This window comes from Perissodus microlepis, chromosome 10 (genome assembly GCF_051167445.1).
Source record: "Perissodus microlepis isolate ML-2025 ecotype Zambia chromosome 10, ASM5116744v1, whole genome shotgun sequence".
Taxonomy (NCBI): Eukaryota; Metazoa; Chordata; class Actinopteri; order Cichliformes; family Cichlidae; genus Perissodus; species Perissodus microlepis.
In genome coordinates, this window is record NC_140470.1 from 33,357,610 (window position 1) to 33,413,213 (window position 55,604).

A 55,604-nucleotide genomic window follows, 5' to 3' on the forward strand; every position below is an offset into this window, starting at 1 on the left:
AACTCTCTGCCATCTATAATCCAGTTTTGAGATCCCTTCCCAGACGCCTTAACGCCCACTCACATCCTGGGCCATCTGACCTCAGGAATTCACATGATAAGGTGGGGCCAGGTTTCACAATGAACACACCCGAAACTCTGGCTGATTGGGACCCACACCCAGTTTCACACCTTGGCTCAGGCGATTAGAGGATCATCAGGGGGTCCTTTTGTCCCTCTGTGGGGGGAAACTCCCACTAGGTTTATATCTGGGACTCTCCACCATTTGACCTTAGAACTGAAGAAGCTTCTCGGATGAGAGGTGAAACGTCTTCAAGTAACTTAAAGAAGTCCAGACGCTTTTCTTTGCAAGCTCCTTTGACTACGATGACCTGGATGACTGAGAACCTTCACAGACAGATTATATATATCATTAGTGTTGATGTAAACTTCCTGTCAGCAGTTTGAACCATGTTTAATTCAACCGTCACGTGACTGTGACGTCAGAGGGGACGAACTGACAGCAGTGAGCAGAGCGCCCCCTGTTGACCTGCACACGGTTTCTGACCAATGGGATCACAAAGCTTCCGCGCGTCCTTCAGCAGAGGAGACACTGGAGCATCCTTTGTGAAGGGGAGGAGAAAACGCCATCCCATAATTCATAGCGACGGAGCGTTCATAATAAAGAGCACCATCACGTACACCTTCATCATAACTGTGTCTGCATTTCATCCAGAAGCTGCTGATGTACTCAGTTTGTATCAGCAGCCGTTACACTCAACCCGCTGCAATAAAACGTCTTCCTGTTGACTCTCTGAAGGTTATGATCCAGATTAATGGTTGTGTGTGATTGTGCAGCAGCATCAGTGCATTTAGTGCAGCAAACTGTGTCGACTGCAGTTCACATGTTGTGTTTGTGAAGGTGAAACTAATAAAAGTGGTCCTGTGCTCCGGTTTGAGCCCCAGCCGGACTCTGAGCCTCTCTGTGAGCAGACGTCGATTACTCGATTACTCTGCAGTGTACAGAAACATCCACTGGCTGCTGTGAGGTCTGTGAGCGGCCTCTGCTTCCTGAAACATCACTGACCCAAACCCGCTCTGCTCCTTCAAAGTGAAGTCACATGGATGTTGTTCACGTTCATTACAGCACTAATAACACGACTCATCTTTATTATTGTTGCAAACGTGATGTGTGTCTGTGCTTTTATTTTGATGGTGTCATGTTTCCTGAAGTGACGTGGCGAAAGTAAAGCACAGCTGTTTTCACCTGAGCAGGTGAGTCCCACTGAGGCTGTGTCCCAATTCAGGGTCTGCACGCTTGAAGTACGCATTTTAAGTGCGGTTACGTCACCGCCACGCGACGACGGCTGTCCCAATTCGAAGTGTACTTCAAATGCGTACTCCGTCGATTCCCCCAAATATCAAGCGTGGTCCGGTGCACGCTTCGTGGTCCCATATATCCCACAATTCATAGCGCGGCGGTGGGTGTGGATAATTTTGCCTTCGGCAGAAGGGAGCGGCCGAAGAGGTTTTTTTTTTTTTTCCCAAACTTTATTGAAATTATGAAGCGAACAGTCAGTCATTCCAGTTCAGTTTGCACAGTAGGCATACAAGGCAAATAAGAGTAACAATATACAGTACAATGAAATAAGAAGGATGAATAAATAAAGGAAAAAAAAGAAAAAAGGGGGGAATGTGACAGACTTCATAACAACTTTGTACTTGAAAGTTGTGACAGCTCATTCGTTAAACATTTCTGAATGAATTTCAATCAATGATAAACCTTTGTTACTGGAAGTTAATTTAAGAGAGTTTGAGTAATATTCAACTTCAATCAAAAACAAATTAAATGATGGGGTTGAGTTTTGAAATTTACATTTATGTATATGGAATTTCCCTAATAAGATGGAGCGGCGGAAGAGTGAACTGTCAAAAGTACTGAATATGACGTCACTTATTTATGTGCGAATGTTTAATAATTAAAGTCAGTCATATATCCACAAACACAACAAGCTGAAAGTCAGTGATATATATATATATATATACATCATAATAATCTGACAATACTTTAATATTGGCCATATTATATTTACATTACCACAGTGAGATGATTTTAGTCTCATGAACAACATCAGCTAATTGTTATTTACTAGCTAATCTTAAATGACTGTTCAGCACAGAATTGAAGCCCAACAATCATGTTTTACAGTCCTGTGGTCTCAGCCTCAGATACTCAACTAATCAAAGTGATGTCATGACAAAATTGAATGACCAGCAAAACATTTTTCTCCTTCATTTCTGTCAAACAAAGCTGTATGTAACGTGTCTCGCGGTTAGTATCATGGTTGCTAGGCAACCTGAACAGCGCGACGAAGCGTATACCGTCCCATTTCACAAGCCTCTCACTTCCGCACTTCTCGTACTTATAGTACGCACCGTACGTAGTACGCGTAGTGCGCGTACCTCAAGCGTGCAGACCCTGAATTGGGACACAGCCTGTGTGTGTGTGTCAGTGTTACACACACTCAGCACTGCAGGGACACCTGTTCAGGTGTGATGAATTTCAGTCAGACTGACGCAGGTGTGTGTTCACACCAGGGTTTTAATAGTTTTGCAATTTTCATTAGTTTTTATTTTTATTTAGTTTTGACTTCAGATTTTCAATTTTATATCAGTTTTAATTAGTTTTTACCAATTGTTTGCTAGTTTAGTGTAGTTTTTATTTTTTTGAAAATCCTTAGTTTCAGTTTAGTTTTGATTAGTTTCAGTTATAGTTTTAGTTGTGTTTGCAATAATTAAGTGTAACAAAGTCCCAGTTTCATCATATCAGTCATGCTCTTCTGCTTATCCTTGGGTATGTTGCTATTCCAGCTACCATACTGCACCCTGGACAGGTCGCCTGTCTGTCGCAGGGCTAACACGAGACGGACAACTCACATTCGCACCTATGGGTTATTTAAATAAATAAATAAATAAAGGCAGATGAACAACGATTGATACCAGGCAACTATAAAATGTATATCTTGGCCCCAATGAGACTATTAACTCTTGCAGCACCGGGTGTTCGTAATTTTGGTTCAAGTGAATTGATAAACTTTTTGAAGGCAATTGACTCACACAGTTGTGTAGATGTCCCCGTCCTGTTGTCTCGGGATGCATCACGCTGCCTTGCCTGGGGTTAGCTTCTGTTTCTGGGGATGAGGGTTGAGTGTGCTCCCTTACCTTCTCAAGGTAAGCTAGCTTAGCCTTCTTGTGTGAGCTTTTCAAGTGCACTTTAAGGTTTGTGGGATTTTTTCCCTTTAGAAATGTCCCTCATAATTTGTCTCTTTCCACTACAAGACACTTGCTTTATCCAAAACACAGTCATATTCAAAGTAATCCCAAATTGGACTCTGGCGCTTTCTCCCGACTTTTCCTGACATGATTCTGACGGAGCAGCAACACAGACGACTCGACTAACGTGCTGCCACCTGCTGGCATAATGAGACACAGCAAGAAAAAATCTGGAAACTAAACTTCATTTTCACCCTTGACTCTTGTATGACATGCACACATCAATGAAAACTAAACACATTTTTGCTATAAATTCAGTTAATTTTAGTTAGTTTTGTGAACACTCATTACAGTTTTAGATAGTTTTCCTTTTTTTGTTTTTATTTTTATTTCCGTTAACGAAAATGTTTTTCACTTCTAGTTTTCGTTATTTCGTTAGTTTTCGTTAACGATAATAACCTTGGTTCAGACTCATGACTGTCCTGGGAATCAGAACCAGAAAAAAAGGCATTTAAAAGGTTACCATGGCGAGTTTAAGTCCAAAGGAGCGAGAGAAAAACTCTTGTAGTCAGTGGGACTGTTTCTAATGTCGCTATGCTGGACGACTGTAATTCATTATTATCAGGATGTCCTAAAAACTCCCTGAAAAGCCTTCAGTTAATCCAAAATGCTGCAGCAAGAGTCCTGACAGGGACTAGAAGGAGAGAGCAGATTTCTCCTGTTTTGGCTTCCTGTTAAATCCAGAATTCAAAATCCTGCTCCTCACATACAAGGTCTTAAATAATCAGGCCCCATCTTATCTTAATGACCTTGTAGTACCATATCACCCTATTAGAGCACTTCGCTCTCACACTGCAGGCCTACTTGTTGTTCCTAGAGTATTTAAAAGTAGAATGGGAGGCAGAGCCTTCAGTTTTCAGGCCCCTCTTCTGTGGAACCAGCTTCCAGTTTGGATTCAGGAGACAGACACTATCTCTACTTTCAAGATTAGGCTTCAAACTTTCCTTTTTGCTAAAGCATATAGTTAGGGCTGGACCAGGTGACCCTGAATCCTCCCTTAGTTAACATCTTCAAAGAAGGACAGCTTGCCGCCCTGCCAGGCGACTCCACGCTTCTCCCTGGCCGATGAACGTAGAAAGCGGACATGTATCGCCCTGGGAGGCTCGTTAGATTCTGGCATTGTTATATTTTAAATTTCAAATTCTCTTCCAGAAAGCTCAAGTGCTTTGGCCAGAATCTCCGTCACATATTTATCACGTTCCCAGGTGCCTCCACACCTTCTTTAAGTCCAGTAATCCGTACGTTGTTTCTCCTACTACGGTTTTCAAGGCCCTCCACTCGTGACCACGACGCCTCCAACCTTTTCTGAAATTTGTCCACTTTTGCCTCGGTAAGCACGCTGGCATCTTCCATGTCTGATCTACGTTTATATCTTCCACTGAATCTTTTAGTTCTTTAGTGGCTTCTTTAACAGTGGTGACGTCTTTTGCTACGACCTGAAGAGTAGCATTCGTTTTCTTAATTTCCTCAAAGATGTCCTTTTTGCTCTCGCTCCCCGTACCTTCCTCCGCTGCTGCCGGAGAGGCGGCATCAGGTGCAGGTGTGTTTTCGGGCGGCTTCGAAACGAGGCTAATGCTAGCTTGCTTCTGGTAGCTCCCTCGAAAGAATTAGCTTTGTTATTACCTGCCATTTTTCAAAGGCTGTAATCCTTGAAAAACTTCAAAGTCGAGAAGGGGCGTCCACTTTGTGACTACAACCAAAGTGTGTTTCCAAATTCAGAACATTAATCAACAGAAAGGAACGAGTAAATTGTCGTGACCAGCTCCCGATACTGTGTTTCAGATCTGCTGAGGACACAACTCAAGACAGACTTCTTCAATTCAACAACTTTTTTATCCCGTGTAAAAAGGGTAATAAGCTCAGCGCCAAAGCCAACTGCAGAGTCGAGGGGCCGTCCCTCCATCTGTCACTTTCATAAGTTCCTCATTCAGCTCCTACTTTCCCTGTTATTCAGTGCTCTGTGTTCCTGCACCCTTCATACACAGTTTTGATCCAAACATCTCCTTCCTTTAACACGCTCATCTCTCCTTTTACGGTGCTACACTTTGATTCTGTTCACTACGCTTGTCTGTAAGGTGTGAGTGGTTATTTAAAGCCTTCACGTACAACAAGTTCATCACCTAGTTCTGCTTTTTGTCTATAATTACCCAGATGTACCAAACAGGGGTTGATGCTGCCCCTTTTGCACCCTTTCCTTTAATACTTTTTCTCCTGCACTTACAGGGACCTGCTCGCAGTATAATACCATCTACAGTTCCACAAAATCTCTTCCCATTTCTTCTCCATATCTTCTTTTGAGCTTCAATATGTGCAGCAAACAATGCACATAATTTAACCTATTAAATAACCACATTACCTAGATAGACTTAACATACCATACACATATTAACGAATTAGAATATCTCACTCAGCATGGATGCACTGCAAACTTAATAACTTTCTCGAGAACATCAAATGTGTCCATTAACTTGAAAGTACACTTAAGCAAAGCTGCAAATTCAACAGTTTTGTGCAAAAAGCAGATAGATTTCACAATGGCTTAAAAAATCAAGTATCCACTTCAATAAAGTGCTAATGTTTAACTGTTTTACAAATATGACAAAGGAGTCGTGTTAAATTACAGCCAGATGCTGTTAACTTGGGGTTTTGTGCTGTGCACATGCTCAGAAACAACGGGTAGGATGGTTTGTGAGGTAGGCTGTATGCCCAGAACACCGGCACTTTTTCAGTAAAGAAGTTGCTTCAGTGCTGCAGTATCACAGGTATCTGTACTTGCACGCGTCCTCTGCCTCTGAGCAGAATACCGAGGACTCGAGCGTCTGACCGATCTCGCTGACAAAGAGCCAGAGACCAGCTCGAGTATTTCAGGATGAATAATCTGATTGAATGAATCTGAAATATTGTTCGTAAGTACAGAACGTCTGTTCTTCTGCCTGCAGTTCAATAAAAGCTGACTCATCTCTGAGTCTGTGGCTGGTCTGCAGAACGAGGTGCTGTTAGCAGGAAGTGAAGGGCGGACACGACAAACCACAGAGTCATAAATGTGACAGCAGAAGAAGAACGACACGGAGCAGCTCTGAAGGTTTGTTGAGTCCGGCTCTTTTTACCCCTGCAGAGTGTTTCAGAGGAGAGTGGGCGAGCTGATGATGTCTGTATGTTCTACAGAGTGATGAAGACTCCGAGGGCTTCGGCAGCCTGCGGTGAAATAACCAGGCTTCCTGTGATGCTGCTGCTCGTCCTGTCAGGCGCGTACGGCTCCGTCACTCCTGCTGTGACTCTGTTTGCTCGGCTCTCTCTCTTATTTGAACAAAATCACTTTTTTATTCTTTGAATAAAAAATCTAACTGTCTTTAACTTCCTATTTCTGTGTTTCCAGTCTGTGAATGTGACAGCGTGGAGGTCAAAGGTCACACAGGTCAAGACATCACTCTGCCCTGTAAATATGACAGGAAATACTACGGCGCTCTGTCAGTGTGCTGGCAGCGAGGAGAAATACCAGCCAGAGGCTGCTCCAATCAGCTGATCTCCACAGATGGACTCAGAGTGGAAACCAGAGCTTCCAGCAGGTATGGTCTCTCTGACCATAAAGAGCCTGACAGAGGGAGACGCTGGACGATACGGCTGCAGGGTGGAGATACCCGGGCCGTTCAACGATGACAAACATCACATCGATGTGAGCGTCGTCACAGGTGAGGAAAATGCACCGAAGCTGTAAATTTAAAGACAAACATCCCGTCATATCAGGGTGAAGTGTTTCTGTCCAGAGCTGCATGTTCACTCAGAGACAGACGAACATGCTCAAAGTGCATTTTCTTAGATTATTAGCAGCTGAAGGTTCAAGTTAAAAAACGGCTGCTGTACAAAGAGCCCCACCCCCACACAGGACAGTATCGTGTGTGGTAAACAGGACTCTCAGGTGATTGGTCAGAAGTTCTCCTTATGTGGCAGAGATCCAGCACTTCGGCTCACGTTTCTTCTTCTGCAACTTTCTGAAACACTTCAGCAAGCAACACTCCCGTCACCATGGCAACCACCTCTTGTTCCCCTCTCAGACCTGCAGACATAGGCTGCGTTCACTCTGCAGGTCTTCATGCTCAATTCCGATTTTTTGATCAAATCCATTTTCTTTGTCTGCTTGTTCACACTACAAATAAAATGCGACAGCAAACACGCTCTAGTGTGAACGCTCAAAGCGGCCGCATGCGCAAAAGAAGACGTCACACACAACGCGCTCTGTTTAGACCCAGAACAACAGTATGTTTGACTGATGGCCTTAATGTAAAGACTTCGGACTTTACGTTTCCCAGTTTTTGCTTTAAGTTATTTTGTTATTTACATAATAATGTAAATAACCTAATAATGATCCTTATTGCTGTTTTAGAGGAGCGGTGCTTCAGAGGATAGCTGCAGATTTCTGTCAGAATCTGCAGATTATACAGTACAAATAAAATGTTCACGTTTCTCCAACGTTTTCTTCTAAACAGTTTCACTGGAAGTGTTCGCGATGTCTTCTCCGGCGCTGATAATTGGCGTCTGTCTTGTGTCGGTGACGTAAAAGACGGATTTAATGCGACGTGACCATCAAACAGCAGCTTTCTAAAACATCAGATATGTATCGGATTCAGGACCACATACGAAAGTGACCCAGATCGGATTTGAAAATATCGGATTTGTGCCGTTCACACTGTCATAGCATGATCGGATAGATGGTCGCATAGGGTCAGAAAAATCGGATTTGATGCGCTTTCGCCTGCAGTGTGAACGTAGCCTTAGAGAAGGATGCATCCCATAACGGCAGAGTTGTGGCCCTGTGGTCTTGTAGATCTCCGTCCACGTTCCTGTGAAGACTCTCAGTCTTGTGTCTGTTGGTGTCACAGGAACAGTCTACGTCTAAAACTCGATGCAGCATCAGCCTTACAGATGAAAATGAATCCCAACAACACCCAAACAGACCTGTTACCACGAGCACATCAGCCACAGACACGGTCCTGCTCTGAGGTAATCCACTCACCAACAGCACAGAAGGAGGAAATGATTTCCCCTGAAACTCCTGCTCGATCTGTCAGTCTGTCTTTAGTCTGTCTTCCTGTGGACGGTTTAGGAAAACGATGACTTGAACAAGGACATTTTTAATAACTGGAGGTTCAATCAAACCTCAATATTACCTTAAAATAGTGCCGATCACTTCCTGTGGAAATCTGTGCGAACTGATTGGACTGCAGCTTCACACACACAGTTCATCTGCTGAAGAGTTAAATGTGTGACAGCTGGTTGGAGCCTCCACGCTGTAGTGTTTCACTGCAAACTCAGAATGTCATTAAACATGAAGCTGAGCTGTTTCAGCTCCATCTACCACAGCAGCTTTGCATGACTGTCAGTTCATAATAATCCATCTTTGTCTTCCACACAAACTTCCTGTAAAACTGAACAATTAACAACTCAAACTCTGTTTAGCTCCTCACATCTTAACCACCATCACCACCGTGGTGGGACAAACAGGAAGCGATGTCACAGCCACAGGCTCGATGCCGACGCAGACTCAGACTGAGGTAAGTCGGGTCTTTTTTTTAATTCTCTTTTTTTAGCTGGCTGTAATAATTGCATTATTATGACTGCGTCTACATCGGCTCACCGCCTCACCCGCCCCTGTTGCTTGTGGTGTATGGTGTTGTGACGTGAATATGTGTGCTCTCTGTGCAGAGGAGCTTTTTTTGTTTCTGTTCTCGTGCTGAGTGCAGGTTTTTCCCTCCTCTGCTTTCCCATTGGATTCTACATTTCATTGTTTTTCCACATTACTACCTGTCTCCGACCTGCCATCCAACGTCATGTCTGTGCTATGTATGTATGGTCGGGGGGGTCCAATTTTGTAGACTTTGCATGTGACAAATAAAAGGCTTGATTGATTGATTGATTGATTGATTGATTGATTGATTGATTGATTTATTGATTTATTGATTGATTGAAACAGTGGTTGCTGTTCCTGTTGGTGTTTTTAATGGGAGGGACGTCCAGCTGCTGCTCTGACCTCAGCTTCACCTTCAGGCTGCTGATTGGTTCACAGGTCACATGACTTCATGTTTACAGGTGAGGATCACAGCTGTGCAGCAGGTAGACCACCTGGAAAACTTCATCTGGAACTCAGTGAGGCTGACCTTCATCATCTTCATCCCTGCTCTGCTGACTGCAGCTCACAGTCAGTACACACACACACACACACACACCTGTTTTCATATCTTAGTGGAGCATTGACATCATGCTTACCCTGGCGTCTTAAATGACTGCCTGACCCTGAGCCTAAACCTAACCTAACTGTAACCCTGACACTAAAACTACATTTTGAGTCTCAAACATGCCTTTTGTCCCCACAAAGATATGTCACACACACACACAAACACACACACACAAACACACACAACGATTGTTTCACGTGATTGTTTCTACCAGCTTCAGTCTGACGTTCATTAAATGTCGCCCTCATGTGGTCAGACTCAGGTATTACACCATCAGACTCCATATGTTTCCATTTCACATCAGACTGAACAAAGACAGGCACCTTTTTTTAATTAGATCATTTATTTGATTAAATTCACCTGCAGGGGTTTGGAGGCGGGATCAGAGACTGCAGACTGACATCAGGCTGAACCAATCAGACAAGGAGGAGGGCAGTCCTCTGTAAAGATCACCATGAACAGCTGAATGAAGGGAACAGCTGATCGTATCATGATTGTGCAGTTAGGTGCATTTGCTCCCACCATGGGGGCAGAGACCCTGTGGGGTCTGAACAGTTGAACAGTCAGCCCGCTGAGACCTGACGGCAGCCCCACAATGATGTGCTGCAACAACAGGAGGACATCTCCACTTTACTGATGAATAACATGGACGAGCTGTGCGGATCAGCACAGACACTTTGAACACATTCCTGTAATAATTATTCAATTGACCTCGAGTCAGACAGATCCAGTCCCAGCATGCTTTGCTTCAGACTAATTAACTGCCAGGAAGCAGCAAGTCACCAGTGTGGGTCACATCTGGAAGAACAGCAGCACCTGTCTATGTACAGCACTGCAACCTTCAGCAGAAATGCCCTTGCTGTGGAGGCTGGGCCCAGATGCATAATAAAAGCTTTACGCTTTAAGCTCACGGCCTTAGCCATGGTCCCAGCCCCAGCAGAGGCCACAGCCTGCTGACGAAGAATCTCAGTCCATCCATTCTCTTCTGCATTTCCACTTCAGGTCATGGAGCGGTTGGAGCCCATCCTATCTACCCCCTGGACAGGTATCAGGTTTAACTTCCCACATTTGCCGCCCTCTGGGTGAGGGGAGGAGACAGGACAAAGACACGCTGTGGATAACATCTAATGGTGTATGAACACATCGTGAGCGTCTACCTTACAACATGAAGCGCCTTGCTGCTGTTGGGATTTGGCGCCATATAAATAAAACTTTGTGGTCCTCGTCTTAACAGATGTGCTATAAATAAAATTTGTCTTACTTACTCCAGATGCTACATATTATAAGGTAGAAACCCTAGAGGCGGTCTTTACTGTCACGTCTGCTGACTGCAGCTTCTTCTACAGTTTCTCCTCTGACAGCACAAGAAAGAAAACTCACCAGGCTTTAAAACACGATTTACATCATCTGAGATTCTCACTGAGAGAACAATGCAAGAATGTCCCCAAACTAACATGATCAATAATAATTAATCATTCGTTTTAATTCAATGAAAATCAAATAGGATAATAAAAATGATGATACTGATGAAGACTGGTGAATATTGTGTTGATGATGTGACTTGAACGAGCTGCTGCTGAGTGATTGTTCTTCACTGTGTAATACACGTCTGCTTCCTGACTTTAGCAGCAGTTGTACGACCCACTCCAGCTCCCACTCCAGCTCCCACTGCAGCTCCCACTGCAGCTCCCACTCCAGCTCCCACTGCAGCTCCCACTCCAGCTCCCACTCCAGCTCCCACTGCAGCTCCCACTGCAGCTCCCACTCCAGCTCCCACTGCAGCTCCCGCTGCAGCTCCCACTCCAGCTCCCACTCCAGCTCCCACTGCAGCTCCCACTCCAGCTCCCACTGCAGCTCCCACTCCAGCTCCCACTGCAGCTCCCACTCCAGCTCCCACTCCAGCTCCCACTGCAGCTCCCACTGCAGCTCCCACTCCAGCTCCCACTGCAGCTCCCGCTGCAGCTCCCACTCCAGCTCCCACTCCAGCTCCCACTGCAGCTCCCACTCCAGCTCCCACTGCAGCTCCCACTCCAGCTCCCACTGCAGCTCCCACTCCAGCTCCCACTGCAGCTCCTGCTGCAGCTCCTGCTGCCAGACCCAGTGCAGCTCCCACCAACAGTCCCACTGGACCAGCTGCAGCTCCCACTCCAGCTCCCACTCCAGCTCCCACTCCAGCTCCCACTGCAGCTCCCACTCCAGCTCCCACTCCAGCTCCCACTGCAGCTCCCACTCCAGCTCCCACTGCAGCTCCCACTGCAGCTCCCACTCCAGCTCCCACTGCAGCTCCCACTGCAGCTCCCACTCCAGCTCCCACTGCAGCTCCCACTCCAGCTCCCACTCCAGCTCCCGCTCCAGCTCCCGCTGCAGCTCCCACTCCAGCTCCCACTGCAGCTCCCACTGCAGCTCCCACTCCAGCTCCCACTCCAGCTCCCACTGCAGCTCCCACTGCAGCTCCCACTCCAGCTCCCACTGCAGCTCCCACTCCAGCTCCCACTCCAGCTCCCACTGCAGCTCCCACTGCAGCTCCCACTCCAGCTCCCACTGCAGCTCCCACTGCAGCTCCCACTCCAGCTCCCACTGCAGCTCCCACTCCAGCTCCCGCTCCAGCTCCCGCTGCAGCTCCCACTCCAGCTCCCACTGCAGCTCCCACTGCAGCTCCCACTCCAGCTCCCACTCCAGCTCCCACTGCAGCTCCCACTCCAGCTCCCACTGCAGCTCCCACTCCAGCTCCCACTGGACCAGCTGCAGCTCCCACGATAGCTCCAACAGTAAGCTCGGTGCCAATCGCAGCACCGACTCCAGCAGCAGCTCGAGCTGCCCCGAATAAACTCGTTGTTTCTTCTGCTTCATCTCTTGCTTCAGTGGCCGTTAGCCCAGCCTGTCCTTCTGAAGTTGCTCCATCTCTTCTGTTATAGCATTCTCTGCCTTCTCAAACATCCCGTTGGTGTAGCAGCTTCCTCCGTTTCCCTGAACCATTATGTTGACCTTCTCGAGCAGCTCTCTGACCTGAGCAGGATCTCTGCTTCTGTTGTTAAAAACATAGTATCCTCCGTCACACTGACGGACTAAGTCACGGAGAGCTGGAGTTTTCATGATGAATTCTTCTATGGAGACATTCAGATCATCTACATGTGGGAACAACGCCACGGTGTAACGAGCTGCTCCGTCTCCAAACACCTCCAGAAGGATTCTCACTGTTTCTCGTTCTTCATCTATAAATATGTTCAGCTGGATCACAACCAGGAATACATGAGGACCGGGAGCAGCCAATGAGATGCATCTGTTGATCTCAGGTGAACACGGTGTGAAGCAGGCCTGGAGTATCTACAGCCAGGGTCTGAAAATCAGACAGAGCTGCTTCCTGCTGACACTCTGATGTCACCGAGGCAGGAGATTTTCCTCCCAGGATGGTGTTTCCTGATGAACTCTTCCCAGCTCCAGTTTTCCCAACAACAACAATCCTGAGGTCTGCTTCTGCTTTTCTCACGGCCTCCTCAGCCTGTCTGAACATCTCGTTTATATAGCAGCTTCCTCCGTTTCTCTGAACCATGGTGTTGACCTTCTCGAGCAGCCCTCTGACCTGAGCAGGATCTCTGCTTCTGTTGTTAAAAACATGATATCCTCCACCACACTGACGGATGAAGTCATGGAGAGCTGGATTTTCCCTGATGAAATTTCCTGTGGTGACTCTCCCACGCTCCAGGTCATCTCCACGTGTGAACAAGGCCATGGTGTGAATCTCTCTGTGAATCTGTCCACACGGAGCAGCAAAGGAGATGGATCTCCTGATCTCTGTCTTCATCTCCTCTTCAGTTTGAACATTATCAAACACACCTGGAGTATCGACCACAGCCAGTTTTTGACCTTCAAACTCTCCCATTTCCTTCTGACACTCTGAAGTTACCGAGTTCGGAGATGGTTTAGATTCAAAAGCATCCTCTCCTCCTAAGATGGTGTTTCCTGATGCACTTTTTCCAGATCCAGTTATTCCAAGGAGCACCATCCTGAGGTCTGGTTTCTCTTTTATCTCTTTCTTATGTGGTTCCTCTGACTCTGTTAAAGAAATTAGAGAACTTCAGTGATTTCATCACATTTTGAAACTGAGGACTAAGTCACGGTGAAGCCACATTCGCAGTGTGAAAACGTGTTTGACCTTCCTGATTTCCATTTCTTTTATTGTAACATTTCCATAACGTCTCAAACACCAGATATTTTGTTCTCACCACAGTTTATTGAGGAGGTACAGAAAAACAGGCCAGGATGAGGCGCTTCCAGATCGGGAATGGGCCCTGACCGTCGTCTTCACTTATGCGCCCAGTGGCGGTTCAGGGTACCCCGCCTTCTTGGAGTCCCTGGGTGGGAAAGACTCACTGGCAGTTGTCCCAACTGGCCCAAGCAGTCATTAGGTTTAGGGGAAGTCACTTTTTCACACAATATTTATGTATTGATCAAACTTATATTTTGATTTGTCTTTAATTAAGAGTAAAATGCTTTCTTATTATGAAATGGAGAAAAGTTGTTTAGCTCTCTGATAGTTGTTAATCGCGTCAGAACATTAAGATCTTTAACTCTCTTAGCTGTGATGTAGAGGTGGCCCTACACCTGCCCCACGTCACACCACACGTCATACTGCATATTTTTCTATTTAAAGAAAACATCTGGATGTGAGTCTGTAAAGTTCAAGGAGAGCGAGGCTCGTGTGGCCTTCCCACTGACGGCTTGTTTTTCACAGACTCGCAGTATCAACGTTAAATTTTTGTCTGACTTCATTAAATATACTAAATTTATTGTACAACGAGGTGATTCTGGAAATGGAGCTGCTGCATCTGTCACTGAAAAGACACCAGAGATCAAACTTTGAGTTTTAAACTCTCTCTGCATGCTGGTTGTGAAAACAAAGCCACTTCTGTCAGAAGTGTTGAAATCACATTTCCTCCTCATGTCATCCACAAAGTGCTGCCATCGAGGGTTTGTTTAAACAGTTAATGTTTACATTGGTTGTTTTGCTCCTGTGTTTAGATCATATTGTACAATAAAAACTACAGAAAAAACATCAACTATTGTAAAAACAAAGGAAACCAGTGAGAGGAAAAGATCAAAGAAGATAAAACCTAAGAAAGGTAAAGTGAGTGTTGAGTCTTATTACTCTTTAATTACACTAATTTTCTAGATTGCTATTTTTAAATGTACTTGCCGAGTGGCTTGTATTTGCTGGCCATGTTCGTCTTTTACAGTTGATGTGTGGTTTGTGTCTCTGTTGAATAGTTTCCTCTTTATTACACCACAATTTGAGTCTGCTGTTAGCGCCTCCCTTTGAATAGGAGGAGACAGAAGCAGGTAGTTGTTGGTTGCACGTCAGCAGTTGTGTAATTTAGCGATTCATCTGTGTGTGGTACATCACTGCTGTAGTGTGCGTGCAGCAAAGCACAAAGCCTGTTATCAACAGCCATTTTTCTGCTGCTGTTACAGATCTTTGTGAAGAGAAAAAAGAAGTGAGACACACAGAGCAGCAAGTTTCACTGCATTTGTTTTACTTGCAGGGAAGCGAAAGCGCACACAGTGAACGCCTGCGCTCGCCGGGACAATCCTGCAGGTGCTGTTCCACCGAAGTTTGGACGGGTCATTTATCCCTGCATGCTCTCGGTCAAAGATAGTGAGCTACTCTAATGCTTGAATCACAGTGCCATTAGACCTAATGTCACAGTCAGTAGCAACACTAGGACCCACGTTTCTTAATCCCTGCTTATTTCCTCCCTAATGGGGTCCCTCACACTTCTTAAATACATTTACAAGGAACTTAGGTTTAGAAATCAAATGAGCAGCTCTGAGGTTCCTCACCTGGAGCTTTCTTTAGGTGCCTTCCTAGCTTTGACAGATGGGAAACCTGCAGTCAGCTGAGACTGAAGAAGTCACCCGATGATGACGAAACGTTTCTCCCACTGAAAACGTCCAGATGAACAGAATCAACCTTTTGAGATTTCCTTACCTGGATGACTGAGCATGTTCTTTTTTTTAATCTAACTTTTTAAATACTAGTCCTTCAAACTAGTAAAAATATGGGTAATGGGATCCCCGGTCTCCATTACAGTCTCTGACCCAAGAATTTAGGTTTTAACCTCTCCAGTGTCCCAGTGAACAAACTATGGATGTTGTAAGATGGCGCGGCCACGTCCAGACGCCTTCCTGACCACTCCGCTCAGACTATGCACCTTTTTAGTTGTTTACTTATTTATTGCTTTGTTAAACATTGCAAAATCTTCTAGTTTTAGCAGGTGTGTTCACTTACATCTTCAACGAGTCCCTGGCGAAGTCTGTGGTCCCCACATGCTTCAAAAGATCCACCATCATCCCTGTGCCCAAGAACAGCAAACCCTCATCCCTGAACGATTGCCGGCCAGTTGCACTGACCTCGGTGGTAATGAAGGTGTTCGAGAAGCTGCTGAAGAACATCATCTCCTCCTCCATCCCAGACACCACAGATCCACTGAGGACGCCATCGCCCCCGTCCTGCACACCACCCTCAGCCACGTGGACAAGAAACAGGGTAACTATGTGCAACTGCTGTTGGTTGATTACAGTTTAACACAATAGTGCACAGCAGACTTTTCACAAAGCTCAGGGATCTGGGACTCAACAGCCGTCTGTGTGCATGGGACACTTCCTCACTGGGGGAACTCAGGTGGTGAGGGTGGGTAGGTGCATCTCCGACAACGATGAGGCGGCCTACATGGATGAAGTGAAGAATCTGGCATCGTGGTTCCAGGACAACCACCTCCAGCTGAACGTCAGCAAGACCAAGGAGCTGGTGGTGGACTTCAGAAGGAGTCAGCACAGAGAAATATGCCTGAAACCCGTAAACGAAGCAGCATCTGGCTGCAGTTTAAAGACCTTTTTGTCTCAACTTGGTCTTGACTCAGTCTGCGGCGGCTCGTCTTCTACCCAGAACTAGAAGGTTTGCCTCTATTACTCCAGTGCTCTCTGATTGGCTGCCTATTAAATTTTGTATTGATTTTAAAGTTCTGCTGCTTACTTTCAAATGCCTGAACAAGCTTGCCCCTGACTAGCTCACCAACCTCCTCGGTCTCTATACTCCCAGAGGTTCTTTACGATCATCTGGTCAGTTGCTTCTGGCCCAGCCCAGGCACCGTCTGAAGACTAGGGGCGATCGTGCCTTTGCCTCTGTAGCACCAAACCTCTGCGACAGTCTTCCTGCTACCAATCGTACCTCTGACTCCATTCAATCCTTTAAAGCACGCGTGAACCTGGCTTTTCCGACTTGCTAATTCTCACCGCTCATTAATTGCTGTATCGCTGCTCATTTCTCTGGATAATCATGATTTCTCCCTGTTTCTACTTATTAATGCTCTTTGTTTGTTTTCTCTACTTTCTCTATTTTACCTTGTTTTAATGACTTACTGTAAATTACTCTTTATTGCTCACTGTGAAGCACTTTGGTGTGCCCCCCCCCGGTTTTAAACGTGCTATATAAATAAAATCGTATTGTACTGTATCTTAACCACCATAATGACCGTGGCGGGACAAACAGGAACTGATGTCACAGCCACAGACTCGATGACGACACAGACTCAGACTGAGGTAAGTTGGTTTTTTAATTCTCTTTTTTCAGTTCAGGTCAAATTAATTTCACAGAATAATTAAAATGTGTTTAATAAACGTTGTGTTATTGTTTATTAATCACTGTGTTACATTCAAACATCCACAAAAGTGTCAGAAACAAGCTCAACGTGATCGCATGTGGACGACTGTGATGAGAGCGTCACTGGCTTCACCTGCTGAGATTCAGCGAGCACAACTTAAGAAATCTGCTTCTCTTCAAGTGTCGGCAGTTTCCTTACAGGTCATTTTTTCATGTCTGCAGGTGCTCTTCAGCTCAGCAACACAAAGCTGACAAAATGATTTTTACTGATTTTTATTAGTCACAAAATATCAAAAACATCAAAACAGTGAAGAAAAAACAGCAGTCACGGTACAGAAGAGACTAACGAACCGAACACGAGGGGACCGACATTAAAGCGACTCTTTACATTTAATGTTAGAAATCAAAGAGAAACGCCACCAGATGAGGAGAGGAGTCAGAGAAAACACGTAACTGCAGCAGCTTACAGCTAAGTGTCCGAGTCACTGACAACATTTGAGCCACTTCAAAGACATCGCCTGCTAAGAGCAGCTAACGGAGGCTAACAGCAGCTAAGAAAGGCAGAAACAGGAGCACTTACTGACAGAAAGGTTCAGCATCTCAGCGTGGCTGTCGTCAGTCAGCAGTGAGCATCACTGACTCGTATCCGAGTCCTTTCACAAAGTTTCACAGTTTCCTCCGGAGTAAACAGCTGTGGATGCTCCACCCAGCATCGTGAGGTGGCCGCAAGAGCGTTTCAGAGTTACAAATATAAATATATATATTTTTATTCTTGATTTATTGCTAAGTATTTATATTATTAAAACATGTTCAAATATAGTGTGTACAAAAGCATTTTTATCCAAACAGTAGAAGCAACAGCCATTGAAGCACCACAGCAGGTTAATCTGATGATGACTAAAAGTCACCCTCATGTGGTCAAACTAAAGTACTACAACATAAATATAATTTTATTAGCATTTTAAACTTGTTATTAAATTAAAACATAAGTTTAAAATTAATTTGATCTCCAGAAGGCTGGACGTGTTATCAGCAGGCCAAGCTGGACCAATCAGAGGAGGACGTATCGGTTTAACCACCCAATAAATGATGTTTCTACATTTTATTTTAGTTTATCAGGTTCTTCTACTGAGCTGTGAAACAAATGAAGTTTTCCACAAAGTCAGTGTGAAAAAATAAAGATGAATTTCTGACCCTGAAAAATGTATTGTAGTTGTTCCTTATTTAAAGGTGATGGATTCATATTATTGATATGTTTTGTTTTCTAAGATGAAACAAAGTCTGACTTCATACATGATTTTAAAAAACATAACTAATGTTGTTCACTGTAATTAAAATGTTTTTAAATTAATAAAATGTCATTTATAAAGTGACTATTAGAAGTAAGCAATCGTCAGTGCATCAACATAGAGCTGACGAAATAATATTAACTGAACAGATGGAAAATAAGAGCCGTCATAAAAGATCAAACAACTTTTTCCTCTGCATGATGTCGCACTGAGATGATGTAATAATCATAAATCTTTCATTACTGCTATTACTTCACTCAAACTCTCTGAACGTTGAATTCATCACTCGGCTTTTATTATTTCCTATCAGCTTTATTCTGATGTTGATTCAAAGTCTCAAACATGAGCATCACAGCAGTAAAACGAAGTAAAACTTTGACTGAATCTGTCTGCGGCAGGCAGGAGATTGACAGCAGGCTAAACCAATCAGAGGAGGGCAGTCCTGTAAACACCATCACAGACTTCATCTATAAAATAAAGAGTTTTTACCTCGTGTTTGTGGTCCTTGAATCAAAGTTCAAACCTTATCAGTTATTTATGCTGAGTGGCTTTTCAAATACAGCTTCTGTTAAACACATGAAATAAAAACCCTGAAGAGACAAACAAAGATGCATTAATGTGTCTGAAAAAGTTTATTTAACAGAGAGCAGATGAAATGTGTCATAAAGCTGGAGCAGTTCGACTGACGCAAACATCAAACTGAGTTTCTGGAGTTCAGTCAATTTGTACATTAACATCTTAAAACAAACAAACAGCAAATATTTTGATTATTACTGAAGAATTAAAAACGACAACAAAAACATGAATATTTGTATTTTAATCATTTCAGAAGTCAAGAGAAAGAGTTCATCATCAAATACTGAACAAACTTCCATCCATCCTCTTATCTTTATTAGGGTCACAGGGGGTGGAGCCTATCCCAGTTACACAGGGGGAGAGGCGCTGTACACCTGTACAGGTCCACAGCCTGTCGCAGGAGAAACATGAGAACATAAAAACAGTTTGGTGTTGATGAGAAAATCAAACTTGAACTGTTTGATTTCATACCTGCTGTGTGACAGGAGGTCAGAGGTCAGCAGAGGTGCCGAGTCAGCAGGTCCCAGAGGCAGCAGCAGCACAGGAGAGTCGAGCACGCCGCCAAACACGACTTCCTGCCGCCGCCCTGATCCTGCTGCTGATCCACCACGTAAACTGGAAGGACAGGAAGTCACATGACTAAAGCCTGCAGGATGCATACCCAGTATAACAATCAGTTATGACGGCTCTACAGTTTTTTCTGTTTTGGGATCCGTATGATGTCATAGAGAGGAGAAATCCTTGTATGGCCATCAGAGAAGCCCCGCCTCCTGTTTGTGAGGGACAGCCAATCAGAAAACCTTGTTTTTCTTGGTTTATATGTATTTTCTTTTTTAGAGCAGAGTAGTTATGTGTTCATGACGACTCAGACTCGGAGCTGCTGAGGTCGTCTGAGCATGTGCAGAGGAGGGAGGGTGGAGGCTGAGGATGGAGGAGAAGAGGAAGATTTTTCCCCACTATGACACACAAACTGCTGACCCTGCCTGAGCTCTCTGTATCGTGACCTTTGACCTGCCTGCGTGTTTTGGTGGGTACGAGGCCCCTGGGGGCCCGTCGAGCCTGCCCTGGTAGGCCGACTGGGTCCCAAAGGTGCTCTGTGGGGTCATCGGAGCCATGTAACCTGGATGTTCATGGTAATAGGACTGAGGGAAGGTCTGCAGAGGAAACACGTGGTTACCATAGTAACACTGATGGTCATGTGACAGTTGGTTAATTTGAAGAAAAATTTTATTTTCATGCAGTCAAAGAATTTTTAAATCCTAAAACTGAAAAGAGGCTGAAATATAAAACCAGAAGCTTCATAATCTCTGATGATCCTCAGGATGCTGCAGCAGTGCATGCTGGGTACCTGGTACGGAGAGCTGGGGAAGACGCCAGGCTGACGGGCGAGAGCTGTAAAGAAACAACAGGATCAATACTTAAACCTCAGTCTGAGAAATGAAAACACCTGATTGGCTCAGATTCTGCAGGTTTCCTGAACTGAATTCTTCTGTCCCAGCAGCCTGTGAACGCACCTCAGCCGCCTGTGTGCCTGCTTCCACCCTGCTCCACCCCCTGCATCCTCCCTGCTCCACCCTCCTCCCTCCTCCACCCTGCTCCTCCCGTGTGAGTAAGAAGAAGCTCATCACATAACTAAACTTTAATTAATGACTTTAATGAAGGCTGTTGCTGTGGCAGTGATGGTCAGTGTTGGTCAAGTTACTTGAAAAAAGTAATTAGTAATTAATAACCAGTGATGGGAATAACGGCGTTACTAACGGCGTTACTAACGGCGTTACTAACGGCGTTACTTGTTTCAGTAACGAGTAATCTAACTAATTACTATTCCTATCGTTACAACACCGTTACAGTTACTAACAAGGAAATGCGATCGCGTTACTGTTTTTCAACAGACGGTTGAAGCTGTGTTCAGCTCACTGCAGCTTTTATCAGCTGCAGGAAGTAGATGTAAGTAATCTGGACGCTGCAGCTTTAAGCAGCTGCACTCCCGCGGGCGGTAACCATCACTTTCTGGCACAACAGCTGGAGCTCAGGGGGCAAAACAATCGCACGAGTGCTGCTGTTTGACCGAGGAAGAATAAAGGAGTCGTGCTCAATCACATGACCACTTAAAGACAAAGCAACAAGGTGACATATACCAGTTTATAAACTGTGTTGATCAGCCAGTAAAACCAGAGTCATGATAAACAATATAACAAGTTAAAAGGTTAAAACTAATAAAACAAGTTTTAAAAAGAGACGTTTGCATTTGATTACATTTTGTATGATGATGATGCAGAAAAAGTAGAATTGGGCTGAAAGATCTGTCGATTCATCACCTGTTCAGGGTGTAAATCGTGTTTTTAAAAAGTAACTAAGTAATTAATTACTTTTGAAAATCAGTAATCAGTAAAGTAACGGGATTACTTTTTGGGGGGAAGTAATCAGTAATTAGTTACTGATTACTTTTTTCAAGTAACTTGACCAACACTGTATACAACAGTCTTATTTACTTACTTATTTACATTTTATTTATTTCTGCTGTGTTTTACTTGCATCTATTTGAAAGATGCAAGTAAAACAGCAGAAATAAATAAAATCAAAGCCTCAGCAGCTCTGAGTCCTGTCGCTCTTAGATCTGTTGTCACCTGTTTAGCAGGAGTGGGGCGGGTGGAGGTGCCACAGCCGTCATGTCAGTGGGCGGATCCGGCAGTTTCTCTGCGTCACATTCCCGTGGCAGCGCACTCGGTGCTCGCTCGGAGGTTTAGGGGGTTTTCGCTGTAAAAAGACGTTTTCTTCCCACGCAGTGAACAGCGGACGCTAATGTTTTTGTCACTTTTTACGGAATGAAACTCAAAGTAATGTGATTACTTCCACGCTTTAAACGCTGCACGCTCATACTCTCTCCGCACTCGATATATTACCATTGTTAATCTGCACACAGCTGTTGCCACGAATGTCGCACTCGCTTACGTCACTGTCATGAGACACTCTCGCAATAAAATCACGGTTTTAGTAACGCAGTAACGCAGCGTTCCTGCGGGAAAGTAACAGTAATCTAATTACCTTTTTTCCAATGGTAATCCCTTACTTTACTCGTTACTTGAAAAAAGTAATCTCATTACAACGCGTTACTGCCCATCACTGGTGATGGCACATGCCAACCTTTGACCTCTGTGGCTGAACATGAAGCCAGTTTTGTGTCTTTCAGAGTAAAGCTTGTGCAGCACTGTTGTACACAGGAAGTGATCTCAAAGATAAAAGAGGACAGACCTGGAGAGAAGGCGGGGGCCGAGGGGCCCTCAGGGAAGTGAGGACGGTACGGCGGAGGCTCGGCGCTCATCCTGGAGGGACGGTCGGCTGATGGTGTCGCTGTAGAAGAGGAGAGCAGAGACACTGAGCGGCTGTCTGAGCGTGGATGCTGACGCGTCTCGTGATTCAGAGTCAGGTCAGTGAATGCTGCCTCACAGCTCCATAATCCAATCTGCTCCCACAGACCTCCACCTCTCTGTCAACACTGTTTTTATTCATGCTCAGGATTGTTGGTGTCAGCTGAGCCTTATTTACCGTCTGCATAGCACAAAACTTCCAGCTGAGACACAAAGAAGCTTTCAGATGTTTCAACGGGGACTCAATGTTTCCCATAATTACTTCAGAGCTTCAGTTTAGTCGTCATTACTTTATTACCAGACAACTTGTAGCAGAAAGTTCATTTTAACCAAATAACCAGACTCCATTCACGAATCCTGCAATTTAAGGTTTTACAAGCAATCCTAAGAATTCCAAACTAATTCATTTTACACTTCTGGAGTTTTACAGTTTCAAAGTGTCGTCTCTTCAGTTCGTCTCTGTTTAACCCACCTCACTGCAAAAAAACGTCAGAATCCAGGAAACTTTGACCTCAGTCTGCTGCCCGCCTGTAAGAAACACGCAGTCATCACAGAGCCTTTAAACGTGTGGTTTTTAAATGGAGTCTGGTGTGACAGAATCTGAACTCACCTTCCAGCTGAAGACAAACTTCTGCTAAATCATTGATTTTCTCTCCGGTGAGCTGACAGACGACTGACGGGCAGAGGAGAGCAGACAGCTGCCAGAGGCAGAGGAGGTGAGGTCAGAGGTCTCCTCCTCCTCCTGCTCCTCCTCCTGCTCCACTGATGGTGGCTTCCTGTTTGTTTTTCTTGCAGCGTTTGGGCTCAGACTGGTTCACAGGAAGCCAAATAAAGTCTGCAGCTTTCAGGAGTCACCCTGGAAACAGCTTCAGAGATATCTGCTCATACAAACTGATCACTGATCAATAACATTCAGCCTCTTCTCTTTATTTTTTTTTTGTTAATAATTTATCATCTTTGAACGTTTTTCTGTCTTTTTTAATTCAATTCAATTCAATTCAATTTTATTTATATAGCGCCAAATCACAACAAAAGTCGCCTCAAGGCGCTTCATAGATACAGAGAAAAACCCAACAATCATATGACCCCCTATGAGCAAGCACTTTGGCGACAGTGGGAAGGAAAAACTCCCTTTTAACAGGAAGAAACCTCCGGCAGAACCAGGCTCAGGGAGGGGCGGGGCCATCTGCTGTGATTGGTTGGGGTGAGAGAAGGAAGACAGGATAAAGACATGCTGTGGAAGAGAGACAGAGGTTAATAACAGATATGATTCAATGCAGAGAGGTCTGTTAATACATAGTGAGTGAGAAAGGTGACTGGAAAGGAAAAACTCAATGCATCATGGGAATCCCCGGCAGCCTACGTCTATTGCAGCATAACTAAGGGAGGATTCAGGGTCACCTGGTCCAGCCCTAACTATATGCTTTAGCAAAAAGGAAAGTTTGAAGCCTAATCTTGAAAGTAGAGATAGTTTCTGTCTCCCGAATCCAAACTGGAAGCTTTTTTACATTTTTAATATTTTATTTTTCACTTTTTAAAATCATTTTAACTGTTTCTATGTTTTATTATTTTGTTATTTGTTGTCTTTGTTTTACACAAACAATAATAATATCGATTTTTCTTTCCCATTATATGTGTTATTGTTTCATAGATAATAATGTTTTACATTTTTTATTAATAAGATTTATTATTTTATTAATATTTTTATTATTTGTATGATTTTTTTGTGCTTACTCATTATAAATGTTTTTTACATTTTTATTTAATTTAATGTGTAAAAAATAAATAAAAAATTTTTTACATATAAATGTTATTTCTTTAAACAGCTGTTGCTCGAGTTTCATACCAGAAAAAAATGTTTTTATCAGTTTATTATTGGTTCATTTATACATGACATCATTGATCACTTTTACTGCGAGGAAACACAACGACAGTCTGTCAGATGCTCAGAAACTCAATCTTACCTAATAACAGTAAATACAGCACAGCTTCTATTTAAGGGTATGTCAGCCAATCAGGAAGCAGAAGGAGAGTCAGATGTCACTGTGGGCGTGGCATTTGTTTCAGTTCATGCCTGCATGCAAACTGCTGCTTTCAGCACAGGAAACAGGCCAGTTTATCTTCAGTCTGTTTCTCCAGCACGTGTTCATCGCCCTCTGGTGGCCGAGTTAGTCAGTGCAGCTTTAAAACACGATAATGAAGCTCAAAGCAGAACAAACAGACGCGTCTCTACAGTTTTTGCTACGTGTCCTCTGTTTACAGGAAGCCTTCCTCCACCCGGGCTTTGGATGTGAAGCGGTCCTTTTTACTAACGTGGGCGGATTTTCACTGTTACCCTTTGAGCCGATCGCCACCTCATCTGCTCCTCCCTCGTTTGTGCTTGTAGTGGTGACAGACCCTGGAGAGCCGCACAGAGATCAGGTGAGGCTGTGGCAGTCACACACAGTGACTGATGATGTTACCTCTCAAATCAAACGCCTCACAGTTAATCTGATGATGGAAACTTGATCCAAATCCACTAAGAGGGGCAGATGTGACTCCGCCCCTCGAGGGGAGGAGCTGTGACGACAGGAAACAAGAAAATGAACTTCAGTTACGACTCATAACCTCGGTTCTATGTGCACAGATGGAGCTGAAGGGGTCAAAGGTCAGGGCTCAGCCTTGTTTATGGTGTGGATGGATGTTTTCAGCGATGAACCTGCTAGCCTTTAAACTTTCGGACGTGTTGGTGGAGGTTTTGATCGACTTCGTCCTTCACTCATCCTGCTGATCACCTGCACCAACAGGAGAGGCTGAATCACAGCGACTGATTCAGGTGTGTTTGTGGTTCAAGCATCGTGTTCTGGAGTTGCTGGTGATGTCACTCAGCCAGGCGGACCACCAGAGCCCTATGTGCACAGAGTTCAGCCAATCAGAGGCCGGTCTGGAGGCCCAGTGTGGTCAGGGGTAACATATCTGGAGAATCAGCTACCCTAACCCCTGGGGGCTCTGGTGGTCCCGCCTTCATCATTAGGACGTGGCGGCCTGTTTGTTGCGGAAAGTTTCAAAAAACGCCATCATGCCCTTCCTCACACTGCTGCTGCTGCCGCTACCCTTCGCCATCCTCTGCGCCATCATGCTGGAGCTGCTGCTGCCATGGTGACGGGATGTGAGGGGAGGGAAGGCGGCGCCATCCATGGAGTTGGCCCGTTTCACCTTTGACGGGTTTGCACGCCATGATTTGGTCCTTGGGGGAGGAGTCTGAGCCACCAGACACTTCTGATACTGGACCTGAAGGAGCAACAGCAGCCAACAGAGGGCGCCAGAGGAATGATTTATTCTTATGATCAATATTTATCCAATATATCAACAAAGTCCTCAAACCAAAACTCTGAGTGTGAATCAGGTGATCAGTGTCATGTCCGTGACCTGCATCTCTCACCATGCACGCAGCCTGGACGGCCTCGGAGATGATCCCAGCGTCCGGTTCACACCAGAACACGTGACATTCAAACTGCTGCGTGCCGCCGTCCACGATCACTGCGAAGGTGTGGCTGTCGTGACCGACGCCCAGAAAGGTGAGGAAGCGTACCTGACACTCCCAGAATGGCTCGTCGCCGTCCTGTCAGCACGACAGGAGGAGGGTTAAACACAGCCATGATGACCTTTGACCTGAAGTCTATGTGCATCGAGGACTGTACCTCTCCTTTCCACAGAGACAGGACGTTATCGGTGACGTGGATCACTGTCGGCTCCCAGTCGTCTCGGTCTGTGGAGTTCATGATGCTTTCTATCGCTCGGTTCAACACCTCCATACCTGCGACACACATCAGCGACCTTTAACCTTTTAATCACACAATATATTCCTTTAAGAAAACACTCCTACTGGTTACACTAAACATTCACAGAGGGTTTTATCTCCACGGAGGCCCCTCCTGATCGGAGACCTCAACATCTGCGATCGTCCACGTCAGATGTTCCCTGTGGTGCTTCAGGCCTGTTTCAGGTCGCTCAGCTGATCCGTGCATTTCCAGGTTTCATGACCAGGACTCACCTAGTCTCATGTTGTTACTTTGGAAGCTCTGAAAATGGGAGCCGTGTATAAAAATGATCCTAAATAATTAGAGCAGTATTTTGTTAAGTCGCTTGAATTAAAGCTGAAAGTCTGCATCATGGTTGTCTGCATGATCACCTGTATGTGCGTGCTGTACATGAGTGTATATCATGGTCCAAAGCACCAGTGTTTCCAGTGAATGCATATTAATGGTTGAGCTCAGCCCAGGTGTGACAGGTGTGTTTATGTCCTACCCATGGCTCGCGACACCGGCAGGTTGCCGATGTACTGGACCTCAAACTTCTGCACCTGCTGCCGCACTGCCTCCAGAAACTCCACTGAAACAACAGCAAGATCAGTAATCAGCCAAAATTAGTGCAGGACCAATCAGAGCGCAGCGTCTACACTAAGGACGCGCAGCAGGTGACTCACCTTGTCTCGGCAGGTCCTCAGGTGAGATGCTCTCCATGGTCAGGGAGCGGGACGGCCTCATCAGAGCCTTCTCAGACATCATCTAAACACAGAGTGTAGAGAAGTAAAAAACGCTGACCTCTGACCTCTCAGGTAAACCAGCTGACCCACAGCTGTAGTTGACCCTGAGCTGCAGGTGACCCTGAGATGTGGGTGACCTCCACTGACCTTTGAGCACATCTCATGCAGCGCCGTGGCGATGGCTTTGGCTGGAGCGTCGCAGCGAAACACGTGACACTTCAGCACACAGCTCTCCTTATCCCCCGCCACGAAGGCAAAGTCCCTGAATGCACCGCACACACACACACACACACGCACACACGCACACACAGCGGACCGATCAGGTGGTGATCAGCAGCTGAACTCGATAAATGACCCTGACATGTGGAGGAGGCTGTGAGTGTAAGGGTAGTGGTTTACCTGTCCCTGCCCAGGTGTGAGGGGGGCGTGGCAAAGAAACACAGAGAGTTAGTGTAAACAAACCGAAGCATGCAGGAGCACAAACCAGGAGTTCAGCTCAGCGAAGCACAAACACAGGAAGCGGGGAAATACGCTCTCTGATTGGCTCACCTGCCATTGTTGCAGCCCACCCCCCAAACACGGATATTGATGATTGGCTGACAGTGCAGGGGGGTGTGGTCTAATGGGTCCAACAGGGTCAGGGTGTCTTTTTTCAGAACTAGCATCATCTCACGGCCCTGCAGACAGACAGGTGGATGGACAGGTGCATCAAACCACTGATAAACAGGTTCCACAGGACACACGTGCACTTCCTGCATCCTGCCACAGGAGGGCAGCAGAGGTGTCTCACCTCCCCCCAGGCACCCAGCCGGTCTCTCTGCTCGGGGCTGCTGCAGTGAGACAGCTGCTGGATGACGTTACTAACAGCGAGGCTGCTGCGACCAGGAGAAAGGTCCTCCTCCTCCACCTGCAGCCAGCCGAGGGAGCGCACGGCAAAACACTGGACAGGTGGAGGGGGAGACATGTAGAGGGGGAGACAGGTGGAGAGGGAGACAGGTGGAGGGGGAAACAGACAGTAGGTTGATGGGTGACAAACAGAAACCAGGACACAGAGGCAGAGAGATTAAATCAGATTAATGCGCAATAAAACGAGGTCGAGAGACACAGACACAAAGAGAGAGAGAGTGAGATTAGCGCAGATTAGAGCACCAGAATAGGTCCTGGACCAACGAGGACCTCTCGTTTCTGTGTTCAACACGTTGTTCCAGAAACCTCTCCATCATTTTCATCATGTTCACACAGGAAGTCAAATGTGCCCTTAATTTATTACCTGTGTAAATGAAGAATAACCACAGGGGGCGCTGTGGCCCCAGTCAGAGTTAAAGTGACAGAGTTCTTATTTATTTGACAGAATCAGCTATTATTAATGTTGCTGTCTCACCTTGGAGTCGGGGTCGTGGTTGGTGAGGTCATCTTCGTGCCACGAAGACCTGAGAAACAAAAACAGTATCACCTGCACAGGTGTAGAGTGCAAACAGCAGGTCCTCATGATTACAAAGATCAGTGTGTCCTCATAAGTCTGCAGAACTACAGTGAGGACCAGGGTCGGGGTCCAGGACACATCTGTGGGGATGTTTGTAACCAGTGGGGACAGCTGTGACGGGACTTCAGCTGTACAAGGACGTGTTTACACTGTGAGGACGTGTTTACACTGTGAGGACATGTGTCCACTGTGAGGACGTATTTACACTGTGAGGACGTATTTACACTGTGAGGGCATGTGTCCACTGTGAGGACATGTCCACTGTGAGGACATGTGTCCACTGTGAGGATGTGTTTACACTGTGAGGACATGTGTCCACTGTGAGGACGTGTTTACACTGTGAGGAAGTGTTTACACTGTGAGGACATGTGTCCACTGTGAGGACATGTGTCCACTGTGAGGACGTGTGTCCACTGTGAGGATGTGTGTCCACTGTGAGGACATGTGTCCACTGTGAGGACGTGTTTACACTGTGAGTACGTGTGTCCACTGTGAGGATGTGTGTCCACTGTGAGGACATGTGTCCACTGTGAGGACGTGTGTCCACTGTGAGGATGTGTGTCCACTGTGAGGACATGTGTCCACTGTGAGGATGTGTGTCCACTGTGAGGACATGTGTCCACTGTGAGGACAGTTTACACATGTCCACTGTGAGGATGTGTGTCCACTGTGAGGACATGTGTCCACTGTGAGGATGTGTTTACACTGTGAGGACATGTGTCCACTGTGAGGACGTATTTACACTGTGAGGGCATGTGTCCACTGTGAGGACATGTGTCCACTGTGAGGACATGTGTCCACTGTGAGGATGTGTTTACACTGTGAGGACATGTGTCCACTGTGAGGACGTGTTTACACTGTGAGGACATGTGTCCACTGTGAGGATGTGTTTACACTGTGAGGACATGTGTCCACTGTGAGGACGTGTCCACTGTGAGGATGTGTGTCCACTGTGAGGACATGTGTCCACTGTGAGGACGTGTTTACACTGTGAGTACGTGTGTCCACTGTGAGGACGTGTGTCCACTGTGAGGACGTGTGTCCACTGTGAGGACATGTGTCCACTGTGAGGATGTGTTTACACTGTGAGGACATGTGTCCACTGTGAGGACAGTTTACACTTGTCCACTGTGAGGACATGTGTCCACTGTGAGGATGTGTGTCCACTGTGAGGACATGTGTCCACTGTGAGGACAGTTTACACATGTCCACTGTGAGGATGTGTGTCCACTGTGAGGACATGTGTCCACTGTGAGGATGTGTTTACACTGTGAGGACATGTGTCCACTGTGAGGATGTGTGTCCACTGTGAGGACATGTGTCCACTGTGAGGACGTGTTTACAGTGTGAGTACATGTGTCCACTGTGAGGACGTGTTTACAGTGTGAGGACATGTGTCCACTGTGAGGATGTGTGTCCACTGTGAGGACATGTGTCCACTGTGAGGATGTGTGTCCACTGTGAGGACATGTGTCCACTGTGAGGATGTGTTTACAGTGTGAGGACATGTGTCCACTGTGAGGACATGTGTCCACTGCGAGGACAGTTTACACTTGTCCACTGTGAGGACATGTGTCCACTGTGAGGACGTGTGTCCACTGTGAGGACAGTTTACACATGTCCACTGTGAGGACATGTGTCCACTGTGTGACAGTTTAGTCGTCACTCTTTAAAGGACAGCTGAGTGTCCTGGACCTGGACACCTTTAAGCTGTCATGGTGGGAACACATCACCCATACTGCACATGTATGTGTTACCTGTCCTCAGGTGGACCTTCTGTCTCCTTGTTGGAGCTCTGCTGTCCAGCCTCCTCCTGCTGAGACACCACAGAAGAAGAAAAGCCTGAGGTGACCGGGTCAATCTGAGCAGGTTTACTGGAGCAGGTCTGCTTCTTCTCACCTGGGCATCGAGCAGCTGCGGTGTCCCTGTAAGACGGGGATGTTGCCACTGGGTGGCGCCGGTGGGAACGTGCCAGTAGTACGTTCCCGTGGAGTCTTTGATGGTCCTCCAGCCAGAGGGAAGGTCTGGGTCCAGCAGCAGGTTCTGGTCTGTCCAGATGTTGTCTGCAGGGACACAAAGCAGGTAAATGTGAACTGTTTAAAAGATGGAGCAAGCTTCTGTCTCTGAGAACATGGGCGGGGCTTAAACCTGCATTCAATCTGATGGCCACCAGTGGGCGATGTGTGTGGTTCCTGTTCTGTTTATGAGTCGCTCATTTCAGTCACACGTGTGATAGACTGGAGCATCGACAGGAGTACACTCATTGGCTGACAAACTGTGATCGACTGATTAGCCAATGAATGTGCGCCTTCACATTTAGACCCTTTTGTATTGTCTATATCAGTAAATATTTTTAACAGCGCCCCCTGCAGGTCACAGCAGTGGATGTAGCTGGTGACCGCAGCCGGCTGCATCGGATCGTCGAAGCAGCTGCCAACATCATCGAACATCTCTGCCTCTGCTGCATCTTTCACAAACGCTGCATCAGTCAGGCGTCGTGCGTCCTGCATCGTGCGTGACCCCTCACACCGACTCTTTTCTCCTCCCTCCCATACGGCAGACGCTGTCGCAGCACCGGGGCCCGATCCTGCAGACTGCGGGACAGCAACTGAACTCACCACAGGCTCCCCCACTCCCCCCACCACACACACCCACACAAACTGTAAACTGACTCTATTGGACTCCACAGACCATTGCTGGATGCTGCTCTATGGACAGTCCTGCTTATGTTGATCACTTTATTTCACACTGTGAAGCTGCTACGTTGGTCCTTCTAAACAAAGTCACTTTAAATCTCAATTGTAAATGTTAGACTGTTATTAACCCTTTTACCTCAAAGTGTACATTTACTCCCCTTTATATTTTTATATTTATTCTTATTCGTACTCTTCCTATATGTTGTTCTTGTGCACTGTATGGAACTGGAGCCTCGTCGTCTCGTCTCTATATACTGAACTGCACATGGCAGAGATGACAATAACGTTTACTTTGAGTTTGAAAACCCTCGTTGAAGATTTTACAAAATCTTAAATATTCTTAAATTATTTTAGTCTTCTGTTTAAACCAACTAGCACCAAGCAACAATGTACCCCGTGATGATGATGATGATGATGAGTGTTACTCCATCCATAAATGCGAGTCAGGGTTCAAATAAAGCACTAGCCAAAGTAATCCCATTACTGCACTCATCTCTAATCGTGTTGTCAAACTTCTTTCAGATGTGAAAATGTTCAAATGTTCTGAACTCTGCTTGATGCGCAGAGTTCAGACAAACTGTTCATGCAGTCAAACATTCATTTTGTGTGCAGCTCTATCTGAAACATGCTGCGTTCACTGTCAGCTCCAGCTTGGAGTCCACAAACTGAGCTCAGACATCCATCACCTCACAGCTGCTTTAACCTCCTAGGACCTGCGTCCACATATGTGGACATCACATTTTGGGTTATTTAGACCAAAATACTCAATTTTGCTCTACAAGGGCCTGATATCCACTTACGAGGACGTTATGCTGCTACTGTTCTATCGAAATTTTAAACAAATATCCTCATATGTGGCTCTTATTTTTCTTAAAAACAAAAATAAGGTAAAAAAAATAAATAAAATCAGGTAATTCTTTGTTTTTACATTCATCGGGCCCCAATCAGCCCAAATATCAAAGAGAAATTAAAAATGCTGCTGTGGAAGAGTTCGGGTCTTGGAGGTTAAAGCGCCGCTCTGCCCATCATCAGATCAGGTATCGATCCCGGGACATCAGCACTGCTGTCTGCTGCAGAGGACACGTCCATGCACGCTCAGTCAGCGCTGACACATCACAACTGCATCTGTTCACTTTTAAAGCAACGGCACTTATAATCATTTTAAATTCAATAAAGTGAGCGGTTGCATTTATGTATAGATACATTTAGCAGCTCACATTTAATGAAAGCGTCCTTTTAAAGGCAGCTGAACGCTCTGTGATTGGCTGCTCTCTGCACTGAGTCACCGATGTTCAGATGTGCGTCCGTGGATCTGAAACGTTTTCTCAGGCAGATTCTGAACGAGCTGCTTCTCTGGTTCCCTGCAGGGTCCTGGGTTATTCTGGAGAATCATGAGCCTGAACATAAGTTTGTATGTTTCTATGAGCTGTCCGCCGAGCATGGACACGTCCACCACCTTGTGTCCTTCAGTCCTCCTGCTCTGCTAACACACTGCTGACTCTCTGAGCTCTGAGTGTTCCTGTTTTATTCCTGATATATCTGTAAAAACTACAACAGGAGAGGCCGACGGTGATCGGAGGTCACACTGCGTTAGAGGAAGAGAGGAAACCGGAGAAGCTGTGAATAATTAATAAGTGCTCCGAGACACGAGACGCTGAATGGGCTGATTAAAAGACAACGATACGATCAGCCTGAGACGGGGAGGCGGGGCCATGCTGCTGACCAGCAGAGCTGCAGCCTGAAAGTCGTTCCCACAGCAGCCCGGAGCACTGATTGTGTTAGACAACAGTTACCTGTGATTGGGAGCTTATACACAGACACAGAGACGCTTACATTCAGTCATGTGGGGCGGGGGATTTAATATTCCTGGTATATAATCACACGTGTTTCAGATTAAGATTAAAGTTTAAAGTCACGCTCATCCAAACCTTTATTTTAGTCTGTTTCCCCAAACAGAGAGAGAGAGACGCCTGCTGAGCATGAACTCCGTCTAAAGGTTTGTCTCATAAATGTTCATGTTGAAGCTGAACGTTGAGCTTCTGCTGGTGCAGGGCTGATGAAGGACTGAGACAGTAACAACGAATGAGATACGAATATAAGAAATACTTTGATTATCCCGTGTTTGGGAAGTTTCCTTTGCAATAATAATAATAATAATAATAATAATAATAATAATAATAATAATAATAAGAGAGACTCCATCTGTTGGTCAAAGTTACACATTTTTGTTATTTTTTTTCTTTTTGTTTGTTTTTTCAAGAAAAAATCAGCCTCAGCTTTTTTATTCATTTTCTAATCTGTATTTGGGACATTATTTTGTACATGTGCGACCCGGCTGTTTTAAATGGTATGAATAATAGAAATGAATGCATATTTACAGTGTTCGGGAGTAACAGAGTACATGTGCCGCCGTTACGTATTTAAAATACAAAATACGAGTAACTGTATTCCGTTACAGTTGCTGTTTAAAAGGGTGGTATATTCAGAATACAGTTACTTTGTTGAAATAAATGGATTACACGGCGGTACTTCCGGTTTCATATGTTCGGCTATGCTCTCTCTATGTTTGGTTTCCACGCCCCAAACAAAACGGGCTCTAATGTCTGTGTCTCAATCTCGCGGCCCACGTCACCTCTACTTGCAGCCGCATGATGATACGAAGGAATAAGTTATTCACAAAAATGATTTAATATGAAGGCAACAGGCAGAGTGTTACAGGCATCGCCCTAAATCAGCGGTCCCCAACCCCCGGGCCTCGGACCGGTACCGGTCCGTGAGTCGTTTGGTACCGGGCCGCGAGAGTTGAGGCTCAGGTGTGAAATGTTTGGTTTTCAGGGTTTTTATCGGTTTTCAGCGTTATTTTGTTATCGTTTTTAATCGTTAACTCGGTTTTCCTGGGTCTTTTCACGTGTGTTATGAATAAATCTTCTTTTTTTCGGTACCGGTACTAGTTTTATTTTGTTGTATTTATCCGCGACACCTTAAAGGCCGGTCCATGAAAATATTGTCGGGCATAAACCGGTCCGTGGCGCAGAAAAGGTTGGAGACCGCTGATCTAAAGCATGTAGCCTGATGGGCAGTGTAGTCCGTGCTGCAGGGAGAATGGACTGCTGTACCCGTGATGTGTCTGTGAGCGAGGGAGGGAGGGAAAGGAAAAGTAGGAGCTGTCACGGAGCAGAAACGGGAGCTGGAAGCATGTAAATATAATAACAACCACTGCAGCCAAACAGAGAGCCTGATGAGCCCAGCTGTAAGTAAGCTGTTAAGACTCGACTGTACGCTGTGTTCCTTTTTTCCTGTTGCAGCAGCCTTTCAAGTTGACCCAGACAACAAAGTAAAGCTAGTTTTCAGCTACGAGCCCAACACGAACCCGAAGTATTAGCCAGAGGTCCCTTTACTACGGTTCGGAGCCGCGGACCTGTTTTATATACGCGCCAAATAGTTTTCTATACGAGATCACTGCAGAAAGTGCAGCCTTACCTAATGTCCACCTACTGTTACTCATTTATATTAACATTTAAACATCTAGTTGTGTTGGTGTGGAGAGGAACCTTCAGTAACAGTAATAAATCACATTCATGTAGTTGTAAAAGCATGATAATATATTAAGTAATCCAAAGTAATCAGGATACGTTACTCTCATTGAGTAACATAACGGAATATGTTACAAAATACTTTGTGGATTCTGTAATCTGTAATCTGTAGTGGAATACATTTCAAAAGTAACCTTCCCAACACTGCATATATATGAGAAACAATGGCAGCAGTGTTGCCAACTTAGCGACTTTGTCGCTATATGAGTTTTCAGACCCCTTAGCGACTTTTTTCTAAAAAAAAGTCGCTAAAAAAAGACGTGAAAGCGGGTATCGCTTTTACTCTCAACAAGCAGCGGGTGCTGTAACGCAGTCACTTCTTCTTTTACTCTTATGCTGTTTTGTGGATCACAAGGTTTAAAACTACTTATAAACACACACACACACAAAGTAACTCCACCAGAGTGCCTATTTCGGGTCACTTTTGCCGGTCCAAGCCCGGGTAAAGGAGCAGGGTTGGAATTGTGACATTAAAAAAAACAATAATTGCTAAAAGAAATTTAATTTGTAGTTCTAAATAAACTCTAAATGCATTTAGGACGTTTTTTACTCACTTTATGTCTCTTCCACGATGTTATTTCTCTCTCCAACAACATAGGTTACAATTACATTAGCATGACCAATTATGCAAATTAGGCGATGACGTCATGTAGCGACTTCTAGCGACTTTTAGGACAACCAATAGCGATTTTCCTTACTGAGGAGTTGGCAACACTGGATGGCAGCTCTGAGTCTGATCCAGGCCTGGATACAAACAGCTGACTTCACAGGCTGTGACCTGAGCGTCCTGTGTAGGACTGCAGCGGAGCTTTAGCTCATAATGACCCTTTAAAAGACATCAGAGTGATGGAGGACAAACACCACCGTCCTTCTTTAGACTTTGTTGTGTCCCTCTGTGGTTTCCTGTCCCTCTCTGAAATGTTTTTGGGCCTAATGAGGACCCCGAACACCAGAAGGTCAGTCAGTTAGCCAGTAAAGCTAACACAAAAGGTTGCATTAACAATAAAAACACTGAAGACTATTTCTGCTTATTTTGTTACTTTTCCTCCAATCAGCACTCATATGTTGGTTAGCTGGAAGACTTAAAGTGAGCATTTAGGTTGTATATCCAAATGCTTCACTCCGTGTAGCCACGTACCTACACAAACAAACTCTAGAGCCAGGCTAGGGCTAACACATGGTATCATGCTAACAGACCCCAAATAACAACAACAAATGTTCTTAAATATCTGTGAACCTGTGTACCCCCTCTCTGCGTCCAGTAATATTTCTGTTTATATTTATAAATTTGACAGCTTAACGTTGACTACAGTGATGGCTGTGCTGACAGATCTGCTGCAGCTGGATAATCCACGTTGACAATAACTGTGTGAAAGGTGCACCTGCTGGCTACATACATGATGTACTGATACAGACTGAAGCTAAAGCTCAAAGGTTCAATCATGACAACATGCTAACACAACGAACATAAGCTAACAAGTTTAGAATCATGAGTCTGTGTCAGAGCAGTGAAGCTAAAAGGTCAGAGGTCATGAGATTATGCTAACAGGCTGCAGCTGTTTCATTTTTGTGGACAAACATGTTAGCAGGTCCTGGTTAGGCAGCAGCATCACCAGGACCCCTGTTTGCATGTATGTGTGATTGTGTGTGTCTTACCATCATAGTTGACTATAATGATGGCCAACATGTAGTCCTTGCCCATCATGGCTCCGCCCTCCAATACGTGTGTTCCAATCAGCTGATCACCAACACACACATACACACGGGCCCAGAGGACGGTTGTTAACGTCTCCCGTTCGCCTCGCTCTCTCTCTCTGTCTGTCTGTCTTTCTCAGTGTCTCTCGTTCCTCCGGCTGTCGCTCTCTCCGACGACACCATCAGTCTTCTTCTTCTCCTCCTTTGTGCTTGCCCAGCGTTTGTCTCTCCCTCTCTCTCCCTCCTCTCTGCCTGATAAACGATGCTGCTTGTCCTCCTCTCCTCCCTGTCCTCCCTCTCCCTGACTCTCCTCCTCCTGCTGATGTCATCACTCCCCTCCCTCTCCTATCTCACCCTTCACTGTAAAAAACTCAGTGTTACTACTGTGGTCGTGTTCACACAATGTCTGGTAAACAGTCAACTCGAGGCACTTCATATTGTACAGTAGACCCTACAATAATACATACAGAGAAAAACCCAGCAATCATATGACCCCCCAATGAGCAGCACTTTACCGACAGCGAGAAGGAAAAACTCCCTTTTAACAGGAAGAAACCTCCGACAGAACCAGGCTCAGGGAGGGGCGGGGCCATCTGCTGTGATTGGTTGGGGTGAGAGAAGGAAGACAGGATAAAGACATGCTGTGGAAGAGAGACAGAGGTTAATACTCCTCCACGTATGGCAGGAAGTCATCCGTGCCTCAGATTTGGAGGTCTGATTCTCATTCCCACTGTTTCACACTCGGCTGCAAACCGTTCCAGTGCGAGCTGGAGGCCATCACTCCATGAAGCCAACAGAACCACATTTTTTACAAAAAAACAAAGAAGAGACTCTGAGACCACCCAGTGAAGCCTTCAGACACTTCGCTACGCCTAGACGTTCTGTCCATAAAAGTTATGAAGAGAATCGATGACAGAGGGCAGCTCTGGCTGAGTGCAACACCCACTGGAAACCAGTCTGACTTATTGCCGACTACGCGGACCAAGGTTGTATAAGGATGGCATGGCCTGCTTCAGAGACAGGGATGATAAATACGAACAAGTATCTCTGCCTGGTTTTAGACATCCAGCAGTTAATGTCATCAGTGCAGCTGACAGAGGTCAGATCATCAGATCATCTGCACGGAACAGCAGGAGATGTTGTGGTTCTTTATGATTGTACCAAGTGGGAGCATGTAGAGGTTAAAGAGCAGTGGACCGAGGACAGAACCCTGAGGAACCCCTGACTGGAGTGTGATTACTGCTAACTGAAACACTTTGACCGTTAGATATGGTGACAGGCAATTCATTTTGTTTGTTTTCAAATCATTTGCTGAGAAATGAAAGATTATAAATGATTAATTATCAGTGGCTCTAAGAGGTGTGACACAGATGTGACAGGTTGGTGGGGTCGAGTACAGAGACTGTAACTGATGAGGAACTTCAGGTGAGAAAGTTTAAAAATGGTCTTGTGGAGTTGAACCTCTATTTCCTGTATCAAAGTTTCACTTTTCACTTCACTAACGGGAGCACGCTACACGGTTATTAGTTTGACTTTCACAATAAAATACTCCAGAGATCAACTAATGACTGCATCCAGGTTCATTAGTTTGTTTACAGTCTCGCTCTCTCTTTATTTCAGGCTCACTGCGTGTCTCACTACGTCATCATATCTGTGACACAGCGGCCACGTGTCCCGGAAATGTTTGTAATGCTGGGAGTTCGTGAAGCTCGAGAAATTTCAAGATACAAAACCATTTCCTTTTCAAAGTAAAAGCCTTAACATTAAACGTAAGAACATGTTTAAACACTATAATCGTTTATTTTATTTTCTAGTTTCTGGGCTTTTACTAACATTTATAAATTATTAACTCTAAAAAGTCATCTTGTTTCTTTGTTTGCTTGTCATAATCAGAAAACATGTATATTTACTCACTTAAGTAACTCAGTTATTGTATAATATTATTGTTAAATGTTATATTTTTATTATTTTATCATAGGTTATTATTTTATATGCAGCAATTTATTTTATTCCAATAATTCAGTGGTGACAGAAGAGTTTTCTCTGCTTTTGCACATCTATCTCTCCTTGAACAAGAAAAAATACATATAAAAATGCATATCCTTTCTAATATTGGTCTGTGTAAATGTTTTAATATTTATTCAGAGTGATATTAGAAAAATATAAAATAAATAAACGTTTCAAGAAACTTTTATTTTGAAGCTGGACCGGAAACCGTTCCCCGTGTAGTCTGACCCGGGCCCGGCGTGTCCCGTCCACAGCAGGACTCTGTGTCGGTTTACTTTAAGTTTAATTTGGACCAAAGTTGCCCCGAAGCTTCGGTCCCTGTTTAGCTCGGTGGATTAGCCTCCCGGTTAGCTTAGCCCAGCTTCCCGCCGCTGCTCTCTGGACTCCAACATGGAGGACATGTACGTTAAACCCGGTGAGTTTCCTCCTCCCGGCACAGAGCGGCTCTGCCTCCATGAAGAAGGACATTAATGTTAATGAACGGCGTCGTGCCCGGTAACGATCTGCTCTCCTCTCTGGAGTCATCGCCTATTAACAGAACACAGTGACGAACTTCATTCACAAATCTGTGAATTTAAAGTTTTTAGGACTACAGGCAGTAAATAAATAGTGTGTAAACATAATCTGTGTCAGGTACCAGTTATTGGGTTGTTATTCAACATTCGGCCAGCAAACAATCCATAAAATAGAAATGGAGGTTTAATTAGTGTTTTATTTAACGGTACCGGGCTGTTGCGACTTGTATGAGTACGTGTAAGGTTACATTTGAATTTATGTCTGATTTAAACATGCCGTTTGTAGCTGATTTCTCTATGAGTGGAGTCTTCGTGTTCAGAATGATGAACCGGAGTTTGGTTGGACTCGCTGGACACGTAAATGAGTCAGCCTGCTCAGCTGGAACAGAATCACCTGAGAGCCAGGTAGTACCAGACTGCAATCACGTGGTCAGCTGACTCCGAAGGGAGTCTGTGTTTATCTAACATCAGAGACACCGCGCGTGGAAAGAAAGACGAGACGAACCTCATTCAAAAACCTGTTAGTTTTAAATTTCGCGGAAGCTTTAGCCAGCTAACACACACCTGATACCTGTAAACGTTAGTGTTTCTTAATCCTGAGTGTATTTAGGTTCGGTTCACGAGTCATCCACCAGATGATCATCATTCAGGTGCAAACAGGAGTTTCATTTGATGTTTCCACAAACTGAAAGTCCTGATCAGGTTATAGCGGAAATCACGTGATCAGTGACGGCTCGATAAACGACCTGACTGACCTCCTTATGTGTACACACATGTGGACAACGTTAGTGTTGCTGTTTTTAAATTACAGAGCTGCTTTCCCTCATTGATCAGTTATTGATTACGTGGCATCAGATGGTGTGTTTCTGTCTGACTGATGAGGGTCATTGATCACATGAACAGCTTCAGCCATCTGTCACAGGGCAAACTGAGATATTGATCCCAGTGTGCTTTAAATTAGAGGATGGATCATGTGACCAGTGAGGGGATCAATAATCAGTCACTGAGTCACAGTAACGAATCTCCACAAACCACCTCCTGCGTGATGTGAGTCCCTGAACGTGCCTCACACCATCTCACCTTTACCTGAAACGTCCCAGGTGGAAGGACCACTTCTTTATCTGAATTCTGCAGACTGTCAGGTCCCTGCCGTCGGTAGTGTTCTCAAAAATAGAAACGCTCTTCGCTGTTGTTCAGACTCCATTTTTAATTCCATTAAGTAGAAAACGGTGTGAGCTCGGCCCTTCGGGTGTTTCAGGAAACATTTGTACGGGGGAGCAGTGGAACAGACGCGACTGCGTGCAGCTCTTACTGTGGAACGTTTAGAGCTGGTTTAAAACTCCCAACTCTTTGAGCAGGTAACCAGGAGCGGGGCTGGAACGACCCCCCTCAGTTCTCCTATGGCCTTCAGGTGGCCCACGGACCACAGAGGAACCTCCTCAACAAGAGACCGCCTCCAGCGCTGACCTCAGGTACGAACAGTAGTGATGTGTTGGTCGATAACGAAACGGCTCTTATTGGGAGCCGTGTTTCTTTTTTTTTTTCCTCGCACTTTTTTTCGCTTCACGCCGCACGTGAGCCTTGTGCTTGTGGCGAGCAGAGGGGGGAGGGGCGGTAGTTACACTCACAGTAGCACAGGAGCAGAGCGGGAGGGAGAGAGAGAGAGCCGGGGGCAACAACAAGAGACGACATGGTGACATTAGAAAGGTCGAGCAATGAACATGAGTGACACCAAGAAAAGAAGCAACATCTGGACCCATTTCAGTTTTACTGACAACACAAAGGCAGAGTGTGAGTCTGCAAGAAGACACTGTCGTACAGAGCTGCACAAACAACCTGCACAGGCTCCTGACAACTGTCCACCCATCAGTGCAAGGGGAGATAAAACACAGTCAGCTGAGTGTGATATTAATGAAGGTGCCAGTGTGTCTACTGCAGCTGCAGCAGCTGCTGCAGTTACTGCAGCTGCTGCAGCTGCTGCAGCTGCTGCATCGTGCAGTGCACCACCACAACCCTGAACCGACCCAGAGCTCTATGAGAGCGTTTGCAGAAGTCTGACCCAGCGAGACACGACTCAGCTGATAAAGACCTGGCAAACATGACCGCACTTGATTTCCAACTATTTTCAGTTGCAGATGTTAAAGGATTCAGAAAGTTTATTCACGCGCTGAATCCTGTGAATGCAATTCCAAACAGGAACACACTCCCAAACAATCCTCCCAGGCCTGTGACAGAGAACGTGCATCTGCTCTTTGTTTTGCATATTTTCATGTATATTGTGTTGTGTTGTGGTTTGCAGTGTTTTGTGTTGTTAAATAGTTAATAGTAGAATTGTAAATAGTTGGTTTTTGTATTTTATAATTTATTTTTTACATTTTATGTGGAGTGAATCAGTATTTCATTTTGTCCATAATTTTATATTGTTGTTGATAATAAATTAATTAAAGCAATAAAACAACCTGAAGAGCTGGAAATCCCATCACTAACAAACAGTCAGCTGATCCACCTGCTGCTAAGAACTACAACCGGATACTTAATAATGACCTTCACCTATAGGTGCAGGAGCCCCACCTGCAGCCCCTCCCTCCTCCAACCCTCTCGCACCACCTCCCTGTGCTGTAGCTCCGCCTCTACTCAACCCGGGTAAGAAAGGTTTCTAATGAGATGTGGTGAGTTTACGCCTGACAGCTGAGACATTTGTTGTTTGGTTTCTCCCAGCTGGACCTCCACCTGGTGCCGTGGCCACGCCCCCTCCTCCTCATCTGGGGCAAATGAGGACTAAGAGAGAGGCTGCGATCAGCCAATCAGAGAGTGAGCCTGAAGTTGAGGGCGTGATGTCGGTGCTGAACGGAGCGCTCGCTGCCTGCAGACGCGCTGTGAAAGTGAGTTTATATAGAGATTGAAAATATGACGTCATTCAGGGGTAAAACCGCAAAGGATTCTGGGAACGCGTGGCAAGCGGTACTAGCGCACGCAGGCTTTCACATGAAAACAGTCACACAGCGATAAAAAGAAACACAAAAAGCGGCAAGAAGCTGTTGTGTTATTGACTGCAATAGCCGCATGACAGCCACGGGAAGCCGGCGGTAAAGAGATCGTTGTTATCGGATTACGTCGTTGAAGAGAAATTGTTTAAGCCGTGTTTCCGAGGTAACAAAGAGCCACGGATGGCCTGGACTGCAGCCATTCAAAGAGCAAATATAACGTCCCAGAACGCTCCAGCTCACAGGTTAGTCTGCTCCAAGCATTCCCACAAAGCTCAGTCTGCTGTTGTAGCAGTGATTCTTGAGAGAAGGGACAAAACGTCCGGCAGATAAAACCCAATTTTGTGGTTAAAAATATGCATACAAGTGTTACCCAGCTGCCTAAAAGACAAACCAAGGCAATGTTTATACAACAAAAGTATGAGTTTGCATTTTTTATACATATATATTTATTTTAAATGGTACAGCACATTACCAGTACCTTAAAAATCCACTGTCCAGAAGCAGGTGTGATGATATTAAAATACAGAAAACAAATTAAAAGTAAAGTAAAATGAAACATCATGGCTCTCGTCACTGAGTGTTTAAGTCAATACCTTATATAATATCAAAATATGACATTGAAAATGTATTTTTACATATTTTTTAAGTGATTAAAATCGTGTCCAGTTTTTGTCAACACCGTCAGATTTTTTCAAAAGTACAAAAAAATCAGGAATTATTGTGGGCAGCTTACACCCTGAGGACCCCTTTACCACTTCCTGTTTGAGACACGTGCCATGAGGTCACTGCTGTGATAATGTTTTTGTTTTTATTTCATTTATTGCACACCTTTCTGATAAAACTGTGTCACAACCATAGTGCGTCAACACCACAGTCGATGTAATCCAAGATTTATTATTTTTTCTTGTAAAAAGCCTCGTTTAGGTAGATTGTAGAAGCTGTAAGCAAATGATGAAGAACAAGATGGCTTCTGTCAGATAAACGTGTTTTGAGAGAAAGTCGGGTATTGTGTCAACACCATCAGATGTCAACACCATCAGGATTTTGGTCTGACGGTGTTGACCCTTTTTCTAATGGTGTTGACAAATGTGTGCTATTCATCAATTATATTAAGTTATTTTTTACTAATATTTCAGTTATATTACTTCCTGTGTATTTTACTGATATTTCTGCTTCACAGACGTGTCAAATATTATCAAATTTGTCTGATCTTGAATCTCATTGTTTATGTATATTAATCCTGTAGGGAAAAGCTTAGTCCTCTGCATTTGACCCATTCACTCAGTGATGCAGTGGGCAGCTACCAATCCAGGATCGCGCTGTTCGTTGGATTTGAACGCCCAACCTTCCGATCATGTGGCATCTACTGAGCTAGCTGTGCCCGAGAGCTGTTCTTTAAGTGATGATGTACGAATCCTGCTTCCGGGCCTAAACTACTCTTAACTATTAAGCCTGTTAAAATGTTTTAATGCTTTTTATCTTGTTCTATTACATCTGAACAAGCCCCTAAAAACAGCCAGTGATCACTGTCAGCCTAACCATCGGGAACCCTCACGTTAACTTTTATCAAGTGGAAAAAAGTTAGCGTTCATCCTCCAGCTTCACTGTGTTTATGCTAACATAGCTGTGTAGCTAGCGGTCACGTAGCACATCATTATATAGCAGCTAGCCCAACTTCAGTAACCCTACAAACATCACTGCTGTTTAGTTTTCTGTCTCCATTTATGTTGGAAGTGGCAGCAGAGCTGGTGTCTCATGTTCAGGTGGAAACAAACTAACTTCTAACTCTGTTAAATTTCATATATTCTGTTTCCATGGATGCCTGGATGTTACACCTGGTAGAGCCACACTGATCATTTTATTAAAGGTGAAAGAATTCAGACAGTTTGTAACTCTCAGTGATGCTGCAGAGTTCCTTTGACTTTGGGATCTGCAGCGGAGTTTGGACCTGGAAACGGCTAATGACATCAGACTTAACAGCATTTCTATTGCTTAATGCATAATTGTGTTGTGAATATTCATCCTTAATCTGTATAAATGCATGTGCTTCAGAAAAACTATAGTAATTACAAAATGGTACATTTCAGGCTAGAATAGCAAAGGGGAAGCTGTCAGAGGAACGAAAGAGAAGGAACAGGGAGTGTCAAAAAAGGAGAAAAACATTAACAGCCAGCCTGAGTTGAAGAAAGAGTTTCTCATAAAGGGAAAGATGGAGAAATAGAGTGAAAGAGGGGAAAATAAAGAACATCAGTGATCTGAAAGGAAGAGAAAAAAAGCAGAAGAGAAAGTTTTGGAAACAAGCACAGAGACAAAAGGAGAGAAAGTCCAGCAGGGTCTAAACACACAACCACAGAGAACTTTAGGAATCGAGGAGCAGGCGGCTACTTGCTGGTGAACTATTAAGATGCAGAACTTGACGTGTGCAAAAACAGAATTGTTATGATGTGTCTTGTGATATTACATAAGTTGTTAAGGTTTAATGGTCATTTTGAAAGAAATAATATCTTGTTTTCTACTCGTGTGTCACCACCGTCAGACCTTGTCAACTCCATAATATGGAGTTTTTGTTTATTTTTCTCTTTTGGAGAACCATATATTTTCCTCCCTCATGATCTTCCAATAAAAAATCTTAATTTTCTCAATAAATGTGTAATTTGCATGCTGCTAAATATGATTGTTTCTTATAGAGATTAAATACAAGCTTCTGAAAATATGTATGACTGTAACTCTAATAATAAAAAACCAAAACAATCTTACTTTTAAACCTGGTATAATTACTTTGAAAACATCTGTGCATAAACAATAGAACAGAGAAGCTGCTAATAGTCAAAAGAGCTGAAACAAGTTAATTTAAAATATATATCTTTGCATTTCTTTGTGTCTGATGGTGTTGACAAAAACGTTGCACTTCTCCAGCAAAAACATAAATTATTAAAAAATGTTACACCTGGGAGACCAAAACATGGTGAGACAGCCACAACTTTGTGTAACAATTATATGTAAATATGTTTTTGAAAATTCAAAAAATATATTTTAGAAAATTAAAACCTGTTTTGTCCCTAATCTCAGGAATCACTGGTAGTTAATACGTCATTTGTCATAACATAATTGGTGATATAGGTAACAAGCAAGTCTGGCGCTGAACAGAAACGGTGGCGCTATGCTCCTTTGTTTATTGTGCATAAACAGTGAATTGTCCTCACACAATATTGCGTTTCGCTTCTGTTATTACCATGGGGCATTGACACAAACATATACTTTTATTCACAGGGTAAAACTGTTTTTTGTATCACTAACTGCCCAGTACGATTACAGCATACAGTATTATTGTCACTGCTACATTTCTGTAACACGTACCAGAAATCATTTCCACTACTAATTAATTACCGTTGAGCTCAAAGGTCCTATTAATAAACGGTTAACGAATGTGTATTTATGAAGACGATTTGTGAGACTGGTAAACTTACGATTCGTACGATGGTCTTTCGTTCGGTGCATTTCAAGGTCCTGTTCCCGTCCGTCGGTAAACTGTACCTGGGCTTGTTGCAGAGACCTGAAGTTACTAAACTTCATGAGTGTATGCACTCACTCCAAGAACCGTATGATTATAAATATGAGCGTGGTGAAAGTTGGGCAGCACGCTAACGTATTTTGTCCCTCTGTGTGCTCGTGAGGGTCTAACCCTTTCACTCCTTTGATTTTTTTCCTCGTATCTTTTCTTTGACTTTTCATCAAGTCTGTCTTTGTACGGACCGGCATTGTTCTCCTTCGTTTTGTACATAACCTTTTTTGGGGGGCAAAGAAAAAGCAAGAAGGTTTTGGAACCGGAGAAAGAACGTTTTGCGGTGCTGCAAATGCTTGCATTTGATGCATTGCTTTGATTGTTTTGCCACGAGTTCCCGGCATGCAATGCGCGAAAGTCACATGGTCTGTCAATCTCTATATATTACATCAGCAGGGGGCGTGACCACGTCGCAGTGAATGTTACTGTAGCACAAAGTGACCTTTGACCCTGAGCTGAAACTTTGGCTGTGTCCCAATTCAGGGTCTGCAGCCTTAACGGTCCTCAAGGGCCGCGCACTCAAAGACCGCTAAGGCCGGAAGTGCGAGGCTTGTGAAATAGGACGGTCTAGCCTCCGTCGCGCTGCCCAGGTTGCCTAGCAACCATGATACTAACTGGAAACGTTTCACACAGCTTTGTTTGACAGAAATGACGGAGAACATATTTTGTTCGTTTGTTTCTACATGAGCTCTGTGTGGTTTAATGAGTATCTGAGGCTGAGACCACACGACTGTCAAACATGATTCCTGTACTGAACAGTCGTTTAAGATTAGCTAGTAAATAACAATTAGCTGATGTTGTTCGTGAGACTAAAGTCATCTCATCTTGGTAATGTAAATATAATATGGCCAATATTATAGTTATTATATTAGTCATGATTAGTTATTACAGCAGTGAGCTTGAACTCTGGGTCAAAGATTCAAGTTGCATTTATTTATATGTCCTATCACCTTAAATCTTCACTCAAAGACAAGTACCTGTGACAGTGTATATACAGATGTTTTATATATAAGAGACAAATATTGTTCTGTCTACACCGCCACATCCTTGAAATTCAGGGAAATGAAGGACGCGTTTGAGGCCGCATTTCGAGCAGCCTTTGAATTGGGACAGCCTTCGTCGCGTCGCTGTGACGTAATCGTCCTTAAAATGCGGCCTTCAAGGCTGCAGACCCTGAGTTGGGATACAGCCATTATCTACATCAGAGAATAACCAGATATTTCAAATCACCTCTGAGCGTCACAGTCTCACCTGCAGTACCAGGTTGGGCCACCGAGAGGCCAACGAGTCATTTCCTTTTCTGTTAACACAAAAATGTGTTTAACTCAGAGCGACCTTTGACCTGTGTGCAGGCTCAGGTGTGTAATGAAGTGGCAAAGCGCCTTCACCTGATGGAGGACAGCTGGAGGTCGGGTAGACTGAGCCTGCCTGTCAGGAGGCGCATGGACACCCTGTCTGCGGGTAAGGTGTCTCACTGCACACCTGTGTGATCGCACGTCTGTGTGATCGCACGTCTGTGTGATCGCTCGTCTGTTTGTCTCTCAGAGTTACAGAAGGGTCGCTGGGACGCGGCTGATGACATCCATCGCGCTCTTATGGTTGACCATGTGACTGAGGTTAGCCAATGGATGGTTGGTGTCAAACGACTCATTGCTGAAACCCGAAATCTGAGTCCAGAACTGCTAGAACCACTTCAGAAAGTGAGAGGGCCGGTCGAGGACTCCGCAGAACCTGTCCGAGAACCGGTCAAGGAACCTGGAGAACTCCAGCAGTCTTTACAACTAGTCCAGAAGGAGGAAGAACCAGACTCAGCAGAACCAGTCCAGGACCCCGTAGAACCAGTCCAGGACCCCGACCCTGAGTCCTAACTGTCCAGGACTCCTCTCTTGACAAACTCTGGCGCTTTCACCAGGATTTGCTGCTTTAATTCTCACCATCATGTACTTAAAAAACTCTGGACTTTGGCCACTCCCAGCGGCTAAGCCTGGTAATCTTGATATCTTGGGATTTTGAACTTAATCTTCCTGGACTGTATTGGGAACTTTGGACCGTAAGCAAAGTCGCCCCTGATTCTGCTGCTGAAGCTCCTCCCCCCACTGTAGCACCCTGCCATGGTTCTGTTTCTCTGGCATCTTTCTGGGCTCGAGTCCAGCCCAGTGAAACCTGGTTTCAGGATGAGTGTCGGGTCCTGATCAGGTGGATCCTGTTTCTGTCTGATGTGAGAATAAATCTGGTTTCTGTCCTCGATCTGTGTCAGCCTCTTTAATGCTCAATGACTGACTCTCCACCAGAGTCCCTGTTTCCTGATCCAGAACCACCGACATCGGGTATAAAAGTGTCATTAGTTTCTAAGTTTAGGACTGAGCTCAGTCACCCACCTGTGGAGGTCCTCGGTCACCTGGGTCATGGTGAGACTACCTGATAGGAACTGGACTTTTTTTAATTTGTAGGTTCTTGAAGATATTTAACCCGTCCTCTGAAAGGCTTCAGTTCTAAACGCTGGTGGGCCCACGTTACCCGGGTCCCACCTGGCCCCAGGTATGTCACCACCCTGTCAGAGCAAAGGTCAAACATCTTCAGACAGAGTCCACAGGACAGCTGAGGTTTGTTAGGACTGTGTTTACTGTGACATGTAATCCAAAAATGGCATTAAAGATCACCTCCAACTAACCAATCAGATCTCTGGAAAATGACATAATTCCCTGAAGCCTCAGAGGTCAGACAGCCAGAGCGCTTGTGTTTGATGATCAGTTTAGAGGAACTTTACTCCAGCCGTGTTCCTGTTGGCTGCAGCAGGATTTTAAAGTATATGTGTGGTTCCGTGTGATATTACCTGTAATAATAGGACATGATCCTGGGCGGACGCGTGCTCGCTCTCAGGGCTGCGGTGGAAAGCGGAGCTGGTCTCATGATGAGGTGGACCAGGCTGTGACGAGCTCTCGGCTGTGCTGCCTGCTTCATCCTGATCTGATGTCATCCTGTCCGTGTTCCTGATTGGTCCGATGCTGCCTGCAGCCCTCCTGCCGACTCACTTGTAGCTACATTAATAAATCCTGGATTGACCAATGGAGTCGATAACTCCCTGTGACCTCTGACCCTGACCGATGATAGATGAAGCTGGCCTGACCAGAGGTGTGAGGTTAATGAGCCTACAGTGTACCTGCTAAGTCACCATGGTAACTAAGCACAGGTTACAGAGCGCTGTGATGATCACAGCCTTATTTTATCTGTGTGACATTGTGATGGACCGAGCAGCGAAGGAAACTTAGCCACAGGTTAAAGTCCAAAAACAAGAGATTTTTTATTAAACCCCAAAACATAATAGTTCAATCCTGCAAAAAGATTCAAAATGTTGGGCCCATAAATAGTGGCTAATCAGCCCACAAAAAGGGGTAAAACACACAAAACCCAACTGAAACTAACATCATGAACTCCGATCCCCCCCATGGTCACGAGTTATGGAATGAGCCAATCTGCAGTTTTCCATCAAGGCTTGCTCCGCCCCTTTTCCACCTCTTGGCTCCTCAATCAAGGGACTGGAGCAGCTGCAACTAAGGTAACTCAGAAAACAAAGATTAATCATACATAACAGTGTAAACTAAAATGTGCGCACTTATTTTAGAATGCAGTGTTATGTGGATACGTGAATTAACTCTAAACCAAAACCAGTTCTTCATTGTCCTGTAAATTAATTCCTATATTTAAAGAAAGACAAATGTGAATGCAATGTTATGTATAAGCCTCAGCACTAATATGGTGATATTACCCCTGTGTGGCTGTAAGTGCAGCCATCACACACGTTCCTCTGATAACGGCTGTGACTGGGGGAGGCGGAGCTCAGTCGATCCCCTTGATGTGAGCGCGCTCAGATCTTGGAGCAGGAAGTTCACAGAGAAGGCTGATGCCCAGCTGACCTCTGACCTGAGGGTTCAGCTTGGACACAAAGCCGGGCTTTGATGATCCGGCGTCACAGCTGCTTTGATGACAAACTCATGAAACAAAGTTTGAAAGATGATTAGAAATATTTATAGGTTCCTTATAAATGTGTCTGCTAGCATAACTGCTTTAAGTCACACAGAATAGATATCAGAGCCTTAAACAGGCTGACTTCTGCTAAATGGGTCAAACTGGGCAGAAAGTCTACAAACACATAACATCCTTATAGAATATGATGTAACACTATAGATCAACTTACCTCAGAATATATAAAGCATATAAACAATTACAGCAATATGATGCAACAAACACAGCAGCTACTGATCCAAAATACTCAAAGCTTCATAGAACTGAAACAAACATTTATTTTTAGCTCCATCCTGCTGCTGATACAGACTTTAGTAGTGCGCGTACTTCAAGCATGCGGTCTCTTAATTGGGACACAGCCCCAGTGTTAGCTAGCTCACTTCATCTGTAACAGGAAGTAATGTGTGTGTGTTGCTGACACGTGTACCTGTGACCTGCTGCCACACAGATCACACCTCAGGCTCAGCTGTCCCACTCACAGCTCCCCACACCCACACTGCTGACACTAAGCCAGCCCACTCACACCTGAGCAAGCAGGTGAGCTCTTTTATGTAAAAACACGTTTCTGACTGCAGGGGGCCCCTGGGAAATGTGTTTTTATTCAACGCACAATTTATTTAGTAATAATACATTTTCATTCTAAGCCACATAAACAGAATGCTGCTCTGCATAGATTCAGTGAGCCAGATTAAAACCTGCTTTTATTTCCACTCAGGACAGAGACATGTTTTACTTTGATATACTAACTGATGATGTTTATTCTGAGAGGACTACAGATCAGCAGCAGGTGTGCAAAAATCAGACCAGCAGGGGGCAGCAGAGGACAACACCCACAGCAGAACTTCACAAGGGCTGTCTCCCAATTCAGGGTCTGCAGCCTTAAAGGCCGCATTTCAAGGCCGATTACGTCACACCGGCGCGCCGAAGGCTGTCCCAATTCAAAGGCTGCTCGAAATGCGGCCCTCAAACGCGTCCTTCATTTCCCTGAATTTTAAGGACGTGGCGGTGTAGACTTCGTGGCCCAACATATCCCAGAATGCATAGCGCGGCGGTGGGTGTGGATAATTTTGCCGAAAAAAAACGGCGGATGAGGGGCGGCCGAAGAGTAAACTTTAAGTACTGAATATTATGTCACTTATTTATGTGCAAATGTTTAATAACGAAGAACATTAAAACATTCCTGTTGGCCACATGTCGGCAAAGTCATGTGACATTAGTGACGTTTGTACTAACTTGGTTTTAAAGCCTTTACTTTAAAATATACTCCGTTCAATAGCTGAGCTTAATCTTACAGAGAATGATCAAAGCTCATGTGGAAACAAATGAACAAAAGATTTTCTCCTTCATTTCTGTCAAACAATGCTGTATGAAACGTTTCCAGCTGTTAGTATCATGGTTGCTAGGCAACCTGGGCAGCGCAACGGAGGCTAGACCGTCCCATTTCACAAGCCTCGCACTTCCGGCCTTGGCGGTCTTTGAGTACGCGGCCCTTGAGGATCGTTGAGGCTGCGTACTTTAAGGCTGCAGACCCTGAATTGGGATACAGCCATAGACACGGTGACAAACCAGCCCGGGAGCTCCAGCAGGTACGGGAGCCTGGAGGTTGATGTAGCCGATCTTCAGCCAATCAGACGTGAGCCCCAAGAAGAGAAGTGAGCAGGCAACAGCAGAAGCTGATGAGCATGAAGTCTTTGTGTTTACTCCTCAGACTGATCTTTAACTGCTAACCCACAGAACCCTGGAACTGTCAGTCTGAGGCCACGCTGAGAAACAAGCCACATCGAAGGCCTTTTCACAACAATATAACATTTACTCAAACTAAATAATGTAATCTGATTACAGTGAGACGCCTGTTTGAGCTACTGGCAGCAGTAATGAGTCTTTAATGTCTCACTGGTGTGAACTTCTCAGCTCAGAAGAGAAATTGTTTAAAACTGTGATCATACAGCACAGCTTCCACAGTGTTAAACCTGCTGTCACACCTGTGACACTGAAGACTCTCTGCTCTCTGTGCATGACTCATCCTGTTGGAGGGTCTCTTCTGCTCATCGGATTAAACCCAGACTTAATCTGACTGATGGATAGATGCATGGATTCATGGATGAAATGATGGCTGGAGGGATGGATGGATGGAGGGATGGATGGGTGGATGCATGGATGGATGGATGAAGGGGTGGATGGATGGATGGATGGATGATGGATGGAGGGGTGGATGGATGGAGGGGTGGATGGATGGATGGAGGGGTGGATGGATGGATGGGCTGGTGGATGGATGGACGGATGGGTGGGTGGATGAAGGTGTGGATGGATGGGTGGGTGGATGGATGGATGAAGGGGTGGATGGATGGAGGGATGGACTGATGGATGGACTGATGGATGAAGGGGTGGATGGATGGATGGATGAAGGGGTGGGTGGATGGATGGAGGGATGGACTGATGGATGGATGGGTGGGTGGATGGATGGACCGATGATGGATGGAGGGGTGGATGGATGGACCGATGATTGATGGAGGGATGGACTGATGGGTGGATGGATGGAGGGATGGATGGATGGACCGATGATGGATGGAGGGATGGATGGACTGATGGATGGGTGGATGGAGGGATGGATGGATGGACCGATGATGGATGGAGGGATGGACTGATGGATGGATGGGTGGGTGGATGGATGGACCGATGATGGATGGAGGGATGGACTGATGGATGGATGGGTGGGTGGATGGATGGAGGGATGGATGGATGGATGGACCGATGATGGATGGAGGGAGGGATGATGGATGGAGGGATGGACTGATGGATGGGTGGGTGAGTGGATGGATGGATGGATGGAGGGATGGACTGATGGATGGATGGATGGATGGAGGGATGGACTGATGGAGGGATGGACTGATGGATGGATGGATGGAGGGATGGACTGATGGAGGGATGTACTGATGGATGGATGGAGGGATGGACTGATGGATGGATGGGTGGATGGGTGGGTGGGTGGGTGGATGGATGGATGGACCGATGATGGATGGATGGATGGATGGATGGATGGACTGATGGATGGATGGATGGATGGACTGATGGATGGGTGGGTGAGTGGATGGATGGATCGATGGAGGGATGGACTGATGGATGGATGGAGGGATGGACTGATGGATGGGTGGGTGAGTGGATGGATGGATGGATGGAGGGATGGACTGATGGATGGATGGATGGATGGAGGGATGGACTGATGGAGGGATGGACTGATGGATGGATGGATGGAGGGATGGACTGATGGAGGGATGTACTGATGGATGGATGGAGGGATGGACTGATGGATGGGTGGGTGGGTGGATGGATGGATGGATGGACCGATGATGGATGGATGGACTGATGGATGGATGGATGGATGGACCGATGATGGATGGAGGGATGATGGATGGAGGGATGGACTGATGGATGGGTGGGTGGATGGATGGATGGATGGATGGGTGGGTGGGTGGGTGGGTGGATGGATGGATGGACTGATGGATGGATGGAGGGATGGACTGATGGAGGGATGTACTGATGGACAGATCGATGGAGGGATGGACTGATGGATGGATGGAGGGATGGACTGATGGAGGGATGTACTGATGGACAGATCGATGGAGGGATGGACTGATGGATGGATGGAGGGATGGAATGATGGATGGACTGATGGACGGATGGAGGGATGGACTGATGGATGGACTGATGGAGGGATGGGCTGATGGAGGGATGGACTGATGGATGGGTGGGTGGATGGATGGATGGATGGACCAATGATGGGTGGGTGGATGGATGGATGGGTGGGTGGATCGATGGGTGGAATGATGGATGGGTGGGTGGAGGGATGGATGGAGGGATGGACTGATCATGAATGGATGGATGGACCGATGATGGGTGGGTGGGTGGATGGATGGATGGATGGACTGATCGATGAATGGATGGATGGACCGATGATGGGTGGGTGGATGGATGGATGGATGGATGGACTGATGGATGGGTGGGTGGGTGGATGGATGGATGGATGGAGGGATGGACTGATGGATGGATGGAGGGATGTACTGATGGATGGACTGATGGATGGATGGGTGGGTGGGTGGATGGATGGATGGATGGATGCATGGACCGATGATGGATGGATGGATGGATGGACTAATGGATGGATGGATGGATGGACCGATGATGGATGGAGGGATGATGGATGGATGGACTGATGGATGGGTGGGTGGATGGATGGATGGGTGGGTGGACTGATGGACTGATGGATGGACTGATCATGAATGGATGGATGGACCGATGATGGGTGGGTGGGTGGATGGATGGATGGACTGATGGATGGGTGGGTGGGTGGATGGATGGATGGACTGATGGATGGGTGGGTGGGTGGATGGATGGATGGGTGGAGGGATGGACTGATGGATGGAGGGATGTACTGATGGATGGATGGATGGACTGATGGATGGATGGATGGATGGATGGACCGATGATGGATGGAGGGATGATGGATGGAGGGATGGACTGATGGATGGGTGGGTGGATGGATGGATGGGTGGGTGGGTGGGTGGATGGATGGCTGGACTGATGGATGGATGGAGGGATGGACTGATGGAGGGATGTACTGATGGACAGATCGATGGAGGGATGGACTGATGGATGGATGGAGGGATGGAATGATGGATGGACTGATGGAGGGATGGACTGATGGATGGATGGAGGGATGGACTGATGGATGGGTGGGTGGATGGATGGATGGATGGATGGATGGACCGATGATGGGTGGGTGGATGGATGGGTGGAATGATGGATGGGTGGGTGGAGGGATGGATGGAGGGATGGATGGACCGATGATGGATGGATGGATGGATGGACTGATCGATGAATGGATGGATGGACCGATGATGGGTGGGTGGATGGATGGATGGGTGGACTGATGGATGGATGGATGGATGGATGGACTGATCATGAATGGATGGATGGACCGATGATGGGTGGGTGGGTGGATGGATGGATGGATGGACTGATCGATGAATGGATGGATGGATGGACCGATGATGGGTGGGTGGATGGATGGATGGGTGGACTGATGGATGGATGGATGGATGGATGGATGGATGGATGGACCGATGATGGGTGGGTGGATGGATGGATGGATGGACTGATCATGAATGGATGGATGGACCGATGATGGGTGGGTGGGTGGATGGATGGGTGGACTGATGGATGGATGGATGGATGGACTGATCATGAATGGATGGATAAAATAAGATAAAATAAGATAAGATAAGATAACCTTTATTAGTCCCACACGTGGGAAATTTGTTTTGTCACAGCAGGAAGTGGACAGTGCAAAGGTTATGAGGCAAAAATTAGGATACAATAAGAATAAATACAGTACACAACTGTACAGAATAGAATAAAATAAAATACTATATACAGTAGAATAAAATAAAATAAATATACAATAAGATAAAAATAGAATACAAATGCTATATACAACTGAGTAAAAATACAACGATGACAGAAAAGATTATTGCACTTAGTGTTATTGCACATGTGTGGATGTGTGTGTTTGATCAGTTAAAGTCTTTATTGTGGAGTCTGACAGCAGTGGGGAGGAAAGACCTGCGAAATCTCTCCGTCCCACACCGTGGGTGCCGCAGTCTCCCACTGAAGGAGCTGCTCAGTGCTGTCACAGTCTGCTGCATGGGGTGGGAGATGTTGTCCAACAGTGATGACAGCTTAGCCACCGTTCTCCTGTCACTCACCACCTCCACTGGGTCCAGAGGGCATCCTAGAACAGAGCTGGCCCTTCGGATCAGCCTGTTCAGTCTCTTCCTGTCCCCGGCAGAGATGCTGCCGCCCCAGCAGACCACACCATAAAAGATAGCAGAAGCCACCACAGAGTCATAGAAGGTCTTCAGGAGTGGGCCCTCCACTCCAAACGACCTGAGTCTCCGCAGCAGGTACAGCCTGCTCTGCCCTTTCCTGTAGAGGGCGTCTGAGTTATGAGTCCAGTCCAGTCTGTTGTTCAGATGAACACCAAGGTACCTGTAGCTGTCCACAGCCTCAATGTCCATACCTTGGATGTTC

General features: G+C 45.5%; 4 protein-coding genes and 1 pseudogene across 5 annotated transcripts; 2 read left to right on the forward strand and 3 right to left on the reverse strand.

Moving 5' to 3' along the window:
* Positions 1-6,695: 6,695 nt before the first annotated feature.
* On the forward strand, positions 6,696-11,147 carry LOC146379797 (uncharacterized). The gene is made up of 4 exons (XM_084941243.1): positions 6,696-7,000; positions 8,766-8,860; positions 9,396-9,504; positions 9,908-11,147. The coding sequence occupies exons 1-4, from the start codon at positions 6,844-6,846 to the stop codon at positions 9,985-9,987; spliced, it is 441 nt and encodes a 146-aa protein (XP_084797369.1). The 5' UTR covers positions 6,696-6,843; the 3' UTR covers positions 9,988-11,147.
* Positions 11,148-12,367: 1,220 nt separating this feature from the next.
* Positions 12,368-14,760, reverse strand: LOC146379798 (GTPase IMAP family member 4-like; annotated as a pseudogene).
* Positions 14,761-19,100: 4,340 nt separating this feature from the next.
* On the reverse strand, positions 19,101-24,165 carry LOC146379799 (uncharacterized). Its single transcript, XM_084941248.1, has 7 exons — positions 23,042-24,165; positions 22,904-22,959; positions 22,316-22,414; positions 20,412-20,455; positions 20,079-20,217; positions 19,535-19,678; positions 19,101-19,454 (listed from the first exon to the last, which is right to left on the reverse strand). The coding sequence occupies exons 3-6, from the start codon at positions 22,383-22,385 to the stop codon at positions 19,560-19,562; spliced, it is 372 nt and encodes a 123-aa protein (XP_084797374.1). The 5' UTR covers positions 22,386-22,414; positions 22,904-22,959; positions 23,042-24,165; the 3' UTR covers positions 19,101-19,454; positions 19,535-19,559.
* A 120-nt stretch (positions 24,166-24,285) lies between these two features.
* On the reverse strand, positions 24,286-36,748 carry apbb3 (amyloid beta (A4) precursor protein-binding, family B, member 3). 2 transcript variants are annotated; one of them, XM_084941171.1, is made up of 12 exons: positions 36,385-36,748; positions 30,339-30,502; positions 30,197-30,252; positions 28,338-28,386; positions 27,747-27,896; positions 27,506-27,633; positions 27,104-27,218; positions 26,897-26,978; positions 26,719-26,802; positions 26,112-26,227; positions 25,853-26,032; positions 24,286-25,701 (listed from the first exon to the last, which is right to left on the reverse strand). In XM_084941171.1, exons 1-12 carry the CDS (start codon positions 36,431-36,433, stop codon positions 25,441-25,443), a joined length of 1,434 nt encoding a protein of 477 aa, XP_084797297.1. In that variant the 5' UTR covers positions 36,434-36,748; the 3' UTR covers positions 24,286-25,440. The 2 variants fall into 2 exon arrangements, with proteins under 2 accessions (XP_084797297.1, XP_084797296.1); XM_084941170.1 differs by having other exon boundaries at positions 30,197-30,255.
* Positions 36,749-38,632: 1,884 nt separating this feature from the next.
* On the forward strand, positions 38,633-47,741 carry sra1 (steroid receptor RNA activator 1). Its single transcript, XM_084941218.1, has 6 exons — positions 38,633-38,845; positions 40,304-40,417; positions 41,502-41,588; positions 41,664-41,827; positions 46,847-46,955; positions 47,040-47,741. The coding sequence occupies exons 1-6, from the start codon at positions 38,821-38,823 to the stop codon at positions 47,360-47,362; spliced, it is 822 nt and encodes a 273-aa protein (XP_084797344.1). The 5' UTR covers positions 38,633-38,820; the 3' UTR covers positions 47,363-47,741.
* The last annotated feature ends 7,863 nt before the right edge of the window (positions 47,742-55,604 follow it).

What these genes read in the sequence shown, in the direction of transcription:
- LOC146379797 (XM_084941243.1), top strand. Translation starts at nt 6,844, where the DNA reads ATGGACTCAGAGTGGAAACCAGAGCTTCCAGCAGGTATGGTCTCTCTG. An exon ending in CGATGTGAGCGTCGTCACAG is followed by an intron (nt 7,001 to 8,765) that starts GTGAGGAAAATG and finishes AACTCTGTTTAG; the next exon opens with CTCCTCACATCTTAACCACC. An exon ending in TCTGCTGACTGCAGCTCACA is followed by an intron (nt 9,505 to 9,907) that starts GTCAGTACACAC and finishes ATTCACCTGCAG; the next exon opens with GGGTTTGGAGGCGGGATCAG.
- LOC146379799 (XM_084941248.1), bottom strand. Translation starts at nt 22,385, where the DNA reads ATGAGCGCCGAGCCTCCGCCGTACCGTCCTCACTTCCCTGAGGGCCCC. An exon ending in TCCCCAGCTCTCCGTACCAG is followed by an intron (nt 20,218 to 20,411) that starts GTACCCAGCATG and finishes TTTCCTCTGCAG; the next exon opens with ACCTTCCCTCAGTCCTATTA. An exon ending in GTACCCACCAAAACACGCAG is followed by an intron (nt 19,679 to 20,078) that starts GCAGGTCAAAGG and finishes CTGTCCTTCCAG; the next exon opens with TTTACGTGGTGGATCAGCAG.
- apbb3 (XM_084941170.1), bottom strand. Translation starts at nt 36,433, where the DNA reads ATGATGGGCAAGGACTACATGTTGGCCATCATTATAGTCAACTATGAT. An exon ending in CATTATAGTCAACTATGATG is followed by an intron (nt 30,503 to 36,384) that starts GTAAGACACACA and finishes GTGTCCCTGCAG; the next exon opens with ACAACATCTGGACAGACCAG. An exon ending in TGTCTCTGTGGAAAGGAGAG is followed by an intron (nt 26,033 to 26,111) that starts GTACAGTCCTCG and finishes TCGTGCTGACAG; the next exon opens with GACGGCGACGAGCCATTCTG.
- sra1 (XM_084941218.1), top strand. Translation starts at nt 38,821, where the DNA reads ATGGAGGACATGTACGTTAAACCCG. An exon ending in GCCTCCAGCGCTGACCTCAG is followed by an intron (nt 40,418 to 41,501) that starts GTACGAACAGTA and finishes CTTCACCTATAG; the next exon opens with GTGCAGGAGCCCCACCTGCA. An exon ending in CCTGCAGACGCGCTGTGAAA is followed by an intron (nt 41,828 to 46,846) that starts GTGAGTTTATAT and finishes ACCTGTGTGCAG; the next exon opens with GCTCAGGTGTGTAATGAAGT.